The following is a 72,089-nucleotide window of genomic DNA, read 5'->3' on the forward strand; positions in this document are numbered from 1 at the left end:
TTGTAATTTAGGGAACATGTATGTGTTTGTATATAGGAATTTCAGTTACGTACAATTTCTCAATCTCTTACAACACCAAGTTTCAATGAGTGTTCTGGAAGCAAGATTAAAGTCATGGGCTCATGAAAACCTTAGTCATAGATTTGAAGCTTGTAAAATTTACAACTCATATACCACACTTATGAAGAATAGGCAAACCGATATATTTAACTTGACCTGTTACTAATCCGGCCGATTCGTGTTCAACTTAACTTATTATTGACTCGGCCCAAATTCAATCCAAATAGTCACGAACCTAATTTGTATTCAACTCGACTCAAATTTAACCCAACTTACTTGATTGTACAATTACATACATTATTTACGTATATGGTCCTGTCTAATTTTTATCTATCAAGAATTGTCATTGTTAGGGCTATAAATGAACCGAGCAGGTCAATAAACTACAAGAGTTCAAGCTCGGTTGGAGCTTGTTCACATTTGTTTATTTAATAAACGAGCTAAGCATAAACAATTTTAAAGCTCGTTTAATAAATGAGTTTGAACACGAATATAGATTTACTCGTTCAAATAAGTTTATGAACAACTCATTTACATATGTTCATGAGCTGCTTGTTTATATATGTTCAGGAACTACTCGTGTATTTATATTTATGAACTATATTTGTTTATTTATGCTCATGAACTACTCATTTAATCAAAGCTAGTTCAACATATCAATATCAATTTTTCAAAGGTGGAGGGAATAGAAACTTATTGCCCCTCCCATCCTAAATAAAATTACAATTTTCCCCAAAATTCTTGTTGTCCATAAATTTTTTACCTATTGCCCCACTTTATCACCTTTTTTTTTTTTTTTTTTTTTTTTTTTTTTTTTTTTTTTTTGCCTTATTAGCCTCCACATAAATATTTACTTCCTGGTACAGTGAATTCTTGTTGTCCTAACATAATTAACGGCACAGTACATGTAATTAAATTGAATCCATCATTATGACAACGGAGCATATGATTTGCTTTAACGGCACACTCTCACCAATTCTGATACTTACACTACTACTGCTGTCTGTCTCACGTGAGTGGTGCATGGCTTTTTGGACAATCATTTTTATCACCACAATAAGACATCATCCTGCTACCATTCTGTTGTAATTCTTTTTTTTTTTTAATCTTTCAATTCAATTAATCTTTCTTTTTCAAGGGACCAATAAGCTAATTCAGAATGTTATATTTCTATATATACACGCAGATATTGTTATATACACCCAGGTGTACCGTACACCCATAGGTATATTATACTCATTTTGATGATTGTTTTTCATTTAATCATCAAATAAAGAGCAAAAACTAACTTTAAATTAGTTGGACGTATGATACACCCGAGTGTATATAACAACTCTAATATACACGTACAACTTATTGTATTTCTTACTCTTAGGGCATGCTTGGATTGAGGAAGATGTATTATTAGAGTAATAAAAATCAAACTAAGCAAAATGAAAATGAACATAGGGAAGGAGGAAATAGTGAATAGTGATAGTGTGATTGTAAGGAAAATTATGTAGTGATGGTGTGATACGAGGTGAAGAAAGAGGAACTAATATCCTCATTTTAGGGGTAATAGTTATACTAGGGGGAGAGTGGGTAACTTATAAGGATAATAATTTCTCCATCTATATCTTTTCCTCATAGCACAACTATCTTTTGCATTTGTAAACACCTTGTATCCTACAACACCTCTAATTACTTGTGTTTTTTTCAAATTTGACTTTTATTACTCCCTTAATATATTATTTCCAATCCAAGCATGCCCTTAGAAAATTTTTATCAGTTTGTACGCTACTACATCACCCAAATTATCTCATATCTTATTATTTGAGTAAAAAAAAAAAAATAATTTTATCACATCATCTATGTTATTGTTACAATAGAAATATTATCTGTCCATAGTAGTGTATTTAATGGTTGAAATCTATCTTACTAGTAGAACATAATTCAATAGCCACTACATCCCTCTTATATATTAGGGAAAATTGTCAAAAATAATACAAAGTTTGAGCGATCTGCTAAAAATAAGTCAATCTTTTAATTATTTATGAATAATACAAACTTTGAGAGATATTTTCCTTAAACAAGTTAATTTACCTACAACTTATTTGGCCGGTTAATTTTTTTATTTATCTTATAAAGTTTTTTAATAGTTTTAAAAAATATACAATGTTATGCGTTCTATATAACTTGTTCATAAGGTAACTAACCGGTTTTAACTTATTTAAAGCGGATACCCATCAAAGTTTGTATTTATTCAAAAATAATTAAAAGATTGACTTATTTTAGACAGATTGCTCAGAATTTGTATTATTTTTTACAATTTTTCATACTCCATATATATTATCTGATCATATCTTTTTTTTCAACGAAAAGGTAGTTTTTTTAAAATATTGAGACATTAAATCAAATCACCTTATCAACGGGAAGTAGGGATTAACTTTGAACGACTAATTCTAAATAAAATAAAATAAAATAAAAATAATGATACAAAAAAGCTGTACATAACATGATATTTATGAGTGCCTTAAAAATAAAGGGAATATATTCCATTTTATCCATCTCCTTAGAAGTAGAGTAGAGCCTATTAGGTCTATACTTCTTTAAATTATTCAAAGTTGTAAGTAGTAAAGATAATTAAGCTACTACCAATTAATTAAAAAAAAATTACAAGATAATTAAGCTTTCAAGCTCCTTATATTAAGATCATGCATGGTGTTATAAAAGGAGACATTCCTCTTTCTTTAGCTAGGCAGTAGGCAGTCGCAAGAGATCAGATGAGAAGAGCTTTTTCACTTTTGTGCATGTATCTTTCCTTTATTAATATGAGCTTCCTGTGCTTTTCATTTTCTGTTCCTCCACGTGCCTCCTTTAATTTGCTAAAATTTGACTATTAGCAATTAATTTATCTCCATCACACGTACCACCTCCTATAAGTGCATACCTGAAAACTAGCCAATTTAGATTTTAACTCGTTTGAACACAATAATTCAATATGACTTAAATTTAAAATAGATTTAATCCGACCTGATCTTATCAAACCTGACCTGAATACCTGGATTGAAACCTCTACCACCTACCCCTTGTATGTAGAATTCAAGGGAATAGGAATACTAATATCTTGTTTAATAGTAAGTAATTATTCGCCGTTTTCCATAGAGTTTAGGTGATAAGTTTTTATTTATTTATCTATTGCATTTTAATAGAAAAGTAATGTTGCATGTGAAAGAGGTAAACAATAATTACTCGTAACATATGGTTTGTAAATAGTTTTAGGTGATAAGTTGCTCACTTATCTATTGTATTTTAATAGAAAAGCAAAAACGTTTAATGCAAGAGTGTTTAATAGATTTTTGCGTCATTTTGTTGAAAAAATTTATGGGTGGATTCCCGACTTCCCATGATAGTTTTCTTACTACTGTATTTTAACCTACAAATATATATATCATAATAACATGCAAATAGTCAACTATTACTATATGAGTAAATCATCATTTGATAATTGATAACAAAGAGATTATGATCATTTTTGTGGGAGACCTAGTCATTATTTACACTTTAGTCAAATTTAAAAGAAAACAATAATTAGTTGAAACATAGTTATAGTTTTAGTTTTATAAAGAAACAAACCAAAAAAAAAGTAAAAGCAATTGTTAGTTGTTAGACATCATCAGAAAAAATTGGCATCTCAAACTAAAAAGAGTTGAACAGGTAGCTTTGGATCCAACACTTTACGAAAAGAAAGCAAAGGACTAAATTCACGATCTTCCGATGTGATGATATAACACAAAGAAAACAGTTTGGGAAAATTGGAGTCACTATAAACTTACTATTCCATGTGCTTCAATTATGTCCATGTTAGTCGGTGTGTCTTAGTACTACATCGTTTTCACTTTTCAACTTTTACTTTCTTTAGCAGTATAGTACTCCCTCCATTATTTTTAATATTCTATCTTGCACAAGTATTAACTTCTATCTTGCACAAGTAATTTGAAAATATCATAAATGAGTAGAAAAATGACTCAAGAAATTTGAAACATGCACAAAATTTTTAATATTGTCGAGGGACTAAAATATTATAAACGAAAGAAGAAATTTGAAATTAATATTTTAATTAATCATTTTTCTAATCTCTTTGTAGGGTAGGTCTTTCATCAGTGTTTTTACTGGTGCTACACCACAAAACCTTTGTAACTGTTTTAAATAAATTGATCTCATCATTAATGGTTTTTTATTTATTTTTTTTATTTTTTCAATTGTGCTTTATTTTCTTTATTTGTTCATCTGACCATGACTGATGATATAGTTCTTCATACATGTAAGTAGGGGTGTCCATTATTCGAACTCCAGTCCGAAATCCAATCCAATCCAGTCCAAATAAGCTATTTGGATTGGACTTTTTTTAATTTGGATTGGATTTGGACTCAAAAATTTTGAAACTCGGATTTTCATATTGGATTTCGACTCTAATTTTTTAAGTCCAAAAAGTCAAATCCAATCCAAATAGTCCGAACTTATAAATAAATAAATAATAATAATAATAATAATAATAATAATAATAATAATAAAATAAACCTCAACTCATATAACATTAGTAAGCCCAAACCTAATAGCCCAAATCCGCCAAATCCCCTCATTACAATTTAAAGTTTGTTTTGTTTATTGGAGTTATGATTCTTATGAATTTCTTAGGATTTTTTTTTTTATTATTATTAATTCGGATTGGATCGGACTGGATTCAGACTATGAGATTTTAATTTGGATTGGATTGGATTGGATTTTGAAAACTTTGGATTTGGATTTGGATTATAAAATGAGAGTCCAAATATATTTCGGATTGGATTGGACTAGGCTTCAGTCCAATCCAAAGTCCGAACGGACAATCCTACATGTAAGTATGTAAAGGATCACATGAATATTTTCATTCAATTCAAACGACTATGCATAAGCGGATTTAAACCCAAATTAGTGCTAACTCACGGATTGTATTATTTCGAATAAGCTTTTTTGTCAAGGCAATTGTTAATCGAATCAACATAACCAGTTCTAAGGTGCTATGTACATGTGTTGTAATTTAAGAATTTCAAAAAATTGATTGTAAGCGTTGTTTGATTATCTTTTATTACAACCTTTTTTGGTTTGGCCGGCCACACCATACGGCAAGCTGATTCACATCAAAACACTAACCAAGTTATCCCTTACCGACCAAGTAACCCCTGACCGAGGAACCTTGACCACACAACCCTTGACTAACCGAATAAATCTTGATTGAGTAGCCCCAACCACATATGAAATCCTTTTTCTTCCTATAAAAGTATATAAATAAAAATTTAAAGAAGATTATTTATGATAAGAGGTTAATTAGGGTAATAATATCACATAAGGTTAGGTCGGATAAGTAAAAAATTTAATATTACGTACTATCTATGTTAATTTGTATGGTTTTATTCACCCGAATTATTTTTTTTTATTTTTTTTTTCTGAGAATGAACTTCATTATTGTTATATTATTATTATTTTGATCTTTCCTAAACTTATTACCAATCTTTTTCTACAATCACATGCTTTTGTACAATAAATTTATCAACAAATTTTTTTTTTGGCAAAATTGGCCTCAACACTCTGGTGCGCCCACCATCATGTATTTTGCGTAGTAACCAAAACACCACAAATTAATGACTTAGGTGCAAATCGTACCTTTAGTGAATTTTCCGGCCACCATACTCGCCGTAGGAGGTGAATTAAATTTTTATTTTTCGATTTGGTATCCAAAAATGTCTTGTTAAAGTTCGGGGGTCATTTTGGTTCATAAGGGTCCAAAATTGAGCTCGTAATAATAAGCAAAAAAAAAATAACGTAAATGCTATTTAAAAATAAATAAAGAGCCTATTTACATCAATGCTATTAATCAGGAACAAAAATCCTTTTAAAATTCCTTAACTTTTTGTAATTAAAAGGTTTTTAAATATTTTTTTTAAATAAAACTTGTTCAACAATTATTTTGGGAAATTCTCTTTAATAACACTATACTTTCTAATTTTCTTGGTGGTAAATTGCGAAAATTTTTATTATTTTTGATAAACTTAAACTTTTTATATTAAGGCAACTATAACATTAATGACAAATTTAGACTAAATACTTAACTATAGTTAGGTTTTTTTTAATTTATATTTAAATGATTTTAAAAATATTTTTTTAAGTAAAAAAAGTCACCCCCTTTAATTCCCCTACCCAGCCTCCCCGCCCCTGCCGTAACTCTCCCATATCCCCTGAACCACCACCTCTTTTCTCTGAAACTTACCTCCTTTCCCTTCGAAAACCCTAGAATCCTCTCCCACACCCCCGAAATCTCACAGTTGCCCATCCCCCCACCCTCATTCGCCGTGAATTGGAAATTTTCGTTCAGAAATTCAATGAATTACTCCTTGAATTTGACCACAAAAAGCAAGCAAGAAAGAACCGCTGCCAAAAACTCGAAATTGGAGAAATTAATCAACAAATTATTCAAAATTGTAGAAGAAATCAGGCTTTTGGAGGGTCAAATTGGGGAGATTTCAAGCCAAATTCAGTGGATTTCGTTAGAGGAGGAGAGAGTGATTAAGGATTTGAGGGACTGTTTAGGGAGGGGGTACGGTGGTGGTTCAGGGGGAAGGAGAGGTGCGGTAGGAGTGGGGGAGGCCGGCGCACGGTGAGGGAAGTTTTGGACGCTAGCGCCAACGTGGGTGGGGACGGGGGAGTGGTGGCTGGATGTTGACGATCGAAGGTGGCGATAGAGAAAGACGAGGAGGAAGAAAGAGAGGGAAGGATGAAGATGATGTTCTTGATGATTGGGGGCATTTTAGGAATTTAAGTGTACTAATATTATTAAGAGAGGATACTTTAATTTTAATTTTTATTATTTTAAAAAATGTTAACCATGGTTAAGAATTAAAAATAAAAATATTACACTATTTATATATTTGTATTTTGTATATGACTTAAATGGAGATCATCTATTCATATTTCGGAGTATTATTAATGTATGATATTCTTCTTGATACTTTACTAAGTAGTTGCGTTATAAACGACTATTTAAGGAATTGAGAGATTTTTTTTGTTGCTTCAACGTTATGAGCTAAATAATAATTGATTAGATATATGACTTTGGATATTTTGAGATTATATGCTAAATAAATGCTAATTACTTATTTATCATTTTGCAAAGAATAAAGTTAATTGTTAGCAAAAATTGTGCCAAAATATTATGACAAGCGAATCAATGTGGAGCTTAGAGGTGTCAATTTTGAGTGTTTGAGTCGGGTTCGATGAGGTCAGGTCTAGTCTAATTTTAAACCAGAGTCCTCCTAAATTAATGTGTACATGAGAGTCGAAATTTAAATCGAATATTATTCGGGTTGGTTTCGAATCGAGTTGGTCAGGTTAAGTTTTACTCCATAACACCTTAGTGGAACTAACAAATGTCATTGACTAGCTTATCTTATATTTGTAGTACTATATATTAAATAAGAAAAATTTATGCCAAAATTTATGACAAGTGGATCAATGAGAGCTAACAAGTGTCATTTTATGACTCACTTATATCTGTAATATGATATGTAAAATTTGTCATAATATATTACATAATATATTGATTCTAAATACTGAAAATGAATTCATTTATGTAATCAGCCAATGATTTTACTCGGATATAATTTATTCTAATACATTTATTTAATCAACTTAATACTCCATTTTCAATTCCCTACATATATAATTATTTTTTCCTAAAAAAAAATTGTGTAAATTCTTGTAAAATACTAAGGGCCTGTTCACTTGAGCTTAATTTCAGTTTAGTTCACTTCAGCTCCTAATTTCCTTCCTCATAAAATATTCAGTTCAGTTCAACTCCAATCAGTTCAGTTTAGTTTGGCTTAGTTCAATAAATGTGAACAGGTCCTAAGCAAAAAAAAAAAAAAATATTTAAACTAGAAAAAGGTATATATGCCAAATATATATGCATACTTGATAACTATTAAATATTCCATACAGTTCTTTGTCCAAAAAAAAATCCATACAGTTCTATAATTAATACAAGTAATTAAATATTATCTAATGTAACCTATATGAAGATTATTCTCATTTTTATAATCATTGAATTTTCATCATATATTACCTATATGCTATAATTTTTTATTCATTCATATTTAAAAGAATACAGGTCATAAAAAAAAAAAATACATTACCAACATGATTGATTAGTTGGTGATGAATTATGTCTTTCATTCATATAAATCTTACAAGTAATAAATATCTTTTAATTCAAATGTTATTTTACAATAATATTGATCTACATCTATGTATTTGTGTTGCATATTCAATAATTGGTTGTAGTACGACTATTATGTAAAAGTTTTTGGCACAATGCTTAGGAAAATATATACATGTAGGTAAGATATAAGGTTCTTATTGTGTCAATAAAGATTAAGTGAATGTGACGGGTAAAATAGATATTAGGTTGTACAACTACCAGGGTCTATTTTGTTCACCTTATTTTCACTTATTTCAGGTGTAATAAGTTCAGTTAAGTTCAGATAAATTCAGTTTAGTTTTAATAAGTTCTAATAAAGGTTACCCAAGTACAAATTATAACTAAAATAAGTTTTAATAAGATGTTAAGGTCTAATAATTAAGTTCAAATCAGTGAAAATCAGGTGAATAAAACACACCCTAAACCGGTTAATATGACAAGAAAATTTTAGTTTTAATTCCCTCTACGGGAGATAGAAAATAACTTTTCTTGAATAGAACATAATAATTTGTTCTTTTTTTTTTTTTTTTTGACAAGTTATTCATTTTTCAATTAATTAAATAACAATATAAAAAATTAAAAAGAAGTAAAATATTAGAAATACAAATGACAAAGCACTATTGTTAAGATAAGATAGTATCTTAGGGAATATATTTGATATATCTTTGTGATTATATTGTATTATCTTTAGGTAGGATAATATTTCCTAAGATACATTAATTAGATTCCTACGGTGATTAGGTTTGTGAATGAATGTATAAATATTTGATTGATTATGAATGAGAAGGTTAACACTTTGAGATTAATTTGACATGGTATCATGAGCCAAGGCAAGAATTTGATATATCTTTGTGATTATATTGATTTTTGTGATCACTTGATTAAACAACAGGATTAAAAAGGAACCTTAACCGATTGTCCAAATTATCTTATTAGTCGTGGTTTTTCAATTACATATTCCCTTTAACATGCAATACGGTGATCTTAAAAATATAATAAAATCAACATTAATATTGGAAGCAATTTAACAATAATATCGTTAGTCAAATTAATAATAACCCTAATCATGATACAAACAATATAATATAAAATAAGAGCAATTAAGTGATTAATTACTCACTTTCCGCGTTTCCTTGAATTGCTACATCATGAATAAATTGAAGTAACTTCAATAAATAATAAATCAAATTGAAATTGAATTAAATAAAAAGTGGAGTTGATTTGGTCCAAACCCTCAGTTAATTCTACCTTTCACGCCTTGATTTAAGTATGAAACTTCGGGTCAAGTATGAACTCCTTGGAGTGCTTAAGGAAGGAATGATGTAATTAGAAGAATAAGTTTAAGACTTAGAATATGAGAGAGAAGAGAGAATGATTTTTTTTTGGTGTATAACAGAGGAAGAGAGAATGATTTTTGGCGATCAAGCTTGTTGATGATTGAAAAAGGGGTGATATGACCTCTATTTATAAAGAAAAAAAGGGTCGAAGAATCAAGAAAAGATCTGAATTTGAATCGGAATAAAACTCTTGCAATAGGCAGCAGTTTTTACAGTTTTTGTTTTTATCATATCTTTTGATTTAGAAATTGGAATAAGATAAATAATATGTCGTTGGAAAGATATTGAAGTCTACTTTCTAACCCAATTGGAACCAGATTAAAATAATTTGTATAATAAATTATATGACCGAAATAGTGGGATAGTGTCAATTTTGAATAGAGTTTCGTATTTCTTTTATATCTTTTTCAATATAGCTCGGAGTTAATATTATAATATATCATTGAAAAGATAATTTCAAGGGATATCCAACAATCTAAGATTTGGATAAAAACTATGAGGAACAAAAATCATATCTGACTATCTTTGAATGACTTTCAATTTGAACAGAATTAGGACTTTCAAAAAGAGGAGTTTTATTTAATTTGAAACTCTTTAATCTTCTCTTTTAAAAAAGGATAATTAAGATCTTTTAGAAACTTATAGAAGTTTCTAATTAATCCTAATTGGTTTAGGAATGGGATTAAAGCCTTTGGACTCTCCACATGATCATTGGGTCGTATGTAAGGTGGGCTTAGGTTTGGTTTGGGCTTAGTTTAGTATTTTGGCCATAACTTATTCGTTATAACCCGGATTTGGGCTTATAATATATCGTTAGTAAGTTCTTTTCAAACCCCATCCAATTATTCAATTATTCAACTTAGATTATGGACCTAAATAAACTGGTCTAAATATTTTTATAAAAAGGACACGAAATGAATGATTTTAAGGGCCTAAAGGCACGAAAAGAGGAAAATAAGTTATGGTTTGGGGAAATGTGCTAGAAATTGGGTTGGTTTATGAAATGTATTGGGATTGAATATGGATTTAAGTACTCCAAGATTAAATACTCAACCCGACCAATAATGGCGGTGAAAGGATGTTCATCATCGAGTTTGGTTTCGGGGAGACATTTTTAGGTGTCTACAATGATGTCATTTTTTTCTTTTTGAACTACTCTATTTAACATTAATTTAAAAACAATATTCAATTTGACTTTTAAATTTTGGGTTTTCTATGCATATGACGATATTTAGTTATTTTCGAGTAGTTGTTAGAAATAGTTAATAATATAATATAATTTAATTTTCCTAATTAATATATGAAAATTAAATATGAAAATAATGGATTTTAGGGAATTGTATTTTCATATTTAATAAGAAAGTAATTAGAAAAACGGAGGAAGTAGTTGTCTTCTCTCAATGTGTGATAAAGAGTTTATAATTTATTTTTTATTTTAAAATCGTGCATCACACAGGGCTAACTAAGTAATTAATATTAAAATAACAACCGCTAACATCATCCTATCATATAATTAGACACATGTCTAGTTGTTATTAAAAAAATTCCTTCTAAAACTATAAATAATGTCATTATTTTATGATTTTTATTTTATTTTATTAAAATTTTGATCAGCTATATTATTATTAGTATCAATTTTCGAAAAACAAACTAAATAATTTATTTTCTCTTCCTTAATACCCCTTCCTTCTTTCAATTTTTCTATAAGCTCTATTTTTTCTTAAAAATATTTTATGTATTATTTATTTTAGGATTATTTAGAAAACTTTAATATGAAAAAAATGAAAAAGTTTAGAAAATTTTATTTGTTCAAATCGTGCATCACACGAGACTAATCTAGTATAAAGCTAAACTTTTAGCCAGGTTAATAGATAACGACACTTGACGCTTAAAATTTTCGCTAACTGATGTGCCACATTGGCAACAATTAATTAATTATTAATATGACATGTAGGATAAATGTTGGATAGATTTTGTAAGATAAAAAAGTTACTTTAAATAGATTTTTTTTCAAAAAAAATTGGATAGATTTTTATAACAGAGTTTTATTTCAATAAAATTTCAATATTTCATATGTTAAAGGCCTGTTCTCTCCAACTTAATTTTAGTTCAGTTCAGTCAAGTTTAGTTCATTTCAGATCCAATCAGTTCAGTTCAGTTCCTAATTTCCTTTTCTCATAAACAATTTAGTTCAGTTCAGCTAGTTTAGTAAATCTGACGGCCCTTACTTTAAATTAACTTATAAATTTCAATAAAGTTAGTTTAAATTAAATTATTCAATAAATATCTTAAAAATTCGTTAACTTTTCACCATATCGCACAAGACAAATAAGCATTAATGTGACACATTGATATGTATAATGTTAAGCCAATGAAATATAATATCAGATGAAACATAATCAAAATAAGTGTTAGATTATGACTCGAAATCTAGTAGGGTAGACTTTAAATGCATATATCTCTCAAAATGAGACATTTTCGATCATTTTTTGTCTATTCTAACCTCAAATTGGTCCAACAGCCCAAAATGCCTCCCTTAACCTATGAAAAACATGTTGTGTGCACGAAAATCAAAGGATTATTTTTTAAAAATCATTAGATTTAACGGTTTTTTAACGGTAGGTGGTAAAAAACAATTTTTAGAATTTTATTCGGTGGTAAAATAAAACTTTTAAAAGTTTTAGTGGTAAAAAACATTTTCTTGATTTTTTTTTTTTGTGGTAAAAGTCAAAAAATCCTAATAATTATGATCTTTTTAAATTTACTTTAATATAATTTTTAAATTTAGACTATAAAAAAAAATTCCAACATTTAATATTTAAAAAATAAATTAAAACATTCAATAAATATCTTTTAAAACTGTTACATAGTATTTATATATGATGAAATTTATTTCAAAAGGTAATCTAAAATGAGATCCATTTTAGATTATTTAATTCAACTAATTAACAATATAAAGTTCACGACCTATTGATATATTGTATTTTATAATTTGAATAACTCTAGATACCTAAAATGTCTCCCAAAACCAAACAAATGGAGAAATGAATCATAAATTTCCAAAACAAATATATTTTGCAAAGGAGGAGGGGTGGATAGGATGAATATCCTTTCCCATAGAGGTATTAGAGCATGATTTAGAGCCTTTTCTCTTCATCTTATTTTCAGTTCAGTTCAGTTCAGCTCAGCCCAGTTCCTAATTTCCTTCTCCCATAAAATATTCAGTTCAGTTCACCTCCAATCAATTCAGTTCAGTAAATCAGAACAGACCTTTAGATTGGAAAAAAAAATAAAAAAATAAAAACATATCCCATTTTTCAAATACAAGATTTGTTAAAATGTCACTCATTACTTGTGGATTACGCTTGGTAACCCCCACCCACGGGGGGAGCACAACCGAGTAGCGAAGCTACGACTTGTGAGTGAGAAACTTGTTTCTGACGTGATTCGGATGAGAAAACAACATAACTCAAAGTTAGTTTATTGGACTTTAGTCTTTAGAAGACTAATACAACTTGACAATTTGGCTTGTGTGCAAATCCTAAGGCAGGGGAAGGCTCCCAATGGTGAGAATATTCATGAAATTTCTCCATACATCAACATGCTTAAGAATGACAGAATGACAGTTGGGAGATCAAGGTTGCTCATATTTTTAAAGGGGGAATTCGAGCAACGGATTGGTTGATCAACTGCAAAGTCATTTAAGACACCGATTTAGATATTCTCAGTTTTATTCCATTAGATCTTAGTAGCATTTTGGAGGAGGATGCTGGAGGGGTGGCCTTTCCACGTCTAGTACCTCCGTCGTTTTTTGTTTCTTAGTTACTGGGTTTTGGTAGTGTGGTGCGTTGCTTTGTTTTTTCTTTTCTTTTCTCTTTGTACTTGGCTTTGCTTCATTTGATAATAATAATAATAATAATAATAATAATAATAATAATAATAATAATAATAATAATAATAATAATATTGGGACGCGTGCTGCTGCTTATATATTTACTAGGATTGGATTTGTTATAGCTAGAGGAGTGGGGGTCCAGATTGTATCTTGGGTATCCACTAACTTTTTATAGGTTGTATGACCTTATCTGTTTTTGAGATATAAAAAAAAAAGTAAAATAATAGTAATAATAATAATAATAATAATAATAATAATAATAATGCATTACGAACCAACGACGCTAGACTTTAATATCAGTTAGTGTAACAACTACCTAACGAGCTAATTATCAAAGAAAACAAACACAAATAGCACTTACGTTGAGGCTTCTCCAAAATTAAAGGGTAAGCCACAACATAAATTAATTATATATGTATATAAAAAAATCTTTTAAGTATTAACCTGTATCCCATTTAACTTACATTAATAGATTATTAAAACAATTTATTTATTTATTTTTTATTTTTTGGTGTTCCACCCGCTTCATCCTTTGAGCTAATTCGGATTCGGAGATTAGTTGTAGGTGGTTAGATTCAAGTCCCCTCCCGATTGTTATTTCGGGGGATCGAACACGGGTCCTCCCTACCAAGTTATGCATAAGAACACATATATTTCATAATAAGAACACACTTAACTATATTTCATAATACTTTATTATGAAATATATGTGTTCTTATGCATACCTTTTTAACCCCCTTAGCATTATTACTTCCAATTCCTTAGTAACCCTTTGTAACTCCCGTGGTAACTCTTGCATTATTTTGACTCTTCATTACCTTTGGAGAGTAAAATCTTTCTCATGTATATATAATATGCATTGCCTAATGAAGAAAAACAACTCAGATTACTCTCTACATCTTCCTTTTAATTTTTCCTTCATCTATTTTATAACAAAAATTTACAATAAGACACATTTTTAGATAAATTTACGCATATGATGGAACATATGGCTACTTGGATGGAGCAAAATAGAGTTCATGGAATCAGTCAAGAACCATGGAAGTGAGGCGAGGTGAAGTTGAGAAACGTAATCATTCCGATCCACAATTTTATATGAAGTATATGACATTAATATACTTCCTTTGTATTTTTCTTTAAGTGAAACGCTTCTGTTGGGACACGTATGCCAATGCAAAAATTTGACTAAGTAAAAATTATAACAATTGAATATTGTTAAACTAATTATTGAGATGATTCCAACAACAAAAAATACTAACAATTGAATACTGTTTAACTATATATAGAGACGATTTCAACAAACACTCACAAGACTATATTTCTTTTTCTCATGTAAAAATTACTAACATTAATCAAAGTGGATTGGGTAAATAGTGTAAAGAGTCAAAACATTTCACTTAAAAAAATTTCTAAGAAGGAGGTAGTACAATTTTTTTTTTTCTTTTTTTTTTTGAAGAAGATCACTACCAAACAAAAAACACACAAACAAAGAAGACCAACAAAGGAAACGACGTTGTCGAGCACGCACAATCAGCCAGTGCGTGACTGCGCGGGGGTAACCCATCCCCTAGGCACCTTAGAGATCTTGCAACCAGAAAGTTGAGGAAGAATGTCCTTAATATCTTGAAGCAGCCAAGCACAGGAAATACCAGCCGAACCAGGATGTCGGAACAAGAAAACCAAGGCAGCGCAATCCGTATAGATGAGAAGACGAAGATAACCCTTACGAATGGATGCCTTAAGAGCCCAAAAACAAGCTTGAAGTTCCGCCTGAAGAAGAGCAGATGTAGTTTTACAGGTCCTAGCACTGCCGCCAAGCACCCTATCCAAATGAACCTCTCAGAAAATCCAACCTGCTGCCCCTGCACTATTGTCCTCACAGTTCCAAGCACCATAAAAAAGTACACAATGGTCAAGAGGATTAGTAGGACTACCTCTCACACTCAACGACACCAAAGGTCTCTGTGGGGAAGATCGACACCTATGGGAGGAGGATGGCTGACTTTGAAAAACTTCAGAGAAACTTGGGCAACCCAGTCCGCAGAAAGGTGGAAAATCATAGAAGGAGACCAAACTGCCTGCTTGAAAATGCATTGATTACGCGTAAGCCAAATAGCCCAGAGGAAGCAGACAAAAGACACAAAACCTTCAAAATTCTTAGACCGCTGAAAGTCCGATATCAAATCCATAAACCAGTCATTAAATGGTTTAGCTCGCAGAAGACGACCATCAAGTGCCAAAGGACCTTGCTCCAAAAGTGGACGTATATACGACAATCACGGAAATGATGAGAAATCGTCTCGAAATCACCATGACAGAAAATGCACACCGGATTGAGTGGCAGACCCTTCGAACACAAAATTGACGAAAGGGGTAAAGCATCATGCAACATCTTCCAAGAAAACATCTTAAATCGAGGAAGGAGAGGCAAACCCCAAAATCGTTTCCACCAAGAGGGAGGAGCTAGTTCACCAACAACCGAATGCATACATTGACGAACCAGCAAAGTATAAGCCGATTTCGTAGAAAAACGACTATCCCGTGTAAACTTCTAGTATACAAAATCATTCATCGGACGCTGAGGCCGCTTCGCCGAAAGAATGTGTTGAGCGAAATTACTATCAAAGAGCCGATGGATTAGAGAAGAGTGCCACACGCCAGAACGCGGAATAATAATAGAAGAAACATGAGTCGGAACCTCCGACTCAAACACAGAAGGTTCAAATTGCACCAAACCTCCCAGGGCCCAATCATCCTTGAGAATACAAACATTCGAACCTGAATCCACTTTCCAAGGTAAACCCTTGACCAAGGTTGACTCTTCATCCGACAAACCACGACAATCCAAGCCCAAGGAACGAAGAGAAGGATATTTCGCACAAAAAACTTAAGAGATTAATAGCTGAGGATGGTGATGAATATGCCAACGTTGTCAGGCAAGCAAGGCCCAATTAAAATTCTCCAAGTTTCGAAGACCTAAGCCACCCAAACCCTTGGGAAGATGTAACAAAGAGGCGGAATGAAAGGCCAACCCCCTGGAAGAGGAAGAGGAGTGCCACCAAAACCGAGCAAGCATGCTATCAATGCAATGACATATGGTGGCCGGGATCTGGAAAACCGACAAGACATGATTAAAAGATGCCACCAAAACTGAATTTATAATGACCAATTTAGCCGCTGCCGATAACTTAAGAGAGGCAAACTGTGAAAGACGATTAGAAACTATATAAATTAAATGCCGGAATTCTGAAACTTTACTCTTGCCAGGTCAATTGGTAAACCCAAGTGAGAACTAAGGGACGACTTTTGTTGAAGACTCGAGCACCGAGCCAAATAATCTCGATAATCGACAGAGTATTCGGGCTTAACTTGACAAAAGATTTTTGGAGATTAATCATTTGTCCAGACACCTCGCAGAATTTTTGGATAACAGCTAGAAGATGGTCACAAGTAGTAGGAGACACCTAAAAGAAAAACAATGAGTCATCGGCAAAAAACAAATGTGAAATAGAAGGCCCCCCCCCCCCCCCCGAAATACGAATGCCCTAGATCAAAGATTGCTCTTCCGCTGGACATAACAATGCAGAGAAAACCTCCATATAAAGTACAAAAAGATATTAAGAGACTGGATCCGCGTGACGAAGACCGCAATGAGGCTGAAAAGTGGGTGAAGGATTGCCATTAACCAAGACCTGGTATGAGACTGTAGAGATGCACTGGTGAATAATATGAAGCCAATACGGGGGAAAACCAAAAGCTTGAAGGGTACGTAGCAAAAAGTCCCAACTAACACGGTCGTAGGCGTTATTCATATCTAATTTGAGAGCTGCATAGAATCGCTTACGAGCCTTAAAAGCATTTATAAATGACAAAACCTCGTGAGCAATCAAACCATTATCTGATAACATCCACCCAGGAACAAAAGCATTCTGATAATCCGACACCAAGGAAGGCAAAATAAGCCGAAGACGACCCGTATGTCATTTAGCAATGCATTTGTAAAGAACATTGCACGAAACCAATTATGGACAATCCACCTTAAGAAGCAGGACAATAAAGGTACAATTCCGATCCTTAAGCATATAACCGTGAGCAAAGAAGTTCTGAACCGCAGAAACAACAATTGGGCGTACATCTTGCAAATGAGTCTTGAAAAAAGCCGAAGGAAAACAATCCGTGAGCCTTATTGTCATCGATAGCAAACATAGCGTCTCGAATCTCAATATTTGAAAAATGAAGCATTAGTTGATGTATTTATTCTGAAGAAAGAGAGGGTAACTGCAGTTGGTCCCACCAGGAAGATTCCGGAACAGGCAGGGTTATATAAGTCCTTGTAGAATGAAAAAAACAAGAGATCGAACCCCTACCGAATCAGAAATCCACTACCTATTCGAATACTTCAAACAGTGGATGACATTACGTCTATGCCGAGACTAAACCAAAGAGAAAAGCAACTTAGAATGAACTTCCCTCGTGGCATCCCATCTGATTTTGGCACATTGGCGCCAATAGTGAAAGGTCGCATGAACAGCCGCTAACTATTCCTCCTTTGTTGTAATGAAAAGACAATGATCAACAGGACTATCCATATTGAATTCTTCCTGATTAATATCCGAAGCCAAGGTTTTCCAATTAATCCCCCAAGCTTTCTTATGAGATGTACACCAAGCTAGCAAACGATCCTTAATAATCAAAAGCTTTCACGACAAAGAAAACATCGGTGAACCAGCTAAATACAACAATAAAACCGATACTACAATAGACTGAACTTTCTTCATCGACAAACACCAATTTTCAATTTTATAAGGTCTTTTAGCCTGATCCCGACTTTCTGAATCAGATAAAATAATAGCCACATGATCCGAAAACAAGATTGGCTGATGAAAAATAGAAGTTTTCGGGTGATCCTCCAACCAAGACGACGTGGCATAAGCTCTGTCCAACCTTTGAAAAATAGGGTCCGAATTTGTCTAATTGTTAGTCCAAGTATTCTAGTAATCCCGAATGCAAACGCCAGTCTATGAAATCATATCGTCCAGGAATGGAAGAAGAACCACCCGCTTTATCCACTAAAAACTCCACCTGGTTAAAATCCCCAACTAAAACCAAATTTAGAGTTCAACCTATAATATCTGAAAGGACCGACCAAACTTGAGGTCGGTCACCAACAATGGGGTGCCCCGTTCACAAGAACTATAAATTTTGTTACTGAACCCACAACTATTTTACAGAAAATAAAATTTGGGGTTATCAAAATAGGATCTAATTGAAGTGGAGAAAACCACAACAAAAATAATCCACCACTCAAACCTGCATCATCTGAACCACAAAAGCCTGAAAAGGAAACAGTAGACAACTTTTGCGCAGTAATATCTACACATACCAGTCTCCATTAAAAACAGAACATCTAAACCACATAAGCGGACTAAAGATTTAATATATGGAACTTTAGGGGAGTACGCCTGCCGTAGACCCCTATAGTTCCACGATCCAAACTTCATCGTACGCCGGGTGGCTCAATAGGGGGAGCCATCGACCCCTCAGCACAGTAATTAGTCGAGACACAAGAGATTCTGAAGTGTCATGACCTCGTTTCTCCAAATGTAAACAAGAAAAACATCCTAAAAATATATAGGTTCCAAATTCACCACACAGATATTTGTTAAAATCATACAAAAACTTCCGTCTCCATTCTCGTCCCCTCCATATTCCTTTTTCAGTCACTATGCTAGGCAAACAAGTAGTGATGCTTCGAAGCTTGAGAAAGGAGAAAACAGAGGTCATAAATTTTCCTTTTGTGACGGATTTCTTAAAAGGAGGTTTTGGTAGCTTGAGATGATATGATCTTTTAAACTTGACCTCTTGTGGGTCCCGCAGAGAGTTAGAACTTGAAAGACCTTTTGAGGATAAAGGAACATCACTTATGAAACCCTTGTTGCTTCCTGAGAGGAGCTAGGACCATGATGGTTTCTTTGTGCCTGGAACCAGGTTTGGGTTGGAAAACAGGTTTGGTTGCATTTGGGTTTGTTGGGGGCTGGGAAACTAGTTTGGTTTGGAGTTTGGCTTGGGTCTTTTGGAGTAGGTTTAAGGTATTGTATTGGTGCCATGTATATTTTCCTCTTTTTCAAAGGTGAGAGAGATGTAGTATATACTAGAGGTCATTTTTTTTATAGGCTACTTTGGGGGTTTGTGGGGTGTTGAGGTGGGTTGATTCTGTCGAAAATACGGTGGAAATTCATTCTGGTTGTTCTAAAATTTTCAAATCTTTTTAGGCCAATATTCATATTCGAGAGATTGTGGGCAAGAAGAGTATCTGACTGTAGTCCAGTCTTAGGCCCCGTTCTTTGTAGCTGCTCTGTTGTGGAACCCTGTCTGCTCAGATCAGCTTTGCTCTATTTTCAAATAATAATTAATAATAAAAAAATAATAATAATTAATATTCAATAATAATAATTAATATTGTATTTGTGATAATAATTTATTATTTTAAATAATTATTAATATTAAAAATAATTATAATAATTATTAATATAAATAATAATTAATATTTATTATTCATAATAATAATTAATAATTATAATTATCAATAATAATAATTAATAAATCAAAATATTAGAAATTAATATTTAATAATATTATTAATTAATAATTTCTAATAATTATAACAATTCTTTCAAAAAAAAAAAAAATTAATAATAATAACAAATAATAACAATTTCTAATTTTTTTTTTTTGAAATAAAAATAATAACAATTTCTACTATTAACCCATTATGATAATTTATCGAAATCTGCTCGGCTCTGCTCTTCTATCCTAAAATCTGCATTCTATGTTACTCGGACTCTTTATTTCACCTCACGTACCCGTGTCGGACCCTCGACACTCGGACATGGGTGGGACACTTGGACACTTCATTTTAGTTCAAAATCATTGAATTTTTTCAAGAAATAGCCGGGTCGGACACTTGGACACGTATCCGTGTCGGACATGGGTACCCGAGTCCAAGTAACATAGTCTGCATTGGTTTAATGACATTAAACTTGGATAAGTTCAAAGGTACCTCATTGAGATAAACCCATATAGGAGCTTCGTCAAATCTGATATCCCTTTAGGATTCACCCTGCCTCCAAGAAGATTATCAACGTAGCCTGGTAAGCCGTTGACCCCTACTCCAACAAAGCATCCTGTCACGGGCATCTTCACATAGAAACAGGAATATGTTCATATACTTTTGGACCGATATTTCCCCAAACTTATTCCAGTGCTTAGAAACCCATTGTTGAATCCGACTTTCTGAAAAACTTTGATTGTCTAAAAATTTGTCAAGCACAAGATGTAAATGGGAGGCAGGAAACAGCTCTGTAGTTCGTGGAATAAAACTCCTTGTCTTGAGAGGGTTTTGGGAATTATTAACAAAGGAGCACGCCTTCGAAAGGTAGGAATTATGGTTCTCTGACATTTCAAGTGACAGAAAGGAAACTAACTATGGAAATACCGTCGCTGGTGATGCGGGAGTGTCACCGATGAGCTTAGAGGGCCGCCGTTGAACAGCAAGATGCGACAGCGAACAGAGGAAGGCCGGTGAGCAGGGTACTAAGCACCACCAGTCCGTTCCAGTAAATTGGGGGTTTCTGACCGCAAGGTCGTAATTTTTCGATTACGTGATTTGATTGGTCTTAAGTGATGAGGGGTGGAAGAGCACGGTTGTCAGTGAGTACGGTGGCTGGGGTGAAAGGCTCTAGTTTATTTCTAGAGAGAGAGGCTCTCTTGTAGAGAGAGAAAGCTAGTCTAAAATTTTTAATTTAGCTAGAACAGGAAGGCAATTTCACTAGGATCTATGTTTCTCAAAGCTTTTGACACAAGAGGTAATATAAAAGATGCAGAGTATGTTGCTTATCTTTTCCAAGATGTTATTGGCAATGAAGGATTTCGTATTGTTATCCAAATCATCACCGGTAATGCTGCGTGCTTAAAAGCAGTGGATCTGAGTATAGAAACCAAAATTACATTTTCTGAAATCCTTGTGTCGTACATACTGTGAACATAGCACTCAAAACATTGCGAACCAACTCTCAGTTCAAGCCAATACGACGAATGTAAGTGGATCTCTTCCTTATGGTCAAATTGTGATGTCATTGGTACTTTTGTTTTGTATCATGGGAAAGCACTTAGGGGGCATTTGGTTCGCAAAGGGTAAAGGAAATGGAATCAAGAAAGGGATAAAGAGGTAAAGGACTAATCATCCAAGTCTAATACCCATACCCAAGTCTTATCATCCTAGATAGTGTGGCCATATGCTTTGCAGTTGCATATGCTTCAGGAAGAGGTAATGAAGCAGAATATAGAATTAAATTATGAATATTTTAAATGGATATATCAGAAGAAGAGGTAGAACTAATTATATGAAGGACTTACATCAACACTACAATATGTTTAAAATTGTCAGCAGAATCAGGGTGAAGCTATAACTTTCTCTAAAATATACTACGTGGACGTATAAAAATTTGCTCAACATACCAGACAAAATGACAAAGGTTAATTTCCAGCAGTTGGCTTTCGTTTTATAACCAAATCGTCAGCAGAGTAGTAATCCGCAATCAGCCTGTACATATACGATGGATTATGCCCTCCTCTGCAGAGGAAGCAAAATTAAGTTAGGAGTCTTAGCAATATTGTACTTCGTATGTAAGAAGTTAATGAATAAAACACAACTAAAGTAACAAAAAAGACAAACAAATAATTCCATTCAAAAAACTCATTAAGACCAGACAATAACAAGTATAAAGTTGGAAGAATCTCTATTCATTTACAATAAAAGGTGATTCTGTGATACATCTACGCCTTATCTGTTCCTCAATGGTGTATTGTACTATTGAAGTCTACCAAAATTTCCCGTCAGCAAAATTCAAAGATATCTTTCCACAAAACACATGTTGACTCCATTGTAGCGGTGGTGATGATTTTAGACTAAGAGAATATTGTTTACTAAAATACTAAAAGGCAAAAAGATAGTCACAGAAATCACAAACAGCAGTGTTAGAACCCCTCCCCCCTCCGCCACATCCACACACACACCAAAAAAAAAAAAAAAAAAAAAAAAAAAAAAACCTTTCACAAGCAACTAGTAAAGCCCTGTTCAGTTCACCTCACAAAAATAATATTCAGTAAAAATAATATAAGTTCAGTAAAAATAAGTTCAGTTCAGTAAAATTAATTTCAGTTTAGTAAAAATAATTTCACTTCAGTAAAATTAATTTCAGTTCACTAAAATTAATTTCAGTTCACTAAAATTAATTTCAGTTCAGTTGAAATCAGTAATTTTAAAGAAGAAATATAATAGAAAATCAGTAAAAATAATTTCAGTTCGGCAAAATTAATTTCATTTTACTAAAAAAAAATTTCAGTTTAGTAAAAATAATTTCAATTCAATAAAAATAATTTCAATTCAGCAAAAATAAGGTGAAGTGAACGGGGCCTAAATCCAGATTGTGGACTTAAAATCCAGAGTATTGTCCGGTTTGTCCCCAATCCAGAAAATTGACACTCAATCCTCTTCATCCTTTTCAGGATTCAACCCAGATTGAGGAGCATACAAGCCTTACCCTTGCTAAACCGTACAACATAAAGAGTAGTATTCATTAGAAATCATCCTTTCCGGAAATTGACCCTGCAACTCTGCAAGCTCCTCACTTTCACAACATAGTTGTAACTTTTGTAATTGAAATATAAATTATTTAAGATAACTGTTTTGGTAGTAACACTAAAGATACGCAGACACGTATATAACAATATGTCAAGAGGCTCTTGATGAGTGGCATTTATACCGTGATATTGATTTTTAATTGATTTTAAGCTTTATTAGTAATAGATTGTTCTATGGTGTGAAGGAGCCAACCAGCCCATCCGTACCAACCAAGCCACCTCTGATTCTAAGGTATGCAAGAAGGAAAAGGCAAGACGGAATCACTGAGATGCAGCAGCAGGAGCCACAGCAAGAAGAGCAGCAGCCACAACACATTGAAGGAGCCACACCCCTTAGTGGAGCTGCCAGCTGATTTACTTTTGTCAGTTAAAAAAGAGGACAAAATATATAACACTAGGTTATTTGGTATAAAGAAGAGAGTAGGATGAAGGCATTCGGTTATTTGTTATTTGACCTTAGCACTAGGAGATTGATAGCCTAAATCTATCACTATTGGAGATTGGTAGGTTAAAGCTACCGCCTGTACCAAACAGTCCTTTCGATTTATGCCAAACAATCAACTACTCTTGCTTGACTGTGTGACTTGAGTCCATTGCATATGGATGATGATTTAGTATATTTGGCTCATAAATTCTCTTTTGTATCTAGCTATTAGGAGAAGAATTGCATCCATTAAGATTGAAATGTGTTATGATAATAATTTCTAAACCTTTCTTGAATTATGCTATTGAAAACTCTTGGGGGTTTGGTTCACCTAGTCGGAATAGATTGATATGGAAATCCATACCAAGGAGGTATGGACTCGAAACCTCATACCATTCTAAAATTGTCTGGTTCAATTTGGGTATGGATTCTATATCCATTGCTGATGTTTGGTTCACTCTAGCATTAGATCAGATTTAAGATTCAATAAATAATTTTGATAAAAAATTAATATAATTTCACCTATTCCTCTGTTAATCACCCTCCATATGTAGACACATCAACTTCCACGACTCATTGGTGGAGAGACAAAATAGGAAGGGAGGCAACCTGCTGTGCAGAGCCAAAGAAGAGAAAATTGAGCAGCAAAGGACAGACCTTTATAACAACACATCAGCACACCAACACAGCAACAACAGCTAGTTGGCTATGCCTGAGTTTAACGGAGAAGACAAAAACCACAAATGAGAGGAGTCAAAGCAGATTCCAACAAGGCATATTGAAGAACGGCTATCACAAGAGATGCTACAACAAAGCAAAGGAGAGAAAAAACCTAGGTGAGAAGAGAGATGGAAGCAACAAAGATTGTGGGTGGCTTTGGCTACTTGATGCTAGGATTTGATAGTAGCAAGCATTAAAGTAAGAAACTTAGAGGTAGGGTAGAATGAAATTCTAGGGCATGGGATGGAATAAGAACCCCTTGGGTATGACACTCTACCTAAAAATGCCTAAGCAAACATTGTAATGGCATCACATCCATTCCGTACCATCAAAATAGCCCTAACTAACACCCCCTTAATATGAGTTTGAATATAATGTAAGACTAGCGTCATAGTTAGGAGTTAGGTAAAGACCCAACCATACATGCTAGTTGTTGATTATAGCATTTAGGGGGAGTAATTAATTGTTTAAGGTCTTGTATTGTTAATGGATTTGAATGTATTGATAGAGGCCTAATTAATGCATGATTAGGTTATTTAAATTGTTTGGATGGGTAGAGTGTGTGTGAAATTGATTTAATTGTTAGGATGGGTTATCAAATTATGGTTAAAAAAAATAAATAAATAAAAAATAAATAAGAAAAAAAAAAAAGAAAAGAAAGAATCTATACTCATTTGGCTCTCTATAGTTATCCTTACTTGCACAACAATAACATGTGACATTCGTGTATCATGAACTACACTCATTTGCCATATAATTCGCCTTTTCTCAACAAAGTGGCATACAACCTTGTACATGATCCACACGATCTCTGAAAATGTCACTTCATAACTTCACATGATCACGCATGACATGCTTCATCAATCATGCCTTCTCTAACTACGCTTTTTCATAACATCTCCACAACCCAACAAACTTCCACCAAGAGATCGTCAGAATGGAAAATCATCCACCATTGAAAACACATCACCATCATCAAACATCCTCCGAACACATAACCATCTTCCAAAACCCTCGTCTAATTTCTAAATCATGTTTGCCGCACATTACCCTATGGTTCTCCTCCATTAGCCAACAAAATTTCAGCGACACCTTTGAAAAAACTCATAAGCAAACGTCCTTTCCATTCAGAGTATATAATCTACCAAGGTCCTTCAACCTTTATTTCTAGTTTCTTCATCAACTTAGCATTATTGCCTAGTATGCCAATATCATTACGTGGTCACATATCCTTGCAATAGTAGGTTAAGGCCCACGATAAAAGGAGAGATGATCATACAAGGTATAAGAGGTTCCATCCTAAAACCATATGACAAATCGAGCAAATGTCGACAAACATATATGCTTGATACCTTCTTAACACTCTTCCAATTTTGGACTATTTTTCTTAACCAATTTGAAATTTCCAACAATCTCTCCCATCACATGTGAGTTCAAAACTTCTTTCGTTAATTATACATCCCTACTCAAACCAACAATACTTACAAACTTCTAGAATATTCACTAGTACAACCTCAATAAGAGACTTTTTTCCATCAATCACATCTAGCTAGATTAGTTAAATTCAAGTGTCCACACATGGAACCAATTTCGCCGCACCATGCCCATTGAGACACTCATCAAGCAACAAGTATGTTTCCGCTCATGCTTACGGGAAAGAAGACTTGCAAACAATATGGTTCCACTTCTCTATCACATTCATTGTAGAAATTTGATGTTGAAATTACATCAAATCATCATAAAGTGGTGGAAATTTGGTGTTTGTCGGCCACAATGATAAAGGCAAAAATGAGTATGCAAAATCACATTCTCTCTTATCCAATCATCTAATAGTGTTTTATCTTTTTATCTTTAGGGAGGCAGCAAATCATGTGAGATTAAAAAAATTTGAAAATAAATAAAAGTGAAAAACAAATACCACATCAACTGTAACAAAGGCAATAAGTCTTTCTTTTGGAAATGGTGCACTTAGGCACGAAGCCTACATGGTTGAGTGTCTTACAGCCTTGGAGGACACTTTTTAAAACTATGTACACATGAGAAGAATCATGATCCCCATAATTTTTAACATTGAAAGAAAATCAACCTCTCTTACATGACCCCAAGCTAATTGTTACCTTTTAGCAAGATGTTTGGGTAGAGGGGGGGGGGGGGGGGGGGGGGGGGGGGGGGGGAGGAAGAGGGGATAAGAAAAGAATTGACAATTTAAAAGGAATTACGTAAACATATCCAGATTAAAAAAAATGCAATGTGCAAAGCATCAACCCACTTGCATAGTATAATATTTAGCCTATTAAACAAAAATAATAAGCCTAAAAGAACTTACGTGTCCGTAATAAAGAGGCTCACGAGACTTGGTGGCACATAATCAAATGCAGGGTTGACAACATGCAATAGTGGTTCACCAGTGCCACATCCAAAATCTAAACAATCTGAGAACTCTCCAAAATCCAGCAAATCAGATGGAGATTTCAGCTCGTTGAGTAAGACCTCAGGATTGTGAGGATATAAGGGGCATAACTGTCACAAGTCAAGCATAAACAAACTCATTTGCTATATGAATCACGTGAATCATCTTTAAGAAAGAGAGCAAAAAATCAAGAGCACAAAAATCCATAGCAGAAAGTAAATCATCTTTGTTTTTTATTTATTATCTTCGAAAGTAAACATGTGGATTTGTGAGAGACTTCAAACCACATGGTAAAAAGTGATAATTAAGTCAGAGTACAAGGCACTAAAATGGAATTACAAAACTACCAAGCACAAAAAAAAAAAAAAAAAAAAAAAAAAAAGGTGAAATTAGTGAAACAACATAGCACCAAAGTGGAATTAGTAAAATAATAGAGGCATAGAGCAGCAAAATCACGGGGCACCAAAGTGGAATTAGTGAAATAACAGGGCACAAAAGTGAAAATTTTCCAATCGTGAAACCAATACCAAATAATAAGGCTCTTATTTATATTTAGATTTTTCTTTAACTAAATTTAATCAATCTAATAGAAAGTCATACAACATCTACAATATAAATCTAAATCTAAGAAATACATATGAACTATCATAGTCGATTAAATAGAACTTTTTTTTAGTAAAATTGCAATTATTGTCTATTATGTACAATGTAAAAAACTACCAATTATTATATGATCTTTCAATCAATTGTAGACAAAGATCTGACATTTGACTTGCAACCGCATAATTTCCCATCACAAATCAATTATTAGTAGACCATAGACCAGTAAAAATAAACTGAGCAACAATAACTCCATAGGGGAGATTTAATAACAGAAACAACACAAACTACCCTCATAACATGTAAAACTAAAAACACATAATCTGAATTAATCAAAGAATTAGGGTCGATATATTTTTCAGCCTAAAACCCAAAACTCAAAACAGAAAGAATGAAGAGGGACACTCAAGCCATATATTTAATTAAGACACGAATACGTATAAGGGATTCAGAGCCAATTACCTTGTGACTTCCAGCAACTACCACAAATGGGACAGCATGCCTTTGAGCAGCAAGAGCAACCATATTCAAGCCAACAGGGGCTATTACTCCACCATTAGCCATGATGGCATGAGCTCCAACAATGACCTTAAAACAGGAAGCTTGAATATCTGAATTTTCCCAGACTCAAGAAAACCATTAACATATTGAACAAACAATCAAAATTATACCATATTCACACGAGATATCATGGCAAAAACAGCAGAGTCAGTGATTACAGTGGTCTGCAGATCTCTAGCCACTAATTCTTTGGCAAGAACATGCCCTTGGTACCTAGCTCCAACATGGACACATAAGATTAAGGCAAAAGTTATGTAGACACAAGACATCCATCAAGGCAATGTAGCCTTTTACCAAATCCCAACGTGATCAACTGTTGCTATTGCATGCAATAAGAAACCAACAAGACTTATACAGAAATAGAGCGGTAGATAAGCAGAGTTCCATATTAACAGAGTTCCATGCATTAAATCATTGTTTTTTCAAGATAGTTTTATATAAGCTGAAAGAAAAATCGCTTTCCCCATCCCTTTCATTGGATGAATTTTCAGGAGGTTGAGAGATCCTTCGAGTTTTTAAGAGAAATCAGCAACAACATTAAGGAGGAAAAGAATAAAATAAGGGGAGCTGAATATAAGACTATTTGTAATATTTCCGAAAATGAAGATACAAAATAGTAAGCCACTCCAGATCAAAACACTCCTTTTTTCAAAAAATTCCTAGTTTTATTATCATGATTATGATAAAAAAAAAAAAAATAAAAAAAAATAAAAAAAAAAAAAAAAAAAAAAAAAACAACCATAACAGATTTGCATTTGTATGCAACAAAAATGACTGATAATGGATCCCTCAAAGTCTCAAACATCTTATAGTATACACTACATTAAGAAAAAATGGGACTTGGGAGTACCTTGGAGCGCCTTCTGCCACAAATACCCGAAACGATCGTTTTTTCTCCTTTGCTGCACAGAGAAATTCCATCACTGTTCTTGAGCGGCCCAAAGTCAATATCACCTCACTGCAATGAGAATTGTCATGGATTTCATGGTGGAAAGAGCAGATAGTAGTTGGCAATTTGGCATGTTTTGAAATTTAAGTGGTTTAACACTATTCATAAACTCTATTTTAACTACCTTGTTTGATTCACATATTTCAAAAAAAAAAAAAAAAAAAAAAAGAAAAAGTCATCTGGGATCTTGTTTGATTCCTCTCGAAGTGTATATTCAAATTATCAACTTTTTATAACAATTAAATATTGACAAATTAGTTATATTTACGATGGAATTTAAGCATTGGTAAATGTGATAAAAGAAATGAGTAGGGGTGTTCAGATCCGGGTATCTGGGTTTTCGGGAACCCGAAAAGTCTGGTTCCCGAATCCTCGGGTAGTTTGAAAGTCGGCCCATGCCCCGACCCGAGAAATCTGGGTACCCGGGACTCGGGTACCCGGATTTCTCAGGTCGGGTCACGGGTACCTGGATATGATATGACAATATTTGCCCAAAATTTGAAATTTGACAAACAATACTATAAAATCTACAACCCAAAGTTCACACTATTAGAAGAAGTCAAGTACAATTAAAAATACACACAATTAGAAGAAGTTAATACTACCAAAAAATAAAAACAGAAAATAATTTAACATTTCATGAGGAAAAAAAAAACCCAGATTTCGTTAGTTAGCTACTCCACTAATTTTACATCATCATCAATAATTATCATGAAAAACATCATCCACTAGACCACCATCTTCCTCCCTCTTTCTCTTGCAGCGGAGTCAATTGCAAATTTGCAACTACAAAAGCACCACGAATCACGATTCTCTCCCAAAAATTGAAAACACAGAATCAACCACCGCCTTTCCTCGATTAAAACTCAGAAAATGAAGACCCACTCACAAAATCAAACACCCACCTCCTCCATAATTCGAACAAAATTAGACCCAAGATGTAAACAAATAACGATCCACAAGATGTACTAATAAGAGGGATATCTCATTGGTAAAGATGAATATATATATATGGAGATTATAAATTTAGAGGAAAACTAGTGAAAGAGAGAGATAGAGATGGAGATTTAGAGGAAAACCATAGAGAGAGAAGAGAGGAAACGGCTAGTTAGGCTACAAGAGAAGGTGAAATGTGAAAAGACACTAACCTATAAACCCTAACAAGTAAAAAGACCTACTGAAGATTCCAGAAAAAGAAAAAGAAAAAGGAAAAAAAAAAAACCCTTAACGGGTATTTTGGGTACCCGCGAGCTACACATATTCGGCCTATGACCCGACCCGACAACAACACATATTTCCGGGTCAGGTAACCGACCTGAAAAATAAGACTTTTTTTTAAAAAAAAAACCCGACTATTTTTACCGGGTCAACAGGTCGGGTCACTCAGGTCTGCTATTTTTGAACACCCCTAGAAATGAGTAATTAAATTAATTTAGGACCTATGCAACGATGTTATTAAATTTAATTATTATTACTTTAAAAGTAATTAAAAAAAAACAATATAATTTGTTTAATGGAGTAAAATCCATGACAATTATCATTATATATGAATCCTCGTTAACTAAATAAAAGTTCGACTAACAATAAAAGCTTTATTTTAAAGTATATTATTAATTCCTTCAAAAAAAATAAAAAAAAAAAAGTAAATTACTTTAAATAAGTTGTTTTGAAAATGATTAATATACATTTTAATAATAATAATAATAAAAAAAAAATTGAAAAAAGTAAGTCCATAAGTTTAAAAATAGTTTTGATGAGGGTTTTTAAAGCAACTCTACCAATTTGTAACTAAATAAGTTATAATGTCTAGTAAGTCAAGATAAAAAAAACGTAGCCTTAACATATCTAAATAACTGAATTGGAAATAAAATGAAGAGAATGAAGCTTGGAGGTTATTGGAAATAGAAACTCAAATTTCAATTGGTAAATAAATGATATTCCATAAATTAAAAGTGTTTTTTAATGGGCTTAATTTTCTTACCCCTATTTCCTAATTCCTGGATCTGCGGCATCTATCACTGGAACATGGAGTAGTATATATTTCAAATTAAATTAAATAAATTTATCTAGTATGTATGTATTTTACATTTTAAAAAAAACGAGACATAAATGAAGTAGATAATATACTTCAATGGACAATACAAAAAATAGGACATGCTAAATTACAAGGTATGTATCATATAATGAATCATACTATTAGCTTTATTTGGATATTTACATTAAAAAAAAAATAATAAAATAAAATGTCTATTCATATCAAAGTAATTATCTTGTACAAATATAACTAGAAATGTACTTGTATATTTTATATGGATAATAACCATAATTTAGATGACATTTTTCCTATATTAAGTGACTTCTTTTTTAATTCTTCTAATTCTAAGATTCATGCAATAATTGATTTGCTATAATTAAGGTTGTTTATTTCTAAGTGAACTATAGTTTTTTTTTTTTTTTTTTTTTTTTGCTATAGACTGTAATTGTAATCTATATGATATTAGTCAAATGCAAGTGATTGCTTTTTTATTTATTTAAAGTTATTTGATTAGCTATAATAAAAGTTTTTTACATATAATTAATCTTGAGTTTATATTTTATTATTATTATAGACCATAATTGTTTTCTAGTTATATTTTCCTAATTGAAGTGATAGCTTTTTTTTTTCTTCTAAAATTCAAGATTTGGATTAAAGTTGGTTACATGTAAGTAAACTGAAGTTATTATTATTATTATAATTATTATTATTATTATTATTATTATTATTATTATTATTATTATTATTATTATTATGATAGATTGGAATCATAATCTATATGATATTTTCCTAATGCAAGTGATTGTTTTTAAAAATTCAATTAAAGCTAAGAATTGGACAATAATTGATTTGCTATAATTAAAGTTATTTATATGTCTTTATGTGTAAGTCAACTAAAGATTTTTGTTTAATTATCATAGGTTGTAATCATAACTTTAAGGATATTTTCCTAATGCAATAAATCCAAGATTTGGGAAATAATTGATTTCATATAATTAAGGTAATTTATTATTATATAGTATGGGTGATATTATTCTAATGCAATTGATTCCTTATTTATTCTTTTAAAAATCCAAAATATGTTATTTGAATGTAATATATGTCAACTAAAGATTTTTTATTATTATTACAATAGATTGTGATAATAATTTCGATGATATTTTCCTAATTCAAGTGATTGTTATTTTATGTTTCTAAAAATCCAAGATTAGAACAATAACTAAATTCATATAATTAAGGTTCTTTGTACATGTCAAAAAAACATGTATGTCAACTGAAGTTTTTTTTTTTTTAATTATAACAAATTGTAATCATAATCTAGATGCTATTTTCCTAATACAATTGATTGGTATTTTATTCTTCTAAAAATCCAAGATTTGGGCAATAATTGATTACATATAATTAATGTTGTTTATTATTATAGACTATAATAATAATCAAGATGATTTGGTAGCTTATTTATTCTTGTAAAAATCCAAAATTAATTAATATAATTACATTTGAATTTAATATATAACTAAAGATTTTTTATAATTACTACAATAGATTGTGATCATAATTTAGATGATACTTTCTTAATGCAAGTGATTACTATTTTATCTTTCTAAAAATCCAAGATTAGAGCAATAACTAAATTCATATAATTAAGGTTCTTTGTACATGTCAAAAAAACATGTATGTCAACTAAAGATTTTTTTTTTTTTTTTAATTACTACAGATTGTAATCATAATCTAGATGATATTTTCCTAATACAATTGATTGGTATTTTATTCTTCTAAAAATCCAAGATTTGAGCAATAGTTGATTACATATAATTAATGTTGTTTATTATTATAGACTATAATCATAATCAAGATGATTTGGTAGCTTATTTACTCTTGTAAAAATCCAAAATTAATTAATATAATTACATTTGAATTTAATATATAACTAAAGATTTATTATAATTACTACAATAGATTGTGATCATAATTTAGATGATACTTTCCTAATGCAAGTGATTACTATTTTATCTTTCTAAAAATCCAAGATTTGAGCAAAAACTAAATTCATATAATTAAGGTTCTTTGTATATGTAAAAAAAACATGTATGTCAACTTAAGATTTTTTTTAATTGCTATTAATTATAATCATAATCTAGATGATATTTTCCTAATATAACTGATTGGTATTTTATTTTTCTAAAAATCCAAGATTAAGGCAATAATTGATTTCATATAATTGAGGTTGTTTATTATTATAGACTATAATCATAATCTAGATGATATATTCGTAACGCAATTGGTTGCTTATTTATTCTTTTGAAAATCCAATATTTATTTATATAATTAAGGTTGTCTATATATGTCATTTGAAGGTAATATATGTCAACAAAAGATTTTTTATTATTATTACAATAGATTGTGATCATAATTTAGAGATATTTTCCTAATGCAAGTGGTTGTTATTTTATATTTCTAAAAATTCAAGAGCAATAACACAATTCATATAATTAAGGTTGTTTGTATTTGCCAAAAAACATGTATGTCAACTAATAATTTTTAATTTAACTACAATAGATTGTAATCATAATCTAGATGATATTTTCCTAATATAATTCATTGGTATTTTATTCTTAAAAAAATCCAAGATTAGGGCAATAATTGATTACATCTAATTAAGGTTGTTTATTATTATACTATAATCATAATCTAGATGATATTTTCCTAATGCAATTGGTTGCTTATTTATTCTTGTAAAAATCCAAAATTTATTCATATAATAAGGTTGTCTATATATGTCTTTTGAATGTAATATATAGCAAATAAAGATTTTTTATAATTATTACAATAGATTGTGATAATAATTTAGATGATATTTTCTTAATGCAAGTGATTGCTATTTTATCTTTCTAAAGATCAAAGATTTGAGCAATAACTAAATTCATATAATTAAGGTTGTTTGTATATGTTTAAAAAACATGTATGTCAACTAATGATTTTTTTTTAATTTTAATAACTATAGATTGTAATCATAATCTTGATGGTATTTTCCTAATATAATTGATTAGTATTTTATTCTTCTAAAAATCCAAGATTTGGGCAATAATTGATTTCATATAATTAAGGTTATTTATTATTATAGACTATAATCATAATCTAGATGATATTTTCCTAATTCAATTGGTTGCTTATATATTCTTTTAAAAATTCAAAATTTATTCATATAATTAAGGTTGTCTATATATGTCATTTGAATGTAATATATATAAATGAAGGATTTTTATTATTATTACAATAGATTATGATCATAATTTATATGAAATTTTCCTAATGCAAGTGATTGCTATTTTATCTTTCTAAAAAACCAAGATTTGGGCAAAAGTTGACTTCATATATATAAGGTTGTTTATTTATTTCACATAGAAGATATATATTTTTTATTATTATCATAGAATCTAATCATAATATAGATGATATTTTCCTAATTCTAGTAATTACTTTTCTATTTTTTCTAAACCCAAGATTTAGGCAATTACTATAAATTTGCTATAATTAAGGTTGTTTACATCTAAGGTAACTAAAATTATTGTTATTTTTATTATTAAAATACAAGATTTAGGAAATAATTAATTTCATATAATTATGGTTATGTACATCTAAGCCAACCAAAGATATTTTATTTTATTAAGAGCTATGATCATAATCCAGCTAATGTTTTTCCTCACATATATAATTGTTTTTTTATTCTTTCTATAATCCTAGTTTTTTGCAGTAATTTATTTCCTATAATCAAAATTAATTATAACAAAGACAACTAACAATTTATATTTTTACTAGTTTTGTGCCCGTGCGATGCCCGAGTTGTTTATTGAATTTTAAGATAAATTTTTAATCTATATATCAAATTTTAAAATATATCATTGACAAAATTAATTAGGAATTGATGTGCTTTTGTGACGATTTACTATCTAGTAGGCATATAATGACTAATAATAATGTTGATGAAAAAATGTTTGATTTAATACATTAAAAAAAATAAAAAAATAGAAAAAAATAAATTTAATAAAATAAATGTTCAAAGCCCATTGTGTTGACCCGAACCCAAAACTTTGGACAAGGGATGAACATTTCTAGGCTCGTAACCTGAAGTGACCTAATCCGAGATGACTCATGATCTGACCTTAATTGACAGGTCTACATAGTAATAAAATTCTATTAAATTGTGAAGTTTATTATTTTAACCGATTAGTATATATTATAAATGTATGTTTTACGCTTTGAACTACTTCCTTCGCTCCAAAAAATTTTATATGATAATTTTTGAGAATTATAATCTAATAACTTTTTTTGAATAAAATTATAATTCAATTTGTACATCTAAAATATTGGTATTTTATTGAAAATAAACTCTAAACTAATAATTTTATCCTAAAATCCTATCCAAATAGAATTTTAAACTAACTTTTTTTTTTTTTAATCTTCTAAACTCTATTTAAACCTATCCAACGTGGCGCGACACTTGGCGAAAAGTTGGAACGCCAAGTGTCGCTGCCTAGTGACCTGGCTAAAAGTTTAGCTTTATATATCAATTATATGATTTATGGACTATTCTCATAATCTAGATGATATTTTCCTGATAAGGATGATTCTATTATTCTTTCTAGAAGTATGGTATAATCAATTTGTAATGGTTAAGGTTGTTTATAAGTCCACTAGATGATTAAAAATACAAAATCATTAAGGACACACTAGAAAATAACACGAGTCCTTACTAGTGTCTTTTAGTATATGATTACTGAATTAGGTCTCGAATCATGCATGAAATTTTTTTTTATCTATTACTAATATAACACTATTTAACGCTAATCTTTTTACATAATTTTTATTTACATAACATTTCTTTCTTGTTTGACTTTTCTTTTTGATATATAATTATTACAATACAGTATATTATTATTTTTGTTGAACACTTCATCTGTTTCCCAAAAATTGCAAAAAGTACAGAGATAGAGAGAACTAAAGATAAAAACCCATTTGATGAGAAGACATAAAGAGATACAACATGTGCATTTAGGGAAATGTTGCAATATTTTTGAAAACTCCTAAAATGGTAATGGTTGCAATATTTGTGGAACGGAGAATTATGTTCGACTGTTTGTATAATTATGTTCGACTGTTTGTATAGTTAGTGTGTGGTTCGGACATTGCCTCGAGTGTTACTGTTTTTTTTTTTTTTTTTTACCGTTAATTATGTGAAATTTAAATTATTAATCAAAGTTGGTTGAGATGGTAAATGTATTATCATTATGTGTTGGAGAGGTTCGAATCTAGCTCAAAACATAATTTATTTTGTTTGATAAAGTGACAAGCTTACATGGTGCATATACTTTAATTAGTGACATGGCATAGTGAATATACTTTGAAGTGGCACCTTTCCTTTGAAAGGAACGCCTTTTAATATATAGTATAGATTCAAATTAAATAACTTTGTATTATATTTTAGAGAATTTATTATTAAACAATCCTTCAGTATTTTTTTATTTATTGCTTGTATTTGATTTCACTTTTTACAAAATGAATGATGAAGAAGCAAAGAGAATGACAAGAAAAAACACACCAAGAATCAATGTGTTTCGTACCTAGCAAACCTTATAGTACGTATAGTAGTAGATAACTAGTTGATTTTAATTATAATATTAAATTAATCAAGCAATAACAAAAGTATGTGTCACTAATTTGATATTTGCATTGCTTTGTTGTAGCTTTTTATACATAACTAAAAACATTTAGACGAAAATAATCTAAAGAATATTATTTCTCGTAAATTATGACACAAATTAGTGTTAAAAATCTGATTATTTACTTGTTTTTGGCTCTGATTTATAGTGTTTAATATTGTTTTTAGGTCAAATCCTTTTATTTTTAGTAATTTTTATTATATACATAGAAAAAAAAAAATTATCTTTGTATAAGCTTTGTTTGTTTAGAAGAATTTTTTCTAAAACAAAAAGGCACACTAAGGATACACACATAGATGTAATGTGTCAAAAAAAAAAAAAAGGCATGTGTCATAGTTGGTATGAGTTTTAGTACATAGGCATTGATTAATTGGTGATTAGTGATTTGGAATACAGAAAGATGCATGTAAAGAGACACTTAAACAGCCACTGCAACGGAGGAGTATAGATGAATTTGAGCAAAGTTAACATAATGAACACAGAAAACATGTAAACATTATCCTTGCAGTATGTAGTATAATGATATGTGAATGAAGCAACAGCCAACAGAACAAGAGAGCCCGAAAAATGATGCTCAAAGAGGTGACATTAATAAATGTCTAACAAGTAAATGTCAACAGGAAGAAAAGATTAAAATTAGAAATTAAAACATACTTTTGATGAATGTGCTCCACCGCTTGCTCAGCAATATGTTCATGGCAAGTAGCAATATCCTGAATAAGTTCATTAACTGCTTCAATGACATCATGTTTTAGTTTTCGGCTCCTTGAGTTCTTATCAGCAGCTGCAGTCAGTTAAGTCACAAAATTATCTTGACATAGCAAATTAAAAAGTCTAAATTTTATAACAAAAGCACGATCTTCCAATGCCATTCTAAGAATTCTAAATATTAAGGTCAAGGCAAGATGTAAAATGAACAGATTTAGAGAGAATAAGATTATACAAGCCCTCTTATAAGATGGCTTTCAATTCCATTGCTATCTCCCACATTTGTCTGTAATTTCTACCGAGTATTCTAGTATAACAGGATTTCATATTATTATGACTACTTAGAATAATTTCAACTACAAATTACCCCACAATCTCTCTAATCTTGGCTAACCATTATCCTACCAAAATATAGTTTAGAGAAATTAGCTTCAATTCCCTAATTGACTCCCTCAGTACTTCAAACTTCACATCTTATAACCTACAGCATGAACATCAACCTCAACATTACCCCAATACCTCTAAGGCTCTAAGAAGCTCCCACCCTAGACAGGGCAAGTAGGTTGGATGTAAATAGATTCACCCTGTAATAACATTCACATAATACTGATAATAGTTAGAAAAGACCCTCGAATAGTTAGAAAAGACATTAGAAATGGAGAAAATGGAGGGACAGCAAAGTGTATATATGTTGTTCTCGAAGATTGGGAGGTGAATATGAGATACAGCAGGAAAGAATGGGGCACATGAGAGACAATAAATGAACCAGGACAGTTTTAGCCTATGGGATTGGGAGGTAAGACAAGGATTAGAAGTCCACTTTAGTTGCAGTCATGCAGATATCCAAATTTCCTTTCACAGGCATAGATATGCTTCAATAAAAGACAATAACTAAATACATGGTTATCCAGTAAAAACACTTCATCCACAAATATAGGACAGTACATATATTGTCCCAAATCAAGGAACTAAATCCATCCTTGAAGTCAAGTGAAGCATATATATGTTGCATCATACTCAAACCCAAGCTGGTGCTACCAGTGGGAAACAGGAAAAGAAAAATTAGGCCAGTATTCAGTTAACGATTAGGAGTGAGAAACATTTGAATCCATTCAGCACAACAAGTGCAAGAGAGCTTAGACAGTTGCACAACTGCGTGACACTCTCGTGCCCATTTTAACTAGAGTGGTGCTTAGAATTCTTATTAAACTCTAACTGTCCACAATAGAGGTAAACGGTCAGTCCCAAATTCGACAGACATGAAAACTAAAAGTTCTATAATTCTAAATTGTACTGGACTTTGAAAGATCTTTTGCTGAGAAAAGAAGGCAACTGTCTCCAATGGAAAGCTTAGAGAGGGGGAAACGGGTCTGGAGCAGCTTACAGCCACCACCTGATTATAAAGAATTTCTTTTAGTGTATCTACAGATTGGGAGGCTTGTATATGAAAGTTCTTCTACTGTCAATTATTTAAAAAAATAAAAAAAAAATCTAATTCTCATAAAGTAGCACCAATCTTATGAGTTAAACTCAGACTTATATTACAGATAGACACATTTAGGAAGAGCTTATTGCAAAGAATTCTCATGTTTGTGTATCTAGGCTGAACTAATACTTCCCTGACAAGGCTAAGCCTGCTTAGTAAGATTTTTTTCCATGACAAACATAAATGAGACATAGTTGTCACAGTAAGCTTACATATACAAACAGTAAACTTACATTTGCTTCTCCCTTCAGAATCACCCCCAGATGAAGAAGTATGAGGAACAGCAGTAGCATCAGGTACATCCTCAAGAAGAGTCTGCAATGATGGTGGGCGCAAAGTGCTCCTTGCTGCAGCAGCTACAGCGGCTGCTGACAGGACAGGATGGTCATCTTTGTCATCATCTTCATCATCATCATCACTTCCAACTGAAATGTTCAGGTCACCTATAGCCGCAGTAGTGAGAGATAAATCCTCCTCCCTGATAATGTGCAGCACCCTCCTGATAATATTACCAACAGCAAGCTCTGCATTTCAATTCGAACAATAGTCATTAAAGGTTCCTAGACAATGTATCACAAAAAAGCATTACCTCCTGGCATTCTGGCAATGAAACGCAAAGAAGTGATGGAGATGCAAAAAAGCACCTCCAGACACTTAATTGAAAATACTGACACTTTCAAGTTTTTTTCCAATTATTCTTTGATTAAGCCAATGAAATTGTGATGTTTTATTATGACAATCCTAATATGTGGTTTGTGTTATGTCCCCTTCGTCCCTAAATAAAAGCTCACTTCTATTTGGGCACAAGAGCTTAGGAGATGGATTGTAGTATGGCAATAATGATTAAAGTTGAACAAAAAACAGAAAACCCCGAGAAATGTATATTGTTTTTTAGGGAAATGAGAGAGGTAAAAGGGGTTTTGTTTATTAAAAGTGAATAAAAAAAAAGTTAATAGGTGATGGACTCCACCCAGATTAGAAATGAGGCTCTTATTTAGGGACAAGAATTTCGGGGTTTACCAGTCTCACACACACACACAAAAGAAGAAGAATTTAGGGGTAATAGGGCTTTTATTTCACGGCAGAGGAAGAAATCTAATTTATACACAAATGGAGAAACAGAAACTAAGAATGCATATCTAGGTCACGCTTTATGTCCCATCTTAAGCCTAATCTCCAAGATTCTCCAAGATCCTTACTAAACTATTGTGACTCAAGTCTTTCAAAACACTGTAAATCAATATATTACACGATTACATGCTAAAGTTGCAAATAAAGATGCAAGGTGAGCCAGGGTGAGAAGTCAAAGAATGTAACCAATCCAACAAAAGATCCTTTCATGCTTATTGCTTCCACCTCTCCTTTTAATGACACTAGTACAAAATGGGTTCTAGGAATTGCCTCTTCTTGAAGAGGTATGCACTGACACATAAACAACAACGTAGACTCACCAGCCAAGGTGACCTGATTATCATCCCAGATGTAAAAGTTTGAGATTGAATCATTTGGTTTTTGCTGATGACCTGATTATCTTCAGTAAAGGTGACAAGGATTCTATCGAGCTTATTCTAAGGAGTTTGGCTACCTTTGCTGCTGCTTCTGGTTTGGTAGCTAATGAAGGGAAGTCCAACATTTATTTTTGCAATGTGGAGCATGATATGAAAGAGGATATAATTAGATCCTCTGGTTTTAAAGAAGGAACTCTTCCTTTCAAGTATCTAGGCATTAATGTGAGTGCTAAGAAATTAGCTAAGGATGATTGCCAATTGCTTATTGACGAGATTACTGGAAGAATTAGGTCTTGGGGTTGCAGGACTCTTTCTTATGCTGGTAGAACTTGTGTTGATGTCTATGCACATCTATTGGGCTACTATTTTTCTGTTGCCTAAAAGTGTGATAGATGGGGTGGCTGCTATTTACAGAAACTTCTTATGGAGTGGGAAAGAAGTTTACACTAAGTCTCCTCCTATAGCTTGGGACATTGTTTGTAGAAGTAAGAAGCAGGGTGGTTTGGGTATTCATAATTGCAGGATTTGGAATATTGCTGCTGTGGAAAAACAGATTTGGAATATTGCTCAGAAGCAGGACAGCTTGTGGTTAAGATGGGTTAATGATTTGTATTTGAAGGGAAGAATTGGAAGAGGTTTAGATGCCCAAGTAATGTTAGCTGGAGTTGGAGGCAGATTTGGTAGGTTAAAGATCAGATCAAGGATGGGTATGCTGGTAATATCTGGAAGGAAGACAAGAAAGGGTATTCCATTGCTGTGGATACAAATGGCTTTCCAGGCAGCATGATGAGGTGCCTTGGTGCAGCTGGGTCTGGAATAGGTTCAACATACCTAAGCACAAATTCATTTGCTGGATGATTCTTTGGAAGAAAATTAGAGTGAAGGATTTTCTTTACAGAATTGGTGTGAGCTCTGATGCTAGTTGCCCTCTCTGTCAGAATGCTGATGAGTCAGTTGAGCATCTGTTTTTTGGATGTGATTACTCTAGGAAGTGCAGTATGAGCCTTGCTCAGAGGCTTAATGTGCAGTTTTACCCTAGTTCTCTGGAAGATTGTAATGACAAGTTGACTCAGATCCCTGGCAGGTTCAGAGTATGTTATCTGGAATGAGAGAAATCGAGCTGTGTGGGATAAGTGCATCAGAAGGCCTGAGAAAGTTATTGTTGAGCTTCTGACAGATATTAAGCATAGAATAGAGTATGTAATACCTACTAAGACTAGTAGGAGAAATGTGGAGTGGTTCAAGAATTTGATGTTTAGTTAGGCCTGTTTGGTGCTGTTTTTTGTTTGGCTTGTTGCTGCTTGTAGATGTGTAATTGTTTGAGCTTTAATAATATTTTTTATCTTTTTCCAAAAAAAAAATTATGATAAGGAAAGTTCTTGTAGTCATATGTGTCACCTACCGTTGAGAGTATGATGCATTAAATGATAGCCATCACTTTTGGTTCATGTAGACGACCCCCCTTATGGGTATAAGGCTTTGATTGATTGATAGATTGATTGACTAGGGGTGATAACGAGACCTACTGTTTATGAACTATTCGAGCACGGCTTGGCCAAAAATTGACTCGAGTTCGCATTCGGCTCGAGACCTTAATGAGCCAAGCCAAACAAACCCAAGCTGGCTTGGTGAACAGGCTCGCTGATTTTTTAATTATTGAAAACATATTTATATACATAATTTAAATATTTTATTTGTACTTTAAAAGAACTTAAACATACGAAGAATTCATCTTAACTATCCATACTCTACGCAAATCTAACTCCTATATAAATTCTCAGACCCACTTTGTAAGCACACCTTTCTAGACATGATTCCCTTTGGCATCCCATGAAAACCATATATAAATCAAGTTCATACCAATATTAGCTATGTGGGTTACAAACTTAGAAAAAATAGATAAATTCACCACTCTTCAAAACCATTGGCTTGCTCAAACAAACTCATGCAACTACCATTAAACCTACCCACATCTTATAAAAAGGTTATTCGCTACTCTCCATAAATAAAGTCAAATTCATAGATAACTTGTTTTTTAGCAATAAATATCAATGGCGATGAAAGAAGCCCCAATTACAATCAAGATGTATAGGAGCATCTCATATTACCAACTAACATCAGTGAATCGAATTATAAGCTTTGAAATACAACATAAAAATCAAAACTTTAGATAAAATCTATCAATAAATGTCTGCTTAAATAACGAAGACAAATCAAGGGTTCTTCAATTCACCATCCTTAAGAGCTTGTCCAGCATTAATCACTGATAGTAGGTATTTGGGAATAAGAACTATAAATAACTCTGACTTTACACCTACCTTTACTTTAATATGCAGACTCTTCGGACTTCATTTGGGCTAGAGTTTGAGTTGGAGCTAAACAGTTATTTTGGTTGGGCTTCACAAGATATAAGCTTAAACTTTTTAATCGCGAGCTCCACTCGAGCTCCAAATTTTAAGCCTAATGAGCTTAAAGCCCGAGTCGAGCTCAAAAGGAAAGAATTAGGTTCAATCACAAGGTAGAAAGTAATATAAATTTCAGTTGTAAAATGTGTCATCCCTCGTCCCATAAAGAATTGGAAAATTTTGACGTCATATAGTGGTTTTAGGAAAAGTAAGATAAAACTTTCACTTTTATTTCTCTACCAACCACCACCCTCCCTGATCTCCCACTCTCTTCTCAAACTTCACATCTCAATTTGAATAAATTTATGAATACTGGATTGAATTTAGAGTTGCACATTTGAAGAATTTCACCTTTTTCCTAAATATTCATTACTTTTCACAGGACTTAAAATTGAAGAGAGAAAGATATTAAAGACAACACTCATTAACCGTTGACCAGTATTCCATCCCAAAATCCTAGAGTTTTTCAAGTTCCTAAATGATGATTAAATAAGACTTGGACAAGCTAGCTGAGAAAACTCATGGAGGGTTCAGACAATTTAGATAGAAAAAGAAATAACAAAAACAGCAGCACTAGCCACAAGGCCCACAACCACTAACAACTTTTTCTCCTCATTCCCTAGAGAGCAAGATTGCATCTTTCTAATTGCAACTTGATCACCTTAGACCACAAAAGGTGCATGACCTGTGTTGAACTGTCACCTTGTACATTATCTGTTCTTTCCAAAATCAAAAACATTGGCAAGTGATAACACATAAAGTTTACTGAATGTGCCTACTCTAAGACATTGCGCGTGAAAATATAGATAGTGATGGTTATGGGTCAATTCCTAGTATTGTGACTTTCTCTGTACATTGTTTTCTTTTCAATGCTCGGCAGAAAGTGAGGAACAGAAAAGAGTATATCTTCATGCTGAGTACAAAGGAAAAAAGGATCTTAATTTCAACAATAACATTTTTCAAGGGAGAATGCAATATACTGAAATAACTATTTCAAGATATGGACAGACAACAGCACAACATGAAGCAGAGGCATCATTAGATTCTCAACTTTCACCACAGTTCACAAATCTTCAAATTGTTAATCATACTTCCTATTACACCGCCCGTCTTGCCACAAGAACTTTTTTAAGATATCTGAACCAAAAAAAAAAAATGTCATAATACGGGCTGAATTTGTATTCAACACGATTCATCAAGTACAATTCCGCATTTTAAATTAACTTGCAATTTTCTCTCTAAGACATAGATTCTCCATCTTTTGGGAAGAGAGTTTCTGTTTCATGCTAAAGAAAATCTCTTTTCCTGCGTTATCTAGGAGGGTTCGCATTTTTAACCGAACCATTCATCTAGGTTAAAGAGAACGCCAGGAGCGGTATCCATTACCTCGGCAAAGCGGTAGATCTCGATAGAGAACCAGGGAGGAGTCTGCTTCGCGGGAGTAGATTCTCACGACTAGGAGGAAGATTGCTACCATGGAGTTAGAAGGAGCACCTGAATGTTTCACGGGAGTAGCGTCCCCATCCTTGTGCTGTAAGCCTACGGCCCCCCAAGCATTCCTTTCCCTAAATGAGCAGGTGAACTTCCGCTTTAAAAAAACAGCAAAAAGGATGCGACCCCCCAACCCCACGAGGGAGAGTTTTCCCAAGAAGAAAGTTTACAAAAACTATAGCTCAGTCCGGTTGAAGAAACCGTAATTAGGGATTCTTGGGGCATGCGAGGTATGTGGGTATTCAGAAGTAGAGTAGACATTCTTGGGAAAATGCAAAATCTAGGTCCAGTGGTTAAATCCTGGGGACACTTCCTTGGCCCCCGAGTGATGGTCAACAACCGCAGGGTGAGGTGGATCAACCAGCCGAGGTCATGGGGCCGGAAGCTCCTGATCCGATGTGGTTGAAAAACCACATTGTGAAGGTTTTCTTTCAAATAAAACTAAGGCCACACACTTACACAACATATTTCCCACTGATAGACTTCAAGCAAAGATGTCGATAACAAGTTCTAACACCCCTCCCTCCACCTCAATAAGAAATTATAAATGTATTAAAAAAATAACACTAAGAAAATGTCACCTATATACTACATAAAAGGATCATAGCTAAAAAGATATCATGCCCTCAAGTTATTGGGTAATTATTATGTAAAATTCAAGTTTCTGTGTAATTGTGAACATGAGGAAATTTAAGTACTTAAAGCTCAGATATAGGACGTACATAGAATAGAGGCCTACCAACAGGGTTTGCAGCAATAAGCTGCTCTCCAACAGCCTTTATAGCATTAATAAGAGCTCCAGCCTGGTTTGTGTACGGAATTCTCTGCTGGGATATAACTGAACGAAGCAATTCAGCAGTGTGCCTTGCTGTGGCTTGTGACCCCTCGATTTTGCTAAGAAACCAACAAAATGAGGAGATTTCATATGTAAGCTCAAATGTTAATCTTTTTCCCAATAATATTATTGAAAATCAGGAAGCTAAAATCAGTCACTTACCGTTTCTTGAGTTTGTTAACAAAGTCATTGACAAGACCTTGTGTGTCGGGCATATTTAATTAATTTCTGGAAAGTTAAACCTGAAACCATGGAGCACATAGAATTTAGTTCTCTAATTATTGAACTTGTATGAACTGCTGGTAGCCAATATTACTTTAACAATTGCAATTTGCTACATCAAACAAGCTACCCCATAGGCCCATACTTGATTACTAGCTAAAAAAAATTGGGACATATAATTTCACATTGAGATGTAATTTCGTACTTCGGACTATATACTTGGAACATGATCATGATTAATACCACATGACATTATAAAATTACATAAATAAGAAGAATGAATAGAATTCCATGAAATTGAGAGGAGGGTATAGGAAGCAGATACAAAGAGTACCAATAAATCGATAATTTCTATTTTGGGGCGGACAGTGGATTACTAGGACTGTCGTAAACTCATAATGACCAAATTTCTCTATACACATTGCTTTCCCAGTATTCCAAATGTTGGCAAAAAATCAACTAATGCAATCACAAAAAAAAAAATTAAAAAAAAATTACACTGGAAGTTTTCTTACATATAAATCATAAAAAAAATCTGCAAAAGAGATACATAATTCGCATTTCAACCCAAAAAACTTGTCTAAGTTAGGGATTTCTTTTGTCAAATGCCGAAATTCCTTAGACTTTGGTTCATCATTCGTCACTTCCTAATCGAATAAACGATGACTTACTAAGAGGTTTTTTATATTTCACAAGTTTATACAACTCGGGCAACAAGAATTACAAGAATAAACTGTTTATTAATCACAATCATACATAGACAGTGCAACTCAATCCGCCTCGACAATAATCATAGCTCCAATTCAACAATATTTTCCTCAATTGAAACAAAACCTTCCACAAAAATTCTCACAATAATCAGTTTGCATGAACACAATATCATCTCAAGCTATGAAAACAACGAAATTAACTAATTCATCAACATATTAGCCGAAAAATACCTATTTCATTCACATGATCATATAAATTATGCAGAAATTACAAATATTACTAGTAGTGCCGTATTCATGAAATCTATATTTGAAATATATGTAAAAATGAATTGAACCATTTGAATTCTAAAGAACATAAATCAGAGATTGAATTACCTTAGAATGAGTGATTTTGAAATTAAATTCTTTGGAAAAGTTTGAACGCCCGTATAATTTGAAATTATTTCCTCCCAATCTTTTATTTATCTGGAACGTAATTGAGAATTTGAGACTAGAGAGTACGCTAATTATAAACATTTTGTGTTTATCAAATGGCAATCTTGTAAATAAGTTGCCTCGTATTCCGGGAAATAAGTATAAAAAATATTTCCTCCGTTTCTATTTTACTTGCAACATAATCTTATGGCACGCACTTTAAGATTGAGATTATATAATGTAAACGGATAAATTAATTTTACACATAATAGCCGAGTGCAACTAGGCGCATAGCTCGTATGTGTTTTGGGCAAAATTGTAAAGTTGACAAGGTTTTGGAAAAAGTTCACTCTACAGTGGTACAATATAATGTACCATTATGCATGTATAATGTATTATTAAAATATAAATTATCTGAATAGTACTTTTTGTGTACTATTGTGCATGTAGTGGTACTTTTTACCATCATATACGTTGAATATTTCCCCCCAAAATATTTACCACTTATCACCTATTATACATGTAATGGTACATTTTTCATCCTATATGTTTGCTAAACCCATAGGAGCTATGCGCCAAGGGTTAATCATAATACCTAACCCTACTCTAATCCTCGTGTTGAAATTATTTTGATAAAATCGCTCGTTTAATGTACCTTAATTAATCATCTCCTAAAACTGCATGTCTAAAAAGTGTGTTGCAAGTAAAAAGAAACGGATGAAGTATATATTTGCTAAGATGCCAGATGTGACTCACTTTTGTCTGATAACGCCTAGTTAACAGTGCACCTTTTTATTTTGTCCCTTTCTTTTTCCTATTCCATCTTCTTCATCCTCCACCTTCTTTCTCCTCCACTTTCTTCTTGCTTTTACTGCTCATCCATTGTAAGAGGTGATGAACACCAGTTTCACCACCATTTTCTTCTTCGCCGTCGAATTAAACAAAAACCCTAATTAAAAAAGGGTAAAAAGAATGGTATGGCTGATTCTAAGTGGAAAGGGTTGCGTTTTGCTCCAATTGCTGAGTGCTCCAATTCAATCAGTTCCCATGGTCGATTACTAAGGTTCGACTTCTCCAATTCAAGGTTCAAGCTCTCTAGTAGTAATTGCACCACTCTAATGGTTCGAGTCCTCAAGTGATTGTCCACCTCCAATTGGCTCCAGTGGTGATGGTAGCTCAAGTCGTAAAGGAGGAGGAGGAGGAGGATAGAGAAATTACAGAGGAGAGAGAAATTTACCAATAATTCCAAAGAGATGAAGATGTAGAACAACAGAACCAAGGAAGAAGACAAAGTTTTGCTAACGGCAAGGCTATAACGTCGTTTCTTTAAATTTCCTGACTAAATATAAATTGATAAAATTATCCCTACTATTGATGATTAAATAGTCCAATATACCCTTTGATAAACAGATCATTATTATCATAGTGATAAACTTGAATTTGCTCATTTTATTTTACTCCCAACTTTTACTTTTTTTTTCTTTTATTTATTTATTTATTTATTTATTATTTTTTACAATGTATTCTATATTTCCATTCCAGATTTTCAATGCATCTTGTGTGTGGGTAGTCACACCATATGGCCGCTTGTAAAATAACAAAGTAACAACGACGTAACCCTGTACATGAGAATTTATGTTTTCCTTTAAATTTTAATATTCTCTTGTTGTTAAATATGACTTGAAATCTGGTACAATGGCAAAGGGTCAACTTCAAACGCACATACCTCTCAATTTAGAAGTGATTTTGAGACGATTCAAGTTGAAGGTGATAGCTTTTTCCAACGATAGGTCATATGCCCAATTTCAATAAGAAATGAGAAAGTTATGCATGGTTGTTTTACGAAAACCTGACGAAGCTAGAAAATTGCGACGAGCGAGCGAGCTATAGCTTGGCCTTATGAAGACTTGCGGCAGGCTTGAGCTAGCTCGACAATTCGGTTCTTTTAGGATAATTTATGAGATATTTCCCAAAATTATATCTTTTCTTTGACAGCTATTTGAGTATACTTGCGGAATAATTTAGGGTTTCTGGTTTCCTTATGTTATATAAGGAGTTGTTGGGTGGTTAATTAGAAGTGCTAAATATTGATTAATTAGCCTAGCCAATTCAAGTCGTTATGTAACTCCACTTTTGAGAGATTTTGTGAGATGGAGAGTGTTGTATCTCCAATTTTGTTATCTCTCTTGTTTATCCTCCATGAAAGCTAATAATAAGAAAATATTATCCTTATCCCGTGGACGTAGGTCTTGTTGACCGAACCACGTATATATGTGTGTTCATCTTTTCTATTTTCTACTATATTTCTCAGATTTATGTTTTATATATTGTTGTCTTTTTTTCGCGCGTATCAAACACATAACTTAATTCAATCAATTCTTATATATTTTCTAACAAATTGGTATCAAGAGCTTGGTTATAGAAATTTTAGGTTTTAGGTTTTTTGGAGTGTTTGATATTTTGTTTGACAACAAAATTCTGATTATTTTTGTAGAAATATTTGGTTTGTCAATGTGTCGACTTTTGTTGTCTGAAGATGATGGTATTCCAGTTTTGAAGGGAATAGTTTGGGAGACTAAGGTGATGGATTTTTATCATCTTTATGGTCTTGAAGGTAATTCGTTTATGTCTCGTTTGCTTATGGTTATTGAAGACTTGATGATTGGCCATGGTTTTAAATTCTCAATGTTTTTTTTTTTTTTTTTTTTTTTTGTTGAACTTTTTTTCTTTTGTAGATGTTGATGAATTTGGGAAACCAATTTAGGATTGGAGTTTTTTAGATATTGATTGCTTTTGATTTAATTTGCAATCTTGATTATTATTGGATTCACAATGAAGGAAAAGTTCTCACCTTGTACCTATTGCGTGCTTAGGTGTTTTTTTGATGTATTTCCTACAGACGTGTTTGATGAAAGGTGGTTTGGAGAGAGATGGGTCAATTTTGAATGCATATCTCGAGTATGGTTGACGTGTTGTGACATTATGCTCTCATTAGGCCATATATTGGCCTTAGGAGATTGTGTGATCGGAGACATTGCACGCCGGTTCACATGTTATTGGTTTACCTGGCCCGTTGGATCTCTCTTAACTTTAGACTAGTGCTCAAATTATTTTTTTGAGGTGGATTCGTTCCTTCCGGGACTTCTTTGGTAATTTGATTTACGGTATGGATAGATGCTTTCATGATTTTTTGGCTTTTGGCTTGTTGATATCAAGGTGGAGATTTGTTAAATATGACTTGAAATCTAGTACAATGGCAAAGGGTCAACTTTAAACGCACATATATCTCTTAATACATAATTGATCTTGAGATGATTCAAGTTGGAGGTGATAGCTTGTTTCAAGATCTTTCAAACGATAGGTCATATGCCCAATTCCGATAAGAAACAAGAAAGTTATGGTTGTTTTACGAAAACCTGACGAAGTTGGAAAATTGCGACGATCGGGCGAGCTATAGCTCTAGGCGAGTGAGCAATAGCTCGGCCTTATGAAGACTTGCGGCAGGCTTGAGCTAGCTGTTGAGCTATAGCTTGGTAGTTCGGTTCTTCTAGGATAATTTATGGGATATTTCCTAAAATTATATCTTTTTTTATTTTTTATTTTTTTTTATTTGAGTATACTTGGGGAATAATTTAGGGTTTCCTTATGTTATATAAGGAGTCGTTGGGTGGACAATTAGAAGTGCTAAATATTGATTTATTAGCCTAGCCAATTCAAGTTGTAATGTAACTCCACTTTTGAGAGATTTTGTGAGATGGAGAGCGTTGTATCTCCTCTTTTGTTATCTCTCTTGTTTATCCTCCATGAAAGCTAATAAGAAAATACTATCCTTATCCCATGGATGTAGGTCTTGTTGACCAAACCACGTGTATCTGTGTGTTCATCTCATCTATTTTCTACTTTATTTCTCAAATTTATGTTTTATATATTGTTGTCTTTGTTTCGCGCATATCAAACACATAACCTAAATTAATCAATCCTCATCTATTTCCTAACAGTACACTTGTGTTAAAAAAAATAATTTTCTTCTCCTATAAACCCACTCAAACCCATTATTAGTTTTTTTACCATAGTATTACTTACTTTTAATACCGTGCTTAGACTAAGGTAATATATTAAGGGGTAATAAAAGTCAACTTTAAAAAAACACAAGTAATTAGAGGTGGTGTTGCAAGAGAAGATAAAGTGTTTACAAATGAAATAAGGTAGTTGTACCATAAGAAAAAGAGAGAATAGAATTCTCATAATGAGGTTATTAGCTACCCACCCTCCTCCTAGTGTAGGTATTACCTCCAAAATGCGAGTAATAGTTCCTCTTTTTTCACCTCATATCACACATGACTACATAATTTTCCTTACCATCACACCATAATTTTCTCCTCCATCTCTATATTCACTTTTAATTTTTCTTAGTTTGACTTTTATAACCCTAGTAACACATCTCCCTCAATCCAAAAATGCTTATGCAACTCTTGAAAAATAACACCTATTGCATTCAAATAATTCAAGTTGCAACCCAAATAATTTTTATGTTGGACAAAATATAGTTTTGTTAGATCTTATCAAATTAGTCCTAATTTATTAATTCACAATATCTAAGTTTTATATTTTTTACTAATCAAACATTGAAAAAGGATTAAAATTAAGCATTGTCAAACGTGAAAGTCAAATTGTTGCAAGTAAAAGTGAATGAAGGAAGTATTTCTTTCTCTCTCACATTACTTACTTTTTAATTAAACACTAACATCACTATCTCTTTTTCTAATCTTATAATACCCCAATGACCATATTTACCTCTTTTATATTCAAGTTAGTCTACACTAATCTATCTATACTAATATATTAAAAGTTGTTCATAACAAAGTCTAAGTGCCATGTAGACCATTTCACTTACCCCATGTCACCTATTCAAACTCTCATTATGCCACATCACCACTCAATCAACCTTAATCATTGTGTCACGTCACTACTACTACAAATAAAACATAAGTATAATAAGATTCGATAACCCAACCTCTTATAGGAAAGATGGTTATTTAACCATCTAAGCCAATCAGCAACCATGTTATAACTATGAAAGTAAATGTATATAATTGAAATTCACAAGGACTAATTAAAAAAGGAAAAAAAAAAAGACGCCAAAAATATTAAATACATATAATCACAAAGTTCAATTAAAGTAATAACCCGGTGCAATGCCCGAATCATACACTAGTTATTGTTTAAAACTATGTGCCGGTCAAAGTGTAACACCAAAAAAATACCAAAGGACGTACGTTATTTTATCTTACTTGAGGAAATAAGTTATAAAAAAAAAGTAAGTTTAAAAAAGTTCAAATTAACTAGCCAATGTCAAGATTTATTTATCATATTCAAATAATGTTAAGTTAAAATAAATTAAGTTCAGAAAAAGTAAAATTATTTCAACTTGATAAAAATAAGGAAATTTTGACTTCTGGTATCTCGAAAATGCCTATGCTTACTTTTGGTACCCATCTAAAATTTTAGTTTATTTTACTACCCACCAAATTTCTTAAAAAAATAGCTTTTGGTACCTCCGTCCAACTTCTGTTACTGTTTCCGTTAGTGGGTCCCACATAATTAACTACCTACATTTACCCCTTCTCTCTCCACGATTTTAACACAGTGAATGCTTTCTTCCTCCCTCATAAATTTTCTAAGCCTCCCATATTAACTCCATTGTTGATTTTAACTATAAATTTCTTTCTCTCTCTTGTCAATTTCTTTGTCTTTCTTTTTTACTCGCCTTTTCTGCAAATCATCTGAGCATGGATGCTTTACAAGTTCAACACAACAGAGTGAAATCCAAGCTAAGTCTTTGGGTCCGTCATCTCCATTGTTGAAAGTGGGAGATTCTTCTAAAGACTTGTGGGAAGGTACACATTCTTTTACTAGTTGTAGTGGTTTTACAATCACACTTTCTCTGTTTGGAGGGAGAAGACCTAATGAACAACATCATACCCTGTATTTGGATCAAATTAAACAACAAACATACTTAAATTTAGTTCAATTACCAGCATACAACCTCAATTTCATTAATGTATGTCCCATCAATAAAGCCCTAATTTCAATTAACAAAAGAACCTTAAAAAAACTTTGTTTCTAATTTACTACAAATTTATTCAATTACAATTGGAATTGAGAGTTTGAATCATTGATAAACAAGTTATAAATCATAATCACACCTAAATTAAGCGTTAATCATAACTTAATTTTATAATTAATTTGCAATTAGGAATAATCCAAACCTTTTTTGTTGTAAATTGCTTTGCAATTCAAGCCCTCCTCTTCCAAATAGCTTCTTCAACGCTTTACGCACAAGATTGTACTCCAAAATTTAAGAATCTCTTTTGTGGATTGCTTTGAAGAATTTTTGGCTACTGAAACATGGTTGAATTGAGGGAAAGCAAAGAAGAAAAGTCTTTTAAAAGAGGAAAATAGCAAAAGTAAATGTTGGAGTGGGACCCACTAACGGAAACAGTGGCATAAGTTGGACGGAGGTACTAAAAGTTATATTTTCCTAGTTTGATAGGTAGTAAAATAAAATGAAATTTTAGATGGATACCATAAGTCAGCAGAGGCCACTTTTGAGGTACCAAAAGTCAAAATTTACTAAAAAAAGTAATGTTCAACAAAATTAAGTTAAGTGCAATAAAAATAAGTTTCAATAGGAAAATATCATTAACTTCAAAGAAAATATATAATCAATAAACAGTAAAAATATGTTTTAATTGGTATAAATAGTTTAATCTCAATAAAAATAATTATAATAAGGAGAATAAAATAAGATTTAAGCTTTAGAAAAATAGTTCAAACTAGGGATGCAAATCGAGTTAAGCAACTCATGAGCAACTCAAGATGGAATTGGACAACGCTCATTCAAAACTCGACTCGACATGTCTAGTTATTAGACTTGACTTGAAACCTTAATGATCGAGCACAATTTTGAGCAAACTATAACACGGGTTGTTAAGCTTGTGAGCAACTTGATGATTTTGTATTATGAAAATATTATACTACGTAAATAAAACTATAGCTAAAAAAGAAATTTTTTATAAAAAAAAAAAAAAAAATTTCTCAATGGTAGCCATATAAAATTGTGCATTCTCATTGGTAGTAATTTTTTTTTTTTCAGAAATCTCTCAAATAGCATTGAAATTAAAGATTTTTTCTAATATGGTAATAATAGTATAGTAATTATATTCTCACATCATCAAATGAAAATGGACTACCATGGTTAAATTACAATACCCTCACTGCCATACCACCTACCCTCATGACCACTTTTTCTTCTTTCCTTCTTCTCATTCCAAGATAGCTTTTCATCTTTTTTTCCCAAATTTTTATCTATGATATGACCCTCATTCTTCCTCAAGCACTATCTTCCATAACAATTCAACGCTATCCTCCACAAAAATTTCAACTACCCGTTTGAAGTTGCACTGGCAACATCGAGCACTATAAGTTTCACCATTGTTGCACTAGAGTTTTTGCTAAAATGTCGAAATTTCCGACGAATAAGACAATAAAGATGAACAACTTAATAAGAGCATACCCTGGTTAATCTCCTAGATAAACATGAGATGTTTATCTATGGCTATTTTGGTCATTTCCAACAACTAGAAGGGGTGTCATGGTAATTATATGGTGACAGAGAATACTGCCATTTAACTCCCAAAGAAGAACGTTAGGTTGATAGGAGTTAACCATAGTTAATTGGACTTACTGGTCTACCAATAACTCGCTTCGAAATCAGTGAAGCGTTTCAATTCCATTATTGATGCCATTGAATTATCTTCCTCTGAACTTCAATCAATTAATTTCGCTAGAACTTCAATCAATTCCTCTGATCATGCGTTTGTTGTTGTTTAGGGTTTGTTGCGAGATTGGTTTTCACATCAGGTTTTGATATTCATATGTTGTGACCCCATTGATTGAATCACCTCTAATTCTACCAATTTGCTCTTCAATTACCAAAATTTGATTGGTGGTCGTTGTAGGAATAATCCCACTTCAAAGTTCCTGGGTTTGATGTTTGGTGGTCGTTGCTATCAGTTGATTGTGTGGGTGGCTAATTGCTGGATTGATCCACTTTGAAAGCTCTTCAATTAGGACTATTCAATTGCAGCTATAAAAGTAATTACAGAACATCATTGCTATTGTGGATAGAAAACCTACAAATTGATGACTGTCGAGGAGTAGTACCAGAGTCAGATTGAGTATATCATTCTTGAATTGAATGTTCATGGAAAAAATACATGTTATTTGATTGCACAATACCAATTAGTAACTTTTGGGATTATAGGGTATGGTTTGGGTTTCAATTGTACAATTTACTTTACCCCCCTTAACTCAAGTTGAGTTAAGTCCAAACGTTACTTACGTAAACGTTTATTACTCTGTCGAGTTGCTTTTTTATGCTTTTCTGGTGCAGTTGGACACGTAATACTAAAAGCATTTTTAGTTGCGTTTCACGCTTCCCAATGGTTTTCTATTCCAATAATGCCACTTGATAAACACCAAATGTTTATCTAGGAGATGAACTTGAATTTTCTCACTTAATAAAGAAGCTAAAATTAAGATATATATATTGAGATTACACAAAGGTTGACTCGTTTTGGAGGTAGAATTGCTGATTAAAGATATTAATTATATAAGAAGTGCATTGGTAAAGTTGAAACTATGTAATAATGTTGCAATTAAAAAAGAACGGAGAAAAGAGTTTGTTAGACCTAGCAGTTATGGAGGAAGAATTTCCATTGTTATACCGCCAAGTGTCCTTCTAGGTGTATACTTTAGTATTATGTAATTAATAGATCAAAACATACTCTTTTGATTGTCATTTGTGATTTATACATACATTATGAAATATATAGTCGCATTAGATCTTGTTACGTTCATCACGATTTTTATATTTTCTGAATTTTATATTATTCATAGTTTTTAAGAGGATATGATAAAAGATATTAATGGTGTAAGATGTACATTGGAAATTGTGAAACTTCAAGCGTTTCAATTTAAGAAAAGAAAAATTCGGGCAGTATATCTCTTTTGATTTAGTAGATGGAAACAAATCAATGTGTTCACACTGATATATACAATGATTTCTAAATACATTTCACATAAGGCAAAGTTTCGAAAAAATACAATATCTTAACTATTTATGTGATGCAATACTTATTCTCTAATATCATAACTGATGCTTTACCTAAAGTAGAAAAAAGTAAAAAAAAAAATTATAATTAATCATACATTAAATAAATAGTTTCAAAAATATGTATTTTACTTCATTTTAAATATTTTCTATATATATATATATATATATATATATATATATATATATATATATATATATATATATATATATATATATATATATATATATATATATATATATATATATACACACACAACTCATATAAATCTGGCAATAATGCTATATACATGATCTGGGCTTCCTCCACCCTAACATTTATTATTATTTTTACATTTATAACTTTAATATAAAATTATTAACTTTTCAAATACAATTATTATTATTATTATCTCTCACACGAATATAATATTTTAAATTTATTTGTAACAAATAATTTTTACTCTCACATCGATCCTGCTCGCCCACCTTCTCCCCTCCCCTTGCCCCTTTATAATATAAGATTCACCAATTTCTTTCATAAACGGCTACACCATCTCGTTCTCTCAAACAAAACCAAGCTTCTGAAATGGCACCAAAGAATAAGGGAAGAATTAGCATGAGAAGGCTAAGAAACAAATTCTATGGTTTTAATACCATGGGCGATGATATTCTTAGCCCTACCAGCAAAGTCCTTTGCTTTTGCATCTTGTGTGTCTCGTTCTTGGAATAGAGTTTCAAGATCTATTCTTTCCAAGCCAAAACTTGTCACTAGAGCTGTCAAAAGTTGACCCGACCCGAAATACCGACCCTAACCCGACCCTAACCCGTCTGAACCCGAAAAAAATGGTGACCCGAACCCGACCTAACCCGACTTGAAACCAACCCTAGACCCGAGTTGACCCGAGTATTTGAGACCCGAACCCGACCATGAACCGACCTAAAGAGGACCCGACCCGAATGTGACCCGTAAATTATTGACCTGAACCAAACCCGACTCGAACCCGAGAATGACCCAAACCCGATTTAACCCGTCAAAACCCGAATTCAACCCGACCTGTTACTAACCCGACCCGAGTTCAACCCGACCCGTTCCTTACCCGACTCGAATTTAAACCCGACCTGTTACAAACCCGACCCGAAATCAACTCGACTTGTTATTGACCCGACCCAAATTCAACCCGACTTGTTATTGACCCGACCCGAATTTAAACTCAACCTATTACTAACCCGAATTTTAGGATTTAGGAATTTTTAGGATAAAAAGAGTATTCCGTATTGACTATTGAGTTTCAGGCTTTTTTTCAATTTATTAACATGGATTCCAATTATAAAACAAAAGTGGCCTTTCTCATCTTACTTGACTTATCTCTTACATAATCCTCGTCAAAGAAAAACTGAACTGGACAGCAGCCAAAAAAAAAAAAATTAAACAAAAAAATAAAAAATAAAATAAAAAAAAACAAAAGTGGCCTTTTTTATTATTATTATTATTATTTTTTTAAAGGGAATTCAAATTTTATTATTCACATGTCTATTTAATATTTTTTTTTTGGAAATTTTTTAAATTACGTAATTTAATTTGGAGTTTTAAATAAATTAAAAAAAATTAAAAAAAATGTAACTGGACCCAATATGACCCGACCTGATATCAAACTTAAACCCTATTAATCCAATATTTGATACCCGAAGACGAACATGACCCGACTTGATTATTATAACACGAGAATAAAAAGACTTGAAAAGGACCAATCTAATTATAACTCGAAATTTTTTTACTTGAACCACACCCGAGACCGACTTGGAAATGACCCGACATGATTATAACCCGCAAATTATTGACTTACCAATTTGAACTCGAGAATGACCAGACAAGTTTAAATGACCCAACTTGATTGTAACCCGCAAATTATTAACTAAACCCGACTTGAACCCAAGAATGACCCGACTTGGAAATGACCAGATTATATCCCGCAAGTTTTTGACTTGAACCGAACCCGACCCGAACCCAAGAATGACCCGACTTAATTATAACCTACAAATTATTGACTTGAATAGAACCCGACTCAAACCCGATAATGACCCGACTTGATTATGACCTGCAAATTATTGACTTGAACCGAACCTGACTCAAACCCGATAATAACCCGACCTGATTATAACCCGAAAATAATTGACTTGAACCGAACCCAACTCGAACCCGAACACGACCCTAACTCATTTAAACCCGTAAAAACCCGAATTTAACCCTACTTGTTTTTCACCCCACCCGAATGTAACCCGACCTTTTATTGACCCAACCTAAACCCGACCCGAACTCGAAAAGATGTATGACCCGACGTGACCCGACTCAAGCATGACCCAACCCGAACCCGACCCACATAGGTCCTGACATTAACCCGTATTGACCCGACCCGAGATGACCCGACCCACACAAACCCGACCCATTTACCCGAATTGACAGCTCTACTTGTCACTGCTCTATCTATTGAGAAAAAACTAAAGGTATAATTCTTTAACCATCACTTTTATATAATTTCTCAAGTTCTTATTACATAGATAATTTCATTATTTTTATAGATATCTGATCATATCAAAACTTTAATGTTTACTTTTAGATCCGTGTGTTACTCTTTGGAGTTCTTTTTTTAAATTCTTCTCCTCCCGTTTTGAGATGGCTAGGGGATATATAAAACTAATAGATGAACTAGTATTTTCATAATTGAATTAAAAGATGTAAAATAATATTTATTGAGTAATACATGTTACAAAATTAAACAAGCTATATGATATTTTTACAATAATAATATAGTTAATGTTGTCATTATGAAGTGTCAATTTTATTTTAAGGGTGAAACAATCTCCTTTAACCGAGTTCACCTAAGAACTCGTCCTATTGTGTTCATTAGTATAATTATTTAAAGGGTCCTTCGCTCAATATTAAATTGTGAACCTTTTTGTTTATGTGATTTGGCGTATTTTTTGTTTGATATTTGCCATGGTTTAGGATTTCAATAAATATAAACTAGATGTAACACGTGTAATGAACGATTTTCTATATAATATTTGAATAATTCATGTAATATATATCATAATCATAAAATTTACCAATATCCTAGGTGTCGATCTAATATATCTCGAAAAATATCTCATGTTTATATTAGATTTTATATATAATCTTTTGTCGGATTAATTATTTATACACAACTAATATATTATAAAATAAATTATAAATTTAATTATTCTTATATAGATAATTTTCAATTCCTAGATAAAATAAATTGTAAATTAAAATTCTAACATTTAAATCTCATTCATTATTAATTTCTTAAGTAGCCCCTCAATTATTCCATTGGCTAGAAGAAATTGCATTTTTTTTCCATTGGCAATAATGATGTTTTATATGGTAATAATTTAATATATATATATATATATATATATATATATATATATATATATATATATATATATATATATATATATATATATATATATATATATATATATATATATATATATATATATATATATATATATATATATATATATATATATATATATATATCATTCATTTATTTTGCTTATGTGGCACTTGAATTATTTATTTATAAAAGAAATTGCAATTTGGGGTTAAAATTAAATGAGCTTCTATGTGGCATTCTACTATATCAATCAATATGGAAGTCTACAACGTTTAACAATTATGATAAGTCATTAAAATTTTCAAATCTGATCAAATATAAGGAAATTTTTTCTCGACTTCCTTAAAAAACCTCGATTGCTTAACGATTGCATCCATGATTTCATTAGTGAAGCTTACCATATAACTTTTCTCCTTAATTTCAACTTTATTTTCATGATTTTCTTCATTATTTCATTTCTTTTATCTTAATTCACGCACGAAATTCAATCTCATACATTATCTTCTTTAGTTCTTAATATCCACAGCAATTGATAATTTGATAAATTTTTTTTTATCAAAAAATAAAAATAAAATAATAATAATAATCATTATCATCATCATTATTATTAATTATTATTATTTGATATGCTAACCATATGCTAATTAAAATACTAACGAGCTATTACCCCATAATTAATTCTATAGAAAATCACATTTTCTCTCTATTTTAAATGATTTTATGCTTTGAAAAATAAAAGGAAGCGACTAAAGTAGTTCAGATATTTAAAGGTTATTATTCATGGTTACTGTTACTGTTGCACATTGAGATGATGCAGGAAGAGGTAGATTTTTGTTGGAATGCGTGTGTTGTGTGATTTTGGGGCCTAATACATAGGAAGTTAATTAAGGGAAAGTAGCGAGGGTGTGTTGCAAGGAAGGGGCTGAGAGTGTTGGCTACTTGGTGTGGTGAAGGTTAAGGATGGTCGAGTATAGTTTAGGCTTGGTAGCTTAAAGGTTAAAGATGAAGAAGAAGACGAAGAAGAAGAAGAAGAAGAAGAAGAAGAAGAAGAAGAAGAAGAAGAAGAAGAATAAGAAGAAGAAGAAAAGGAGGAGGAGGAGAGAGAGAGAATGGAGAAACTTTAATTTGTTAAAGAGGGTAAAGAATTTAAAGAGAAGAATTGAACGAAAGAAGGTGAAGATCGAGGTTGAGAGAAATGATAGGCGGAATTATGAAGAGGAAAAGGGGAATGAATGAAGATAAGCCCCAATGACAGAGTAATGGGCAAAGAAAAGAAATTCAATTTTAATTTTTTTTTGGTGGTGAAATAATTTTTTTTATGAATATAGTAAAAGAAGAATCATTTTTTGTAAAGGTGGTTAATAAACAAATCTCAAATATAATTATATTTTTGAAAAATGTTACTTTCATAGATTTTTTGTTTTTAAAAAATTTAAGTTAAAGTACAAAGTACATTACTTCAAATTGTATTCCACAACACAATTAGGTTATTTAAGCTTTTTTTGTATAGCGTTTTAGTTTAAGATAATTTCAAACCTCGTTTTTGCGATTTGACACATATGGATATTAGTTGGCTACTTAGTTAGATTAAGAGTAACCTTCTTTAATTGTTGATTTTTTATATTCATTTAAAACTCTATATTGTAATAGTAACACATAGCAACTTAGTTGGTCTCTGTATGCAGCCGTTTGCTGATGATAACCCTGCATAATGTGTTTAAATCCCAACAAGTTCCTCCTTTTTTTTTTTTTTTTTTTGACAGGACAACAAGTTCTTTTTTTTTTAAATTTTTTTTTTCCTTTTACTCATTTTATAAAAACAACACACCTATTTTATCATGACTTATGCTAAATTTCTAGATATATTATTGTTTGAACTAACTCTAATCAAATACAGGAACTTTTCAATCGACCGTTGATAGGATTTGACTAATCAAAGTTTACATCTAATTGAATTTATTTTTTTCGATCTAATGTAGAATTTAACTAAAACTAAGTAATTGAAATTGATAATAGTTTTCCCTTTAATGTGTAAACCTCTACAAATATATTGATACTTGAATTTATAGGAATTACTAATATATCTTTTAATATATGTTGTGCTCGACTGCACAGAAAGCTCTTGAAGAAGTTGTGAATGAAGTGTTATCAAAGCCTATTAGACCTCAATTTGTTATTGCTTTCTTCACCTTGTGTTACAACCTAGCCGTGGTCCATAAATATATAAGATTTTCTACTTGATATATAATTTGCACATAAAATTTAGTATTATAACTAAAAGTTGTACTTTTATAACTAAATGTTGTACTTTTGAAATCAAGTGGTATATGTACATTAAAAGTTAGAAGGTATGAATAAACAACGCATATTATTTTCCATTACATTTATTCAGTATAAAACATATAAGCTTTGAGCATTAATTTTGCATTTTATTTTGTTAACATTAAATACATCTAATGTTTCATATTTCAAATGAAATATTTAAAGCGTACTGAAAGTGAGTTAAAGTCATTAAAAGTTTTATAAAAAGAAAAAAAAAATCAGTAAATGGTCAAATTTATTGGGTGACATCTTAAAGAGTGGAAATAAAAGTTTCAAAGTAATATAAGTTCCTAAAGTAATGATTAACTCATAAAAACTTCATATACTATTTTTTCATTTAAAGTATTATATTTAAGTCATATGATGATTTATATCATTATTAACAACCAAAATTTTGTTAGAGATATACCTTTTCTTCATATTTAAAAAATAAAAATAAAAAGTGAGTACTTTTCATTCATTAAGTAACATTGGTTGTGTTAAAAAATAAAAGTAATTGATAGCGTATAAAAAATTTATATAAAATTATATTTCGCATGTATTATAATGTGTGTTAGAAACTCTATTTTTCTTTTTTTTTTTCTGTAATTGTTTTGTTACACGAAAATCATCAAGGCATCACAATCAACGCTATACACCTAATATTGAGTTAAGTTTCATAGATTATATATATGAGAATAATACACCTAAATATACATGATCAATCATAGTTACTTAAAAATAACAAAAAATATATTTTTATTATTAAATTTTTTTTTTAAAATTCTCATTTTTTAAAAAAATAATTCCAACATAATAATTTGAGAATGTTTTTAATTATCAATTTTTTTCTAAGATTTTATTTTATTTTTAACTTGTTTGGTATCAACATTTAACTTTTTCTTTTACAACGCTTGAAAAATATTTAGATGAAAAAGGCGTTTGGAAAAACTCCAATCATCACCAATATGGTTGAAGGTGTAATTGGACATAGCGTTCAATGTCATGAATTAACTGAGGTATGTAAAATTTGAATTTCTGCTTCCTCGCTCTTGTACTATTTAAATAATTTTAAGCTGGATTGATTATAAAGTTTAGTGGTAGGCATGAAATTTATGAGCATCATCTAAAGTATCATAAAGATGTACAATATGTACTACTCTATCCATCTCAATATAATCTCAATGAATGGATTTTTGCATTATGTATACAAGCTAAGAGACACACGCGATGTGTGCATAAACAATATAGAATCTATCACGCTCAATTTTTTTTTTTCCTAAAATGTTCTCCCCCTTATTCTAATAAAAAAAAATATATAGTTAAAAATTGTTGATAAAAAAAAAAATATTAGTTATGGAGGTCAAGTAATAAATATATGTTGATGAAGTTATGGAGGCCAAATAATAGGATATGACTTCTTTTTTTTTTTTTTTAAAAATGGTAATTTAAAAAATAATAGTAATAAATTTTCTTTAAAAGGACGATAGTTATTTTTTGATAAAAAAAAGAAGAAATGAGAGGGGTAATTTGGGAATAATGAAATTTATCTCCCAAAAGACCCTTTCACTATATATATAGGATAGTGACCTTGACTTATGTAAATAAAAAGGAAAAGTATATTATGGAGGTGTTTGGAATTTTTGAAGTTATATTTTTACAATATATTCTTATGATTATATAGAAAGTTGTAAATAATCAAAAGGTTTAAATAAGTAAGCATAATGTTTAAATAAAATGTAAAAAATATATAGTGAAAAAGGGAGTACATCTTAAGTTTTAGTAATAATATTTTTTTAATTAAAAAAATCTCTATATTATTATAAAGTAATTTCTTAGAAATCAAAATTATTCTCAAATTATGTTTCAAACATTTCTAAACATTAAATGAATCTAGTAAAAAGATGCTCTAGTTTTTAACACAGGTATCTTGATCATTAATTGACTTTTTTTTTCATCTTATGCTTACTAAATAATGGATTGGTATTAAGTTAGAGCATAATTTAAAATTCTAGATTTTCCTTATACATATTAAAATAGCGCTTCCTAATACATATTAAAATAGTGCATTTATCTTATTATTTACTTAGGTTTGACTTTTGCACAAAATATAATTGTAATCCAACAAAATTATTTCATAGTGATCCGAATACTTCCATTGCTCAATTTATACTTCAAAATACGATATATACATATTAAATATTGAATAAAAAATTACATATTACATTTAGAATTTATACCAACATCTTGGTTATCGAGGGGATTACTTCATATTATATTAATATATGTGGATAATTATTGATTTCAATGTCGTTTATTCTTCAAATTAGTAGCTAGTATTATTAAAACAATGTTTATAAAACTTTGACAATAACTTAAACCTAATTAAGAAGGGTGTTATACACTTCTTTCAGTCCATAAGTTTTGTAACATGCATGTAAATTTATAATTATTTTAAAATATCTATTTATACAAATTAAACAAGATGAGAGTGTGCAGGAGAGAATTGAATTGTTGAAATTGTTAGGAAAGTATATAGTTATATAATTATCTTATGAAAATATATATTTGATTCATACATTTTTTTTATTACATAAAACAAATAGTCTAATAAATTCATTATTAGTGTTTTGATTAAGGAATAGAAATGGTGTATATATTGATTAATATTCATGTTCTACAAATATATAGATAACTATGGAAGAGGTAGATAATGAACGTGCTGATGAAGAAGAAGAAGAAGAAGAAGATGATGATGATTATGATTTCCCATTATTTGGACTTGTATTAATAGTTGGATGGTTACCTACTTTAAAGGTTAATGCAGTACCTTTACTATGTTCAAGCCATCAAATGGTAAGCTTAGATTTCTTTTCTTTATTAATTTGACAAGACTAAATGTGGTAAATTTTAGGTGGCTAATGTTTATCATGAGACATTAAATGTGATGATAACATTAAATATATAATGAATTTCTTACTAGGTATACATAAGCTAGATTATATATATATATATATATATATATATATATCATGTTTAAAAATATTTATTAAGCATCAGTGTATTAAACTTTATTTCTCTAAAAACGTATATTAAAATACTACTTTCGTTCCCGAAAGTTCGATTCACTTACTGTTTATGTGGTCAAAATAAAATTACTTTGATCACATGTTATGATTTATACAATAGATTTAAATTAGCATGAGGGATCTTATTAGATTCCCTTTATTATAAATTTTTCAAATTAAATATCAACTTTTAGATTCCCTGTATTATACATTGCCAAAGATATTCATGGTCAAAGATGTTCATTGGAGACCCCGCAAATGCAAAGTAAGTCGAAATTTCACGAACACAGAAAGTATAATTTAACCCAAATACTTAATCCAATTTATTATATTTAACTAATATTTAAACATTTATATTTAAAGATAAGCCCATGATATGATTTGAAAATAAATTTACAAGTTAAATCCCAATTTCTATGTGACTTTTGCTTTGGTATTTTATATAGATAAATTAAATTTTAATATAAAAAAAATCTTTTTGACTTATGAAAAGTCCACACTAGAAAAGTTCTTTTAATAGGTATTTGGTAGTTGATAAATATTTTTTCATCAATAGTTTTCTCTTATCAAAATGACATAAATGCATTGTGATTTCAGACGGTACGAAGATCAGGATTTGAAAAATTTATTAGTGATATAAAGAAGTACACCATGAATGTAGCCGACTCTCCTTCTCCAGCTGCCATTATCATGTTTGGAGTAAGTTTCTTATCTTTCGTTAGGTCTGAGCAAAATTATTTGAAAATAAATCTGATCCGTATTCGATCCGAAATCAATTTTAGATTGGATCTCCGATCTAAAGAAAATAGATATTGGATACCTATTCGGATATCAGAATTTTTGATTTCAGATATTGGATTTGAAATCCGAAGAAAATAAGTTTTTTTAATAATATTTTAAACTTATAATTCTTACAAGCCTAGAAAATACCAAAACCCTAATATTACGTATCTCTTTAACTTAGTCAAAGACCGCCTCTCTTCTTCTCTATCTCTCTAATTTTCTCTTCCCACAAAAACCCATCTCATTCTCAAATCTCACCGACTCTCACTGAAACAACCATCAACCACCCACCATCACTCCCACCAAAACAACCATCAACAAAATCTATCATATCCTAGAACCTTAGCCGCCGTCAAAACCACTACCATTCCCATGGAAAAACTGTCAAAACCAGCATAACTCCCACCGAAACCTTCGTAACTACCACTACTCCCACCATACGTAACCACCATTGCACCCCTCAGAAAAAACTGAAACCACCACTACCCACACCAAAACAACCACCACCCCAACCAAAATTAAATGAAACTGCCACTACTCCCACCAAAAATCTCAAAACACCCTATCTTAATCGATCTTATTTTTCCTTATTTGATACTTCGAATGCCAGATGTGAGTCCAAATTTCATTTAACTTTTATCCCAACCATCTCACAACGCCTCACTAGTCACCGACCTTTCACTCACCACCGGAAGTATATTAAATCACCGGTTCACCATTCTCTGTTTAGTCGTCGCGTCGTCAGTCGTTTCACTTACTGAATTGCACGGTTTCTATCTTCGATTATAACCTTAAACCCTTAACTACAATTTTTTCTATGTATTTTTGTCATTTAATCAAAGGTAGTGAATCAGTAGTATTAAGTTTTAGATTAATTAAAGAACAAAAGGCAGTGATTCAATTTATAATTTTTTTTTTTATTTTTGCAATAATCTTAAATTTTGTTTTTTTTTTCAATTTAATTTTATATTTTATAGTATTTTATGGGTTATGTTATTTGGGAGTTGTTTGAAAATTTTACAGTGATATAAAATACAGACAATTAAATTAGTATTTCTAGATAATATGTATGATTTTTACCTTTAAACAATTAATTTTTCCTTTTAAATTATAGATTTATAATGTTTGGCCATTACATTAGTAATTTGCAACTAGATTATGAAAAAGGTCGGAACTAGATTATGAAAAAGGTCGGATATTGGATATCCAAATTATCTAATCTGAAAATTTTGGATATCCCAAATATTCGGATCGGATATCATATATCATATATATATGAATTTTAAAATACAAGAATTCATCAACAATCATATTTCGATTTGGATATCCGATCCATGCTCACCCTTAATATCCACTTATGTATTGTGCACATTATATGGTAGGATAAACATGGAGCACGCGAAACCAAACTCATGAAAAAGATGGGTAAGTAACACATTTCTTTCTGATTCTATTTGTTATTATTTCATTCTTTTTCATTTGGTGTATGTAATTTTAAAATTTAATTAATTTATAAATAAATGAAACTAGTTGTTTTTTTTTCAATTCTCTCTTGCTTCACATTTTCTATACGATTATTTTAATTAAAATATATAATTATGTGTGTATAGTTTTTTCTTTAATCTCTCTTTAAGTTCTACAAGAAGAGTCATACCTATTAATAAGGGTACCTTTATTATTATCCCACATAGAACAATTATTCTCTTTTTGATTTTTTTTGTCCTCCTTATATTGTATAATGTGAACAAAAAGGATAAGGTATTTCTTTGTAATATTTTGGCTTAATAATTATTTTAATTGATGAGCATACAAAGAATTCGATAAAACAACTGCAATAGTGGGTCATTTCAACAACTACATCGACTTTTATACTTCGAATCCATTTACAAGAGTCAATCGAAATCGTTTGCCAGAAGCTGTTGCCCTCATAATTGTGAGAGACAAAAATAAAGATAATGGTAATTGATGTTTAATTCTTGATTTTATTCCCACCATATATTAAATGACACTGCGTACATGATAACCATGCTTTAGATTAACCAATAACTAATATTTTTATTGTGTAAATGCCACCTAGCTTACTCAGGAATGTGGATTTAAAAGCTTATTGTTTGCATCATTATTAATTAACAAAAAAATTCTATATAAATCATACATTGGAAAAAATTCAAAGTATTAAGTATAATTTGATTTTAGCTTATTATTCCTTTAATCACCCATGTAATTGGAATATATTGCTATTTGATATATGATATTTTCTATTGATTTTTTTTTTCCAACTTTTTTTTTCAATTTTTTTTTAATAGAAATCTTAGTTCGTAACCCAAGTTTATGTACAAAATAATTTTCTTTTTAAAATTAATTCAATAATGCATTAGATGTATGGATGCAAACTACCATGTCGATTAAAAAAAAGGCAAAATTGGCAACTATAGGTTTAATGCAGAGAATAGCAACACCTTAATTCGGTGCACTCTACATCACAAATTATTAATTGGTGCAGAAAATGTCATAAATGAGATATTGGTCAAAATCTCACAAGTACTAATTTTTTCCCAGATATTGGTTAAACACAATTTCATATTCCATGCATGAAGTGCGTATCACAGGTGGGCTTAGATCACTCCATAGTTTCGATTAATGTTGACAAAAAAAAGAGAAGAACTACTCTTGATGCCATGAGTAAAATTGATGACAATATTCTGCATGAAACAGTGCTTTATTTGCCCAAGGAGGTAAATTTTATATAAATAATTTAAAGTCATGACTTATTTAATTTTTCTAATCATAAGAAGTATCAATATATACATATTTCTAGGATATAATATGTTAAAATTGATATATTTTTGGCAAATTTAGTACATACCTAAGTTAATTTCTATCTTTCTTTCATACTCCAAATTGATGAAAGTATTAAATATAATGCATGTTTAATTTATATTTAGATGGAAGAGCAAATCTTCATAGATGATTATTATATTGGAATTGTGAGAAATTCTCATAGAATAGATGAGGCAAGTACCTCGTTCTCACCTCCATCATCATCTGTTCTGATATCACTTCATGGATTTGAAATGTAAGTTATTATACCATTATTTTACCTTATCCTATAATAACTCATTTTGAAAAATAAAGTATGCTTTTAATTAATGCATTTGTAAATTTTTTCAATTAGGGATGAATGGCGATGCTATCGTAATCTTGTAGTGGAAGGCGAGGACATTGATGAAGGTGAGTCCTTTAATTTGTATAAGTCTGACTTCAAGAGAGGATTGTTAATGGATGGTATCCTCCATGAATCCACCAAAAAAAAAACACTAACGTGTTTGGAGGATTGATTTTTGCGAATATGTCCGATTATGTGGCACGTGTAGTAAGAAGTCCTTTAGCTTATAGCTTACCATTTGTTGAGCAATTTGAAGACGTTCCTCTAGGAGGATTGTTCACGAGACACATTGCAAAGCGAGACTCCATAGACTTTGCTTGGAAAAATGGCGAACTTCAAGAAGTGGGTAATTGTAATACAAGTCGTAAGGGCGTTTCATATCTTATCATGTCATACACCCCTCCTTCCTATTAAAGTCAATCAAGCTCAAGCTAGTTATAGCAGAAGTGACGTGGATTATTCAAGAATTGAATTAGATTTGCTTTTTCATCGTTATGGTTTGATTTTATTCATAAAGCTGTTTTCTTCTAGATTTGCCATAAATTTTAAGGAGGATCATTTTCCCTAAAAATTGTTGTATGGAATATTTTCAAGCTTTAAGAACCTAAATGTCTGATAGTTTTTTTAATACATTTATTTACCGTTTTATTTAATTATATGAATTAGGAAATTATATATGGTCCCTTTTAAAAACTTCTACATATTATATTTTCTTCCACAAATTGTCCTCGTAGGTTTGGGAACACATATTAAGAGTAGAAATCGTATGTTTGGCGATTTGATAGAAGAAAAACTAGAATAAAATAATTAATTGAGGATGAAAGAGTTAGATAATGTAGGGTCCAAATCACAATTTGTGTGTGAATAAAAAGAGTGACACTAAGATATGTATTAGTGGCTGAGCTCACTTCACATACGCTGATGAGTTACGTGGAATTTTACATTTAAGGTAACTAGAAAATTATTTGGGGACTGAATATATTAGTATGATATATTATGATTATATAAGTAGTTTTATTTATTACTATGTTAAAGCTTAGTAAATTGAATATTACCATATTTTGGTAAATAAATAATCCTAAGCATCAAACTCAAAAATATAACCATAAACATTGAATTGCAAAAAGACTTTGCAACTTCAAACTAAAAACACCCACTAAAACAAACCAACTTAAACAAAACTTAGCTTAATGCTCAACAGAGCACAAATACCTATAAAAAACTATACTTTTGAACAAAAATAAAAAATAAGAGAAGGTATTGCATGCGTACGGAGCACGAACTGTTTGGTGCGGGAGGATTGGCTGATATATTTTACTCGTTGGCTAATATGTTTCATTTGTTGGCTGATATGGTTTTTGTGTTGGCTAATATATTCCTTTTGTTGGTTGATATGTTTTTTTTTTTTTTTTTTATTTTGTCTGTTGGCTGATATCATATATAATTTGGCTTATATGTTTCTTTAGTTCGCTGATATATTTATTTGTTAGCTGATATGTATATTTTAATTGTTGGCTTATATGTTTCATTTTGTTAGCTGATATGTTTATTTTGTTGGCTTACCTGTTGTTTTTGTTTGCTGATTTCATCCTTTTTTTAGCTGATGATACGCTTCATTTGCTGGCCGATAAGTACCTTTTGTTGGCTGATATATTCCTCTAGCTTGTTGGCTTATATGTATCTCTTGTTGGCCGATAAATACCTTTTGCTGGCTGATAAGTTTCTATTGATGTCTAATATGTCCCTAATGTTGACTGATATCAAACATGAATTGGCTGATATATTACTTTTATTGGCTTATATGCATCATTTGTTATTTAAAATGATTTAAAACCAACAATATTTTTTTACTTGATTCTCTCTCTTCTTTCCCCCTCTTCCTCTCTTTGCTTCTCTTATTTCAATGAGAATGAATGGTTTATTTCATTTCCTTCAAATCAGCCATAAATCCACGCCACCCCATCCCACCCCCACCAACCACCGAACCACCAACCCAGCAGGGCACCACCATTGTACCGTCCAACCATCTTTCTCTTTCTTGCCGGAGGCCAGCATAGTCACGGCCAGCCGCAGTCCCTCCGCTTGCAAACCATAACTCACTTCGATCTGATTCGTTGCAATGGATCTTGAATCAAAGGGTAGTGTTTCAAGATTATCGGATTCGATTTTTTATTTTTGTTATGATAATCTTGAACTCCACCGACCAGTCACTGCTTCAAATCTAGGGTTTTAATCGCCGATCGCCGATCGTCATCGTCGTCATCCGCCATTATCGTCATCGTCATCGTCGTCTTCATCGTCATTGTCGTCTTTGAAGCTTCATTTGGATGCACAAACACTTGGGTGCAGGTGCACGCACCCAATAGTTTGCGAAAAAATAATGTATAGGTAGAGGTTTTAATACATAACTATAAATTTGAAACCTAGTATATGCATAATAGCAATCGATATAAAAACCGACTTGACATGTTTGTGAAGTTGTGAAAGTATCATCTTTAAATTTTGTTGTTGTGATAATCAACTATTTTATTAGATAACAACACTTTTATCGAATTCCAGCCAAGTATATATTATACTTGTTAGTCTCTTAGTGTTTATGAGTTGCATTTGAAAAGAAGATGAAAAATTTTGTTAAAAAAAAAAGGAAAAGAAGATGAAAAATCTATGTTAATGAAGGAAACTCTTCGATAATGCTTCAACGAAAAATAATAACAATATACGATTTGGGAAGAATTAACACTAATGCCATATATATCAAATTTTCCATGTCCATTAACAAGACTCTAAGCCAAACAAGGTACCACTTATTACTTTATAGATTTTGTAATAACATATTTGCGGAGCTTAATTCTTTGCGCGAACATTGAAACATTGAAAGCATAAAAGTTGTTTAATCAATTATAAATTTCCACAATAATTGACAACTAATTCCCATTCTAACAACTCAATAATCATCAATTTGTTAAATTAATTTTTATAAACTATCTTTGGAAATATTTATGTTATTTTAAATCGATATATATTATCGAAAGAAGATATGTATAAATAACTCACCCTGATAAAAGAAAGTAATGATGGTAAAAGTGTCATTAGCTGAACCAGAATTGTGGGAAGAGTGACTAATGGAATGAAAAGAAACTTGATATTTACATTAATTTCCATCTTCAAATTAAATGAACGAAAGAATCTTCACAATTCGAGTTAGGATTAGGTCTCGCTATATAAATCAAATCACAAAGTATTGAGTGAGGAAAGCCTCACCCAACTCACCCAACCATTGGTGAGACGCCTTCACCTTTACATAATAAAATAACTCAATGATGTTTAAAAGTATCTTACTGGCCAACCCTATTGTAGGGAATATTTCAAGCCATTAACCCCAAGCTTGAACCCCACTATGATCATACACTTAAGCATGGTGGCGTCCAAAGGGAAGGAAGCTAGAGCAAAAGAGTCGCCAACAAGTTTTAGGAACTTGTAAACCGTTCACAAGGTGAAGATTACACCCCTTAACGATCCATGAGATCGTCAACTCCAAAAGGTCTTGAACCAAATAGGGTTCGGGGATGAGGGTACAAATCCAACCTAAAAGAGATTGAACCTGCCCTAATAATATGTCTCTACTTTATTCTTCTCGTATTCATGTGCGCTTTCTGACTAGCATGCAAACAACAGATTAACCCTAAACCTGTTTTTCTATGTTGGTTGAATTTAATGCACAAATAAAA

At 31.6% G+C, this 72,089-nt stretch overlaps 1 protein-coding gene across 1 annotated transcript; it reads right to left on the reverse strand.

Annotated features, from left to right (window-relative positions):
* Window positions 1-21,885: 21,885 nt before the first annotated feature.
* Window positions 21,886-46,554, reverse strand: LOC145590875 (uncharacterized). Its single transcript, XM_081647267.1, has 10 exons — window positions 46,429-46,554; window positions 45,281-45,360; window positions 45,023-45,177; window positions 39,113-39,403; window positions 37,340-37,469; window positions 28,832-28,939; window positions 28,092-28,194; window positions 27,883-28,008; window positions 26,737-26,930; window positions 21,886-22,196 (listed from the first exon to the last, which is right to left on the reverse strand). The coding sequence occupies exons 2-10, from the start codon at window positions 45,331-45,333 to the stop codon at window positions 22,100-22,102; spliced, it is 1,257 nt and encodes a 418-aa protein (XP_081503393.1). The 5' UTR covers window positions 45,334-45,360; window positions 46,429-46,554; the 3' UTR covers window positions 21,886-22,099.
* Between the last annotated feature and the right edge of the window lie 25,535 nt (window positions 46,555-72,089).

This window comes from Chenopodium album, chromosome 18 (genome assembly GCF_948465745.1).
Source record: "Chenopodium album chromosome 18, dcCheAlbu1.1, whole genome shotgun sequence".
NCBI classification, from domain to species: domain Eukaryota; kingdom Viridiplantae; phylum Streptophyta; class Magnoliopsida; order Caryophyllales; family Amaranthaceae; genus Chenopodium; species Chenopodium album.

Bases quoted from the DNA above. Each gene is read 5' to 3' on its own strand.
- LOC145590875 (XM_081647267.1), bottom strand. From the start codon at position 45,333: ATGCCCGACACACAAGGTCTTGTCAATGACTTTGTTAACAAACTCAAG. The intron at 37,470-39,112 runs GTAAGTTTACTG...AACTGACTGCAG, and splicing joins TTCTGAAGGGAGAAGCAAAT to CTGCTGATAAGAACTCAAGG. The intron at 26,931-27,882 runs GTAATTGGCTCT...GACTTGTGACAG, and splicing joins TAGTTGCTGGAAGTCACAAG to TTATGCCCCTTATATCCTCA.